General features: G+C 29.0%; 3 protein-coding genes across 4 annotated transcripts in view; 2 read left to right on the forward strand and 1 right to left on the reverse strand.

Moving 5' to 3' along the window:
* Positions 1 to 3,301, reverse strand: part of LOC105845046 (uncharacterized) — a 14,781-nt gene extending 11,480 nt beyond the window's left edge. Inside the window, exons 1-2 of the mRNA XM_065800047.1 lie at positions 3,183 to 3,301; positions 1,962 to 2,260 (exon numbers count right to left, since the gene is read on the reverse strand). Of these exons, the coding sequence (XP_065656119.1) occupies positions 1,962 to 2,229 (268 nt within the window). The 5' untranslated portion in view covers positions 2,230 to 2,260; positions 3,183 to 3,301. The remainder of the gene's footprint in view (positions 1 to 1,961; positions 2,261 to 3,182) is intronic.
* Positions 3,302 to 32,580: 29,279 nt separating this feature from the next.
* LOC136081367 (uncharacterized) lies at positions 32,581 to 33,159 on the forward strand. Its single transcript, XM_065798677.1, has one exon. It carries the CDS (start codon positions 32,581 to 32,583, stop codon positions 33,157 to 33,159), a length of 579 nt encoding a protein of 192 aa, XP_065654749.1.
* Positions 33,160 to 35,250: 2,091 nt separating this feature from the next.
* hywnt1 (secreted signaling factor Wnt1) lies at positions 35,251 to 60,659 on the forward strand. Of its 2 annotated transcripts, none has more exons than XM_065800049.1 (4): positions 35,251 to 35,457; positions 48,592 to 48,821; positions 59,724 to 59,995; positions 60,078 to 60,659. In XM_065800049.1, the coding sequence occupies exons 1-4, from the start codon at positions 35,372 to 35,374 to the stop codon at positions 60,561 to 60,563; spliced, it is 1,074 nt and encodes a 357-aa protein (XP_065656121.1). In that variant the 5' UTR covers positions 35,251 to 35,371; the 3' UTR covers positions 60,564 to 60,659. The 2 variants fall into 2 exon arrangements, with proteins under 2 accessions (XP_065656121.1, XP_065656120.1); XM_065800048.1 differs by having other exon boundaries at positions 35,252 to 35,457; positions 59,763 to 59,995.
* Positions 60,660 to 64,098: the final 3,439 nt, after the last annotated feature.

Below are 64,098 nucleotides of genomic sequence, written 5' to 3' on the forward strand. Positions count from 1 at the left end.
CAATTTTTGCATGGACTTTGTCAATTCCTTAATAAGATGCTTTTCTTTCAGTTGTCATGCTTTGCATGAAAGGAATGTCAGCGTAGATGGATTTTTTTTCCTTTGATGTTTTATGGCGTTTTGAGCTTCCATATCTTGGAGAATAGATTTCTTATAAAATTTTATGATAGCATCTAATGTTGACATAAATTTCTTGATTCCTTGGCTATCTAAACGTCTTCGATTTTCATTGTATTTTATTAACTTCATTAATTCATCATGTGCTTCCTTGGTTATACTTTCAATGTTGTTTCTTCCACTTATTGGAGGGATATTTGCCTTCATATAATATGCTTCAGAACATCATCAATTGTAAAAAATAGTGCATTATTAAAGGTTGGCAAGCAGGCAAATAATTATTTGTTTCTTTGTTGGTAGTTTACACCCCTTGATTTCCTTGTCATTAATACCAGGAGTGGACTCTAATATCAATTGTACATATCAATCATTATGTCTAGTTTCCATTATGGTGCATTTATATTATATAACAATCATTAATAATCTGAATAGTAATCAAAGTTATTTAAATAAGAATACTAAACGAAGATAAAATAAATATAAGATTTTATCATGAAAAATGTCTATTTTTTACAGTATCAAATTTCATGTTGCTTGTCCTGACTCATATGTGATCAGATTGCAGAAAATGTAATAGCCGTTGTTTTTAGGCTAAAACCCGCCAGCAAAAACTTTAACAGCTGTCCACGACTAAATTTTGATTTTTTTGGGGAGCTGGGACACCCTAATATATAAAGTAAACTATTGCAATCGATTAAGTGAATTTTTTGAATAAATGCTATTTAGTTAGTTTATATTTTCAATATAAAATAATGTTGATAAAAATAATGTAGTAGGAGAAGAAGAAAAAAATGGCTACGTCTTTTAGTAAAAAAGGAAGTTTTGAGAAAATAAATTGAAAAAAATGTTTTTAGTTTTTTATTTTATCTTAGATTAAATTAATATTAATTAAAAAAATTCGTCCGTAATTAAATTTGGTTAGTAGTAAGTACAGATAAAAATTAAAAAATTAACATTTTGGTCAAATTAATCTAAATGAAATTACTTTTTTTAGATAGTTCAACTCATATTTCTTAAAGTTTATTTATCAAAAAAATAATAACAATATCAAAAAAGATAATATCAATAATTTTTGCTCCAACTAGCAATTTATCTAAATTTTAGTAAAGTATTTCCGTAAGTATCCATTTCTACGGTGCGATGGAAATTCAAATAAATTGTGACAATACACTTTCATTATGGTATTTCTCAAATCTTTTAGATTAGGTTCTATTTAGAATTTCTGCTTTTAATTTTACATAATAGTTTGCAATGAGATTCATATCATAAGCTGGAACATTAATTGCTGTTTCATAGAGCTTTATGTCTTAACAATATTTTCATATATATTGTCAATATTTTCCAGCAATTCCAGCAATAATTTTAGCAATTATGATTTGGGTGGTAATTACTGCATACGGCTTGTCGGCTTGTTGGTTTACACTTTTTACAACAAGGTAAGACTTCAAATTCGTATATTATTTGGAATTAATAAAAAATATCATGTCTAATTGGTTTTGAATTAGAAAGTTTGATATTTTCTTCCATTACAAAAAGACTTGCCCGAAGAAAAGATTACAAATATAAAATTACAGCCGAGCTTTATTTAAAATCTGTTTTGAACAAAGCTTAGCAATAATTCTATATTTGTAATCTTCTTGCTCCAGAAATAAAGCAATTGATTTTTTTTGTTATATATGTGTGCATGGTGTATATTCTTTAATGGTAAAATAAACAAGATTAAAAAAAAAAAAGGAATGAAAAAGATTATGCTATGAGATTTGAAGATTGAATATTTTGTTTTGATTTGATATTTTTTATTTATTTTAAAGTGATATAACAATTCTTATATTAAATAAAATTACCTGCAAGTTCATCAACATGTTTTTGTAGATCTAATCTATCTATACTTTTTATGGCATATTTAAGCTTTTCCAGTGTCGCGTTTTTATTTGATTTATGCCATTGAGTTAACATTTTGTATGCTTGCATAACCGTTCCATTATTATCATTTTTTATTATTTTTAACACATTATCAGGGATTGATAAACAAATTCCAAGAAACTCCCAGTCAACTCCCACTAACTTACTTACTTCGTACTTAAACTTTTGATCTTCTAGCACAAAATTCATTTAAGATTTACCAGTTGAATTTACAAAGTGCCTATAAAAAAAAAAAATGCAAGCGTAATTAAAATTTATAAATATACCCTGAATAATTGAAAAAATGTATATATATATATATATATATATATATATATATATATATATATAAATATATATATATATATATATATATATATAAATATATATATATATATATATATATATATATATATATATATATATATATATATATATATATATGTGACTTTCGAAAAACTTTTTTTTAAATAAAAATAGAACAAACTATTTTCTAAATTACACAAAATCACTCTTTAATTAACAACGCATACAAATAGAATCATTTCAAAAACTTTTTAATTCTAATTGCACTTGAAAAACAAATTTCATCATTTTTCAATGGGTTTTATCTAGGGTTCTTAAGCACAAATATTTACTAGGTTAATTATACGTAACATCTGCAAACTATATATAAAAAAGATAATTTTATAATAACTTCTAATTTCAACTACTACTACTACTACTACTACTACTACTACTACTACTACTACTACTACTACTACTACTACTACTACTACTACTACTACTACTACTACTACTACTACTACTACTACTACTACTACTACTACTACTACTACTACTACTACTACTACTACTACTACTACTACTACTACTACTACTACTACTACTACTACTACTACTACTACTACTACTACTACTACTACTACTACTACTACTACTACTACTACTACTACTACTACTACTACTACTACTACTACTACTACTACTACTACTACTGCTGCTGCTGCTACTACTACTACTACTACTACTACTAATAATAATAATAATAATAACACTAATAATAGTAATAATGATAACAAAAGTAATAATAATAGTTTATTCTTTTTTTTCTTTGGAAACATCACTGTTTTAAAAATAATTGTTGCAATAATTTTTATTACCAAATGAAACTGAATTTAACTTTAATAGATAATAAAACAAGCAACAATTTGACTTGCGTTTGACTTTGCGTTTTACAAGAATATTCACCTCACGTAAAATGTAAATAAACTTTCAGAGTTTTGAAGTTTTCTGACTGATTTGTTTATTTAATTTAAAATACATTTTGATTGGTGGTGAAATTCTACCCATTAGTTGTTCAAACTAAAATAATTTATTTTACGCATTTAAAAAAAAACGAGTCTTTTAATATTTTAATATAAAGGGCATAAGAGAAAGTTATTCTTAAATAGAAAATATTTTAGTAATAAGGTGTGTAAAACACCTAAGATTTTTTTATGAAAAGTATCCAAGTATGTCTCTCACTTAATCACAGTATGGATGTGGCTATTCATATCTATATAATATACCTATATAATATTGAGGGAGTGAATCTACATTGTGGAAAGGTTTAGTATTAATATTGGCATTAAGATTTAACTTATCCCTAACCCAAACCCTTAGTTGATTTACTTATAATATTTGCATGTTCTCCATTTTTGAATCAGAAAATGTGTAAATAAAATATAAAAAAATCATCGGCCACGGCATTTGGGAAAAAAGTGGGGAAAAAAGTGGGGAAAGATTTGGGGAGGGGAGAGGGGGAAGATGGGGTTGCCGAGGAAGCCATGCCTTCCCCCTACCAAGAACTTTGCAAAGTAATGTTGATTTTTTTACTAGTAAAAAAATTAAAGGCTATTATATAAATAGAAACACTTTTACCTACTTTTGGCAAAATACATAAAAATAAATCGACTGTATTTATTAGTTTTAGTGGTAGCTATGGAAGTAAAATAATTTGTTATTTTACGCCATGAAAAAAAAGTCATTGGTTAAATAACCTTACTTGAATTGTCAGCGGTGGTGAATTATTTTACCTAACTTAAGACTATAATATTTTTTTTAATTAACTAAGCAATTTATTAGTATTGAAATAGTAACATTAAATATTACTATTATTGTATTAATATTTGAATTATATAATTATGTATTATATTATTTTGTATTATATTTAGTTCAATTTAAATACTTCGACAAAGCAAGAGTAGAGTAAAATGTAAAATCATTGACTGACGATAAAGGTTAGCTAATAGCTACAATTCACAAAACGAAAAATTTCGTTCATCTTTAAGTCCGTGCAAAATGGGTTTCGAATACAGAAAATAAAACTATATACAGTATAATAAACATTTGAACATTTGATAATAATATGAACGTGCAAGATTATATATAGTATCGCTTTTAATTATTGATCAACGCAACGCTGCCGTTACCCATTTTTGCGTGTTTGTCACAGAGTTTTTTTAAAGAAGATTTAGCATGATTGGCCTCATAACATTTTGCTTCATATTTCTGACTACGCGATAAGGCTTGACTCTTTATTATAATCTGCTAATATCAGTTGGAAAATCTAAAACCTTTATATTAGATAATAATTTAGTAACTTTAAGTTCTGTATTAATAGATAAACTTCATGTTATTTTTAAATTAGTAAAGTAACTTTTAATGTCAGGTAATTTATTTAATTCATGCATTTTAATAATATCACAATTCAAGTATTTTATCAATTGTATTTAAAGTTTATAATTCTGTGCTTTTTATTTTAAGAACTCGAAGACCTTGCTTTTTTCAAAGGTCAAGCTTTTGATAAAGTTGATATTTACCTCAAAAACCCTTGCTTCTTATACGGTCAACTCTGTGTTGCATGTTTAAGAAAAAGATTGCTTAATAGCTTATTTTTAAATTTTTTGAACATTAATTACAAGGTATGCCATTTAATAAATGCTACACAAACAATGTTTTATTTACGAATGCACTTATCTATAAGCAATTATTGCAATACAATTAAACACCATGTTTTTCATAGATAATTAAAAAAAACAACAAATTTTGTTGCTGGAAATATATTTTAAATAACTTTTTGTAAACATCAATCACTAATAAAAGTTACAGAAAAGTTGATATTGAAGTCAAGTAGTAGAAGCTTTATTGGGTATTTGAGGAACAATTTCATTTAAACGTTCACCCAATAAATCCGTAACAACTAATTCTTTAAACTTAAGGAAGGAAATTGTTTCTACTCCATATTTGCTGCTTAGGCAATAAGCATTAAACGCAAAAATATAAAAGAGATGAAGAGCTACTTTTTTATATCATCTAATTGTCTTTCTTTGGCAATCATAATATGATCATTTGATTGCCCTATCTACTCCTGACACACATTGATTGTAGTTTTAAAAATGTTGGATCTCATTTTCTTCTCTCCTCTCCTTTTCGTCACGAATGCAAGTGCTTATCAGTGGCACGTTTCTTTTGTCTTTCCATAAAACAACCACTACACCCTATCTGCTTCTGCTTATAACATCTCCCTGTTTCAGTTTAGCTTTTGTACATTCTTTTAGGTTTGACTTTCGATCAGTTCTTAACGTACCATATATGATTTTTTTTTATTTATTATGTGTTTTGTTAAATCAAAGGAATTATAGAAGTTTTCGGTGTACAGGTAATAACCGGAAATTTGTCTATTAAATATAAAACAATAACTCCCGTTTAACCCAACAAATGTGTATCAAGAGCTGCCTCATTAAAGTAGATTTTTACTTTTAGTATAATATTATACTATTCGCAAAGCTCATAGAACTTGATACCATACTTATGTCTTTTATTTTTTACATGTTTCCTGAATACAAGACGTCTCTTCCAAAGCATTATTGATTGATATATTTTTGTAATTAGTTTTTTTCAAAGCTAATATTTTTATTTTATCTCAAAAAAACATGTATTTTGTGTTTGTCAAATAAACTTCTATATTTTTCTTTTTTGAATTGTTTATTTCTATGGCCATTATAGAGTATAATGAATAAAGGCCATTTTTGACTTGCTTTTTTTTTATATTTCTTTTAAATTTTATATATGAATGGAAACCATTTATACTTTTATCATCTTTGTGATTACAATCTAGACGATTTCCATTTGCATTAAGTATCGATTATGGGGACAAACAACAGGTTTAAAAATAACTTAATTGTAAACTCGGCATCAAAAACAGCAAACAAAAACAACAACATCATCAAAAAAAACAACAACATCAAAAACATTGAATGAATTAGTTAAGAGTCTTTTCTACGGTAAAGTTTCTATAACAAATGTTAAACAGATATAGCTAACTTATTTAAAATAACAAGGTCCCTAGGCCTGTTTTCTATGTCAACTTTTGCTTTTTAAATAAATCATAATGAGAGGGTTAAAATTTTATTATAGCATACGTTTCTAAAAACACCTGAAGAAATGTTACCCAACTGTCTTCTATCTTAATGAAAATTTTGTGAAAAATATTAAAGTACGCAATTATAGTAAATTAATTGTTAAACAAAAGCTAAGGACTTTGAATCAAATAATTTTTTTGCCGTTGAAGTATCGAAACCAATGTAAGAACAAATTTAGAAATAGTTGGGTATGGAACAAACTTACAATGACCCGTATCGTACAGGTCTCGACAGCTAGTATTACATTATAAGATTATATTTCTTGGACACTCATGATCTAAATATTTTAAGTTTTTGTCAAATACTTTTTCACTATTCAACAATCCAAACAACTTGAGTAAAATATTTGCATATTTTTTCAAGTAGAAACTATATGCACCATATGCGACTAGTGAAGAAACAATTTGTAAACTATCTGAAAAGCCAATATCAAGATATTGCGTAGTTTATGGATAAACTACGTGCTCTGTACAACATTGTACATCATCTTTATGGAAGAGTTGGTTACAAGTATTCACATAACACGGTGCAAAATGAAATTTTAGAAATAATAGCTACTCTAACATTACAAAAAGTTAAAAACCATTCGAAAATGCACGTTTTTTTTCATTATTGTTGATGAAGGTACTGACTTGAATAATGTACAGCTATCGTTTTATCTTCGAAAGATAGATAAATATCTGAGCCTTTTAAAGACTTTATAGGATTTTTTAAAGACTTTATAGGATTACGATTAGGATTAGAATAGGATTTTTCCAGTTAAAAAAATTAAGAGAGCAATACTATTGTACTTGTTTTTAAAGGTATTCTCATTAAAATTAACTTACGTTTTGATAAATGCAGCAGCTAAACCTATGATGGCACGTTTAATATGATGGGGGGGGGGGGGAAGAAATCTGAAGTGTCAGCTCAAATTTTATGCTTAACAGCCAAAATCAATTGCCATACATAGTCAAGGGAATTCTCTTAGTTTAGCCGTGAAATTGTTGACTGCGAAATGTGAAATTTTGCAAGATACCTTGAGTGTTGTTGGCAAATTATGCGTACTTGTAAAGTTTTCACCGAAACGAGAACATTTGTTTCGAAACATTAATGAGAACATTGAAAAAGAACAAGGCTTTCTCAAAGAAACTTTCCACAACAAGATGGACCGTTTGGGAAGAGCGTATTTAGAGAGTCATCGATAATTATGAATAACTCTTGCAACTTTGGGATGGCAGGGGCGTATCTAGGATTTTTAATAGGTGTAGCTAAAATTTGTAAAACTACTTCATAATCGCAGCTATTTAGTAAGTTGGTTAGTCTACGTCAAAAAGACGTCGAATAACTACGTCATATAGATGCTATTTTTTTATCTGAGCGTCTTAAATTGAAGGGTTGAACAGCATCTGCGGCATTTATCTAGTTTAGTTTTCGCTTTTTGTGCACACATTTTTCATGGGTTCTAGTAATGGATTCTAGAATGTAGATAAGTACACATACATCTACTAGAATCCATGAAAAATATGTACACATATTTTTCATGGATTCTAGTAGATGGATTCTAGTAAAATAACTAATGGTAAAATACAAAATTTGCCTGAACTAAGTCAGACATGAAATGTCTAACTTACTTAACTAAGTGCATCAACAAGAAGATAAGCCATAGGACTTCGTAATCCTTATATAAGTTTCAATGCTCTCCTATTCTTTTCTATTCTTAATTGGCATCAATGTAAAAGTATTGTTATTATTGACAAAAAAAGGTCCTCTATTTCTGGATTTATTCCTTTATAATTTTGTTACAAATTGCATAACTACAATATAATAATATCGTAATATATTCAAAAATATCATGATGTTATTATATTTTTTTTATTATTGTGTTTTTTTTTTAAATATTTACTTTAAAATTTTATACTACTATAGGTAAATATATATTAAAAAAAAAACAAACTTTGAACAGCTTCACTATATTCAGGATTCTCAGGAGGCTAGATTATTACACCTTTGTTTTTTATGATTATTGAGTACTCTTTTTGTAGCATACACTAACAAAATTTACACCCATCTTTAAATTTTTTTTTCAGTGGTTTACAGTATTCAGTTTAAAACACCTTTTAAAACATTTAACATATTTAAGGAAATTATAAGAATGTTTTAACAAAAAAATAATTGTAATTAAATAAAAGATAATAATAATAATCTAACCATAACTTATGAGCATTTATTTATAGCTTAAACAGCAACTCTAAACGTTTCTCTTCAGAAGCTGAAAGTATGCTGATAAACCCTGACTATATCTGAAACAATTTTTGTATAAATTGACATTAAGAAAACGCCATTCAATCACTTTTTTAAAACTCTACTCCTTCAGTATTGTACCTAGAATTAAATCATTAATAAAAATTCAAGAATGTTGGGGAAACCAGTCATTGTCATGAATTTTGTTTGAGAAATGCTAAATTGGGATCTTGATTGATTTTTCTAAAGAGGCTTCCATAATCCAACTCTGCATGAATAGAGGTTCGATGAAAAGATTGGAATAATAGATATCCAGAAAATCCTGAAAGTAGATTTTTCAATCTTATTTAGCTAAGCTAACTTAGTTTTCAGGCAACTTAACATAGCAGTTGGATATCCAAACGTCCCAAATAAATCAACCTGTTTTCTGTTTGAAATCTTGTATTCTTAATAAGAGCAAAAATAAGATGTTCCAGGTAAAGTAATAGAAAGCTTAAAATAATCAGACACTAAGTGATTATCATGATTGATTTGTTTTCCAAATTTTCTAGGCTTTAGTTCTTTTACTTTTAAAGCCATAACTAATTCAAAAGCGATATTAAAAAGTGATATAAATTAATACTAAATTTAATTTCTTGAAGCATATTTTTTTAAATGCCAATTTTAAGATTCAGAAATTTGAGATAAATTGTAATGCTTATTTTGGAGTCTGATTGTAATCTAAAAAATTCAATTCATTAAATTTTTTTAAAACTAAAGTTACATTGAAAGAAAGTTGAGACACCAACTATAAAGAGACTTTTCCGTTTTTGAACCCAACAAGTGCAATAGACATCGATTAGTTTTGCTTAACCAACAGAAAGATAATTATTTAAACATGCCAACAATTTTCGACTAAGAGTACGTTTATTTAGAATAATTAATTAAGCACGCTGTCCTTAATTAATTATGCTAAATAATTAAGGACAGCCAACAAACTTTAAGAAATCTTCACGAGTGTTATAGTTGTCTATATATCTAATAACAATAAATATCTGTTTAAGATTGGCACTTCCAGATTCTTTACCAGCTAAAATCGCGGCCGCGGTGCAGCGGTTAGAGCGCTTGCTTTAAAAGCTGGAGATCTAGGTTCAAAACGAGCTCTGGAAATATTTTTGCTTCACGGTAAGCAAGGAAGCATGAACTTCCTGGTTAAATGCACTTCCGCGGTGCTCTGTGACAAGACCGTTAGGTCTTCTTGGGACACCTAAAATAAAAAAAAATTAAAAATTAAAAATTACTTTTTTTTTTGCTTTTATTGATTTCAGAAATAAGAATCTCTTCAAATGCTTTACCACAACACTTTATAAGTTGATAATGTGTGGTTTCAGCAATTTATATGGCATTTTTAGGGGCTGATGTTAAATGATTTTATAAGATAGTGTCACCTGCATAAATTCCAAAATTAAGTAGGTCGAAAAAGTTTCCTCTCCAATATTTTAGAAGAGTCTCCTATATAGTATTATAGTTGATTCTACCGACAATAGAATAAACTTATAAGATTCTTTTTATTTAAAGCTGCACATAAACATTCTCTATTTGAACTTGGTTATATATGATAAGACGAAAATACAAATACAATTGAAAATGAATGGAATTATATAATTCATCAATAGAATGTTAATTATGAAGACTAGTCAGATCACACTAATTTCACTTTGTGGGCTTTCTTCTTTGCGAAACTAGAAATGGTATTTTTGTACAATAAAGTCTTGGCAAGGTCGCTTTTAATTGAAATCACCATAAGGTTAGTAAGGCGTTCTTCAGTCATTATTGATCGAAATTTAGATTTGATCAGAGCAAGCTTACCGAAATAGCGCTCTTCTTCAGCCCCTGAAACCGGGATTTTATTAAAAGTGCAAAACAAAATGCAAGTTGAAGAAAATATTGACTGAAGACCTTTCTGATAGATTCTGTTGAGCAACTTGATAGAAGAAAGAGATTATATTTGTCCGAAATTATTTGATCGCTTCAGAACATCTAGATCACGGATTTCTTCAATCAACTCCTCTTCTTTTACATAGTTTACATAGAGATTTGCCAGGACTTTGCATTTTTCTTACTAATTTTTTCTTTATCACTAGAAGGAGATGGAGAACGCCATATGAACAAAAACATATCCGTTATTTGAGTTCCATTCTGTATCTTATCAGCTGGAGCAGCGTGTCAAGAGTAAAATTAAATACGTTCACCTTAAAACCCTTTGATTTGACTTCGTGGAAGTGGGCTGTGTTCATTGACTCGCCGTGAAGTGTTTTCCTTTTCCTTGTCCTCTTCTTAACAAAATCATTTTGAAACCCAAGCGAAACTAACTCAGATGCAAACAGTTTAGTTTCTTGGAAGATTTGGGGCCAAAAAGAACGTAGTCGGTCAAGATCATTGATTAGAGTCTTTAAAAAAATTGTCTCGTCATCCAAAGAACTGCTTTTTGATTGAAGGAGGAAGACATTGTTGACAGATAAGAAGGCCTTGAGCCAGAAAGAAGTCAAGGCAATGAGGTCAAATGATTGAATCCACTTTTTGAGTACCTTAACTAAAGTTAGTTAATTATTTTCTAAATCAAGTTCTTCAAGAAGTTTTTCTTCACTTCAGTATTTCTTTTTGATTTGTTTTCAGATCTTAGGCAGATAAATCGAAGGACGAAAGTAATTTTTCCGTATGAGATACGTCCGGAGTTCCATCAACAATAATGAAAAAATAAATGGCTCCTATGTGTCAACGATGTCTGCCTCCTTCTTCAATCAGAAAGCATTTCTTTGGATGACGTGAAAGTATTTTTAAAGATCTAATCAATGATCTTGACCCTATGATCTTAATCTAATGATTTTGAATCAATTGATCTTGTCAAGAATAAAATTAAATATGTTCACTTCAAAACCCTTTGATTCGTCTTCGTGGAAGTGAGCTTCTCTCCAATAATAGCAGCAAAAACAGTTTCACCACATGCCATAATGAACTCATTTTGATTTTTCCAGCTCAAATAGTGCGTTTGCATTCTTGTTCCTTGTTTTTCGTTGTCGAGAAACTTCTTCAAGATGCAACTGAAGTGTCTTATTGTGTTTCCCTAGCAGCTCAAGGGTGGCTAAAAAATTACCATTATCATACTCGTCCATCATTTTTGATTACCTACACAAGTATAAACACGATATTGAAATAAAGATTACCTCTAGAATAATATTCCAAGCATAATTAAAATTGTTTAATGAATATAAACTGTTAACCTACCTCGAAAGCTTAGATTTCTTGAAGCTAAATTGAGAGTGACGTCCAGGACACAACGTAAAATTTTGTACCACTTAGATGCCTCATTTCTTATTGACTTCAAGTTCTGAATAGATCCCGGTCTGATTTTTCAAGACTTTAAAGGCTGACTTTCAGACGATGTAGTAATTTTTGCGTTGAACATTACACTGGTGGCTTTTAATTTTTTCTCCTAGCTTTGCCAATTATCTTTTATTTCTCCATTCCACATCAAGAGGAAAGACCGAAATCCAGGGCCAAAATTATGCTTGTGTCCAATAAAAGAGCAGGGAAAACAAACGAAAGCTTTTGCATTTCCACTCCAGATAAGCAAGTCTCTGTTAATCTTCTCTCCGTTGAGAGAAGTTTTGTAAAAAACAGAGGCAGGAACTTTTTTGTTTCTAGAACCTCTGGGGAAAATGTGCCGGATTTCGAGGTGGTCCATTTAGTATGACTAGATTGCGTTCAACTTTGGATAAAACCCTCTTCCACAAAAGTGGGGTTGTTTCTAACTGCTTGTTTACCCAGTTGAATCGCCTCTTGATCCTAAATTAAAAAAAGCATTTGAGAGATGTGGTATGTTTTTAATATCTGCAGTTATTAAATGATATGTTTTTAGAATCTGAATATATTTTAAGATGCGTTTTTAATATCTGCAGATTTTTCATAAAATAAGAATGCGTCCCAAACTCACCTCAATATCATCTTCTTCTTCAGAGATGAAAATTTGACGGGATGGCTTTCTCGGACTCAGGGTTTATCAACGCTTTTGGTAGCATGGCCCGTCTAAAAAAGTATTGTTTTTACAGTTTTGAAAAGAAATTATGAATATAAGATTGTGAATAAAAAAAAAAAAAGCTATTAACCTACACCTTGACTATTTGGTTGGACGTAGTTATTAGATGCCTTTTTTTATCGAAGCTACACTCTTCCAGTGTACGTTTGTTCTTGTATTCTTTTACAACATTGGGACCCTGAATTATGCTTTCGAAAACTGGACATGACGTTTTTTACTCTAAAATGTGTGTTACTTGTTTTTAAATAAAATAAAAAAGTTTTTCCTTTATTTCGAAATCGAAATAAATTTTTTATGTAGAACTTAATTCTCAAAGGAGTTAAAGAGAAAAATACTTAAATGCAATTTCACAATATCAAATTAATTGGAATGAATGTATTTAGAAAGAATATTTGGAAAGTGTCGGAATAAATGTAACTTAACATAGCATTGATAATGTTTTAAAACAAGCCTTTTGTTCTGATAATTTTTATATAATAGGGTACCGTTGCAGTTCTAAAAATAGATTTCAGAAACTTTTCGCAAAGCTTTCTGGGATCGAAATGCGGACAAACAATACAAAATGCAAGAAAATCTAATTCTAATTCTGAAGAAAATGTGCATAAAAGTCCAATAAAACAATGTTATTAGGATTTATTCTCATCAGATTCTTGCTACCTTAAAAGTTTGAAAACTTATGTAATTTAAAAAAAAAAAGGAATTACTAAAGATTCGATGACAAACTTGGATAAAAGGATTAAAGAGAAATAATGCTTTCGAAATTATATATTTAAACAAAAAGTTTACATCTTGTAGATTTTCTTGTCAAAAAGAATGAAAATAACATTAAAATAGATGCAAATAATATGTGTAATCATTATAACAAAGAAATTTGTAAACTCTTCATTAATTCTGATATAAATACAGAATGCAGCGTTGTTGATTTTAATACTGAAAATAGCCATGATTTTATTGTTGATTTTCTGTGTCATTTAGTTATTTATTATATGAACATGAAAAATGTGATTTTATCGATTTAATGAATCTCAGATTTCAACTTTCTTGGACCAGCAAATTATCAACTTTCATATTTCAGCTCAAGGAGTGTGATGTTAAAACAAACAAAGCTCAAGGAGTGTGATGTTAGAACAAAGTCTTAATAATTATCTTTAAAAAAGCAAAAGCATGTATCAAATTTCGTATCAGTGTAGTATTAGTGATGTGATGATAAAAAGTTTACCAATTACGAAGTAATTGCTTTTAACAATGCTTGTGTGCTTACTTTTAACAATGCTTAAATATCTTTGTAAAATTTAAATTTTGTTTTTACAAATTTAACTGTTTATTTATTTTGTTAGTTTTGTTGCTCATTGCAATTTTTTCACTTTTTCATCTATGTGTATATAAAGATTTCTTTGCGTAATACTTATACAATTACGAATGCAAAAAAAATATATTTTAAATAAATTTTAAAAGATTAAAAACCATTTAGAACAAATTTTTCAGAGATAAAATTTTGGCTTTCTTAAAAATTATGGGTTAAAACTTATTTATAAACATTTTTGTAAATATGTACATATTTTATTTGGTCGCAACTTTTAAAAAGAAATTTATATACTTATTAACTAAATATATTTTTATTTTAAAAATATCATTTTAGCAGTCAATGTTTAGAGATCTGGTTAATATCTTTCTAACCTTTTTTAATTCTTTTGGCTAAAGCGAAGGAAAGGTAAATAGTTAACTTTTGGAAAATATACCCACCCTGAGGGTATTAAGATTCATTAAATTCATTTATTTATTAAATTTCATTTATTGCTAAAGAAATCTACTGATAAAAATAAAAACTTGGAGTAATCAGGCTTTAAAATGTCAAATTTAAACTGATCAAAATGAATACTTTCATTGTAATTAGCTCTTAAAAATTCACAAACGCTAAATAAGAATTCAAAAAGTTATTGAGAGTTTTTATTGAAAACTGAATAACTATGGTTATTCAGTTTTCAATAAAAACTCTCAATAACTTTTTGAATTCTTGGTACGGTTATTTTTATACATCTTTGAGTTGCTTGTCCGCATTTCGATCCCAGAATCATTCGTTTTAATTTATTCAGCATATGCGTGACGAAAGCCAAATAGTACTCTATTCGAATTTTAACTTATAAATTGCAGCTACTGCAATCAATCCTTCCACGCAGATAAAATAGAAATTGAGAAATTTCCACTTAACTTAACCAAAATTTCAATTTCATTTCATGTTATAAAATTCTCAAAATCTTACAAAAAATCTTGCAGTAAATAAAAAAAAACTCTTCTATTTCTCGCTTAAAATTATGCAAAAATTTTTCCTTCTTTTTCAACTTTTTTTATGCAAAATATATACAAAAGAATACACAGAACAAAAAATTTCGAGTAAATAAACCAATTATCGCTGTAAAACACATGCAAAAACATCTAATTAAATATATTACAAAAGAAAATACAAAACAAAAAATTTTGAGTAAATAAACCGATTTCTACCAATACGTAAAAAATCTAATTTGGACCGAATTTAAGATAATTTGGATAGAATTTAATAATGAAGTTTACGCCTCATTACCTACTAATCGATTGTTAAGGAATTAAGTTTGAACTACCCGGTTAAGTGTTGTGATAAGACCGTTAGAACTTCTAGAAGGACCTAATTAACTAAAAAAAGGCAACAACTTAACAAATCATTGCAATGATGCACATATGGTTAGAGCTGGCATTAAATATGCAAGGATATTCTATCCGAATCAGGATATTTTATTTCTGGATACAGAATACCCTGAGTAGGAAATAGGAGATATGTAGTCAGCAAGAAGAAGACAGCTACTCAAGACATAAGTATAAAGCTTTGCTTTCAGGCCTCCAATAGCTTTCCCAGCCTGCTAATTAAACTAAGAATATTGTTCCAGCCCACCCCCTCAGTCGACTAGAGATTTATAAGTGGACCAAAAACCTTTCTTGTTATTTTATATAGTAAACCCTATGGTGACTTTGAACTTATTATAAAGAATACTTTAACAACTAATAAAGGATTAGGAGTAACAGGATATAAAAAGATTTTATTAAATTAATCGTGAACCAAAATTGTAACAAAAGCAATTACAGCGTGGTTATTTTGTTGTAATATATAAAGCTACTTATTGTTGTTTTATAAAAACAAATTACAATTACAAATATGCTTGAGTAATACTTTAACTATAAGTACAATGTGTGTGTGTGTACACAGACACACACACACACACACACACACACACACACACACACACACACATACACACACATACACACACACACACACACATACACACACACACACACACACACACACACACACACACACATACACACACACACACACACACACACACATACACACACACACACACACACTACACACACACAGCACACATATATATATACATATATATATTTATATCTTGTTCAATTATTGGAAAAGTTTTCACTCTTCTAATTATCTGTTTAATGAGAATTCTAAGTTTAGCAATATTACTTGTTTTTATTACTTCTTCGGGTATCATTTGAGAAGTTCCTTGTTTTTGAGGTGGGGAAATAAAGGTAATCCTATAAGCAGCACACTCACTAGCAGTATTAAAACCTTTATCAGCCATAATTGACAAATAAGGAGGGAATTTAGTAAGGTAGCCACAATCCAATGTTATTGTCTTATCTGATATTCTTCCAGTATATGCCTCTGAAATAAAATTTATGAAAGAACTATGAGGTAACTGATACAAGGAACTTCTTGGTATTGTGGTGCATGTATTCAGACCAAGTTGTAATTTGCAGTTCTGAATCTTTTGATGTTTTTATAAAAATTTCAGAGCAGTCAAATCTTCCTAAGAGACTTGGATTATCTTTAAAACAATCAAGGCGGTTCAAACAAACCTTTTCTTCATCCGGAAAGTAAACAAATGATTTAAAGTATTGTGACATGTCTCTTATCCAAGATTTAAACATTTTCGAAACAGTACAAAGAGAAGTATTAAATCTACCAACAATGTTATTGCTTTACAATCCAAGGCATAATTTCAAGAGAACAAGAAAAATTCATCTTGTGAACATAATTTTCTGTATCTACCATATTTTTTTGGTGCCTTTTAATTTGGGATTTTTCAGTAGACTGAAATATCCCAAATAAATAATATGTATTTCAGTTTTGAAATTAAATAAATTATGCACAATTGGTTTTATAAGGTCATGGAGAATGCTAAAAACTTTCACGGAAGGAGTGTTTGTGTAAAAGCTACACTTCTTGTCAGTTGTTAATAACTGTTGAGCTTGAGAAAACTCATTACGATTAGAAAGTGGATTAAGATAATTTTCATTTTTATCTACTACTTTTACTACTAATGGTAATGGTTTAATCATAAAGTCAATGTTTTTTTTTGGACTGAAGTTGACACGAAGTAATAAGGAGCTAGAACATGGCTGTTTAACCGAAAAAGTGTCTCGATTTTGATCAACAAAATATACTGTTACAGTATGCAGTGGAACTAACGTTTGGTTTATATTTTTTAAGTAAAGGCTGCGTGGGGTCAGTATTTATTTTACTACTTTTATTTAGAGACACAAAAGAGCTTTACGTCTAGAATCGTATCCAATTTTTTCAATGGAAAAAGGATTTTTATAATGTGGGCTCTTTATCTTTAAAATGATTGAAGCATACTCGTGCATCTTTCTTTAGACAGAAAAAAATTAGTTGTTCTAGGAGCGATTTTTAGGCGGTATACAAGTTTGATCCAAATTTCACGTTGAGAAGCAGATTTTTTTATAATTGGAAAATAAAATAACTGAAAAGGTGATGCACAACTATATCCAACTTCCTCTTTTTTACATTTATGTTCTGTGCGTGTTTCATATTTCCATTTCATAAGTCTATAACTTCCGTTTGAACAACCTTTTACGACAATGATATGCCATTGCACCAATAACTATTTATTAAAATTAAAGCAAGAATGATAAAAGTTAAGCTTCAAAATAATTATTTTAGTTTTAAAAAACATCTTCTATTTAAAAAATAACTTGACTCTTTCATAAAATGTATCCTTTTTAAATTTTGTCTACTCGAAATTGTTTTATTATTTCATTCAAAATTTGTTACAACTTTCGGTAATATCGAAAACTGTGTATATGTCTGTTTGAAAGTTTGCTGTTTGATAAATTTACAAGAAATACATATTACATATATAAACTTAGGTCGGAGTAAGAAGAAGACATAAACTGTCTTATCACCCCCCATTTATACATTGTCTGAGTTTATATAAAAGCAAATATATACCGTTTTAAAATACATATAAATTTTGCTAAATTCTAAAAATGTCTTTAAAAGAAAGTGAAACTATAGCATATTTCTACTAATTTAAAATAAAAATAATATAAACATACATATATATCGATGTATACACACTTTCTATATTAATGTTTAATAAGGTATATTCATTTAGTGATAATAACAACATTTTTTTTTTCTAGTTTGAATTAAATTTAGAATAACAAATATTTGAAGTCTGTTGTAATAACTTCTAGTTCTAATAAGAGTCTTTTAGATTCTATCTTAAATTTCTTTAAGTAGTATTTATGATTATTAAAATATTTAATAAATTCTCTTATTAAAGAGAGGGGTCACTAGGTACATTTTACCCAGTGACCCCTCTCCTCTGGGTGACCCTGTATATAAGGGTGTCCAAAAAAAAAAAAAGAATGTACCCTCAAATGTTTGGGATTCAGACATCTTGCAATTGTCGACTAGAGGAACCATATCATATGGGAATACCGATATGATATAGTTCCTCTAGTCGACAATTGCAAGATGTATATTTTGAAAATTTGAATATAACAACTTTTCCCTTTTTTTTATTACTTTCGCTTTTGTAATAGTTGTTAAAATCATACAGAAAAATTTATTAGATAAGCTTAAGAATGTTTATAAATTTCTTTAATAGATTTAGTTGTTAAATAATTTTAACTAGTGCAGAAGTGTTGTTTTAAATATGGAATGTTCAATTAAAGCAAGGTGCAAAGAGAAAATACAACTGCTCTATTAGTCGTAGAAGAACTGTTTACTTAATTATCCTATAAACAAATTGCCAACAAACCAACTGCTTTCTGCGGGAAATGTGTTGAAATATTACCTATTTTTAAACTCTGAAAAAAGCTACAAATTGAGGCAGTCAAAGTTTCACATTACGTGTCCACAAAAACGTCTTGGATTTGAACTTGTGTGTTTTAAAAGAGTTTGTATTAATTATTTTGGGATCAATTGTGTTAATATCAAAGTTATTTCTGTATGAATCAAAGCAGGTTTTAGAGATTATATTCAGAAAAAAGCTCAAGTAAGGTAATTAGTAATCTTTAAAATAATGAATATTTTTTCAGTTTGTACTCGTTTTTTGTTAGCTTAACTGTAATTGTTATCGATAAAATAATTTTTTTTTTATTTACTTAGAGACAAAATTTACTTAGGGACAAAAGTTCATTAAAAAATAGACTAAAATGCTAAAAATGGAATCACTTGAGTTTAAAGATAAAAACAAAACATAACATTCTAGTAGAAGGATTTAAGTTCAAATTAAGTAATCTTTTTAATATTTCAAAAATAGATTTTGAGCAGAAAATAAGAGCAACTTATAATAATCTAGAAGTAGTTAAAAATTATCTAAAATTCAATAAAGACCAAATAAAGGAAAGGAAAATGTTCATTGAGGAAAAAGATGATGCAGCTTTAGAACTGAAAAGAGGAGACTCAGATTTCTAACTATAGAAAAACAAAAAGAGTATCATAGAGTTCAAGGAAGCCAGGATAGTAGAATACCAATATTTAATGAAATTTTAGAAAAAAAGGTAATTGTGAACTATTACGTTTTTGAAAATAATTTTTATTTATAATCAAATATTTATTTTATTTTCAGAACAACTTTATTATTAATTGAGGCATATTAACTCAACAACAAGTTTAAATAAAAAACTTAATTATTAAACACTTTTAGATTAATAAAAAAGACTTAAATAATCATAGAGCTTACTCCTGATGAGCTTATTGAAAAGACATCAATTATAGCAGCAAGATATAATATTGGAATACAACCTCAGACCGCAATTATGTCTGCGGTTTCATATAATTTAGTCAACAGGGGACCTTCTTCGAAAGCAAATAATTGATTTACTAAAATGTAAAAGACTAGTTCTACATTTTGACACTAAACTAGTTCAAAAATTTTTAGAAAACATTCAAATATCTGTTGTTTATAACAGATTGGCTGTGAGCGTTAGTTCTTCAGATGTTCCAGATTGCGACGATATATTGCTTGGGATAATCCAATTAAAAAATGGTACTCAAGCATGCCAGGCAATTGAACTAATAAAATTATTAGAATATTACGAGTGTGTTAATCAGCTGTTTGCTTGCTGCTACGATACAACTAGTAATAATACGGGGAAATATGCTGGAGCAATTTAATTGCTGAGTGTAAAACTTAACCTTCCTTTAATATGGTTGTTATGCAGGCATCACATATATGAGCTGCATATGTCTCACTTCATGGAAGTACTCACAAGAAAGACAAAAGATTCCCATAGAGTAATATATTTAAAGTTAAAAAAAAAGTGGAACAAAATTTTTACTGAAGTGAACACTCTAAATAATATTGTAAAAATGAGTTGGGATAACCTAAAAGTTGATTCAGTGTTGGACACTCTTGCAAAAGATGCCCTTACTTTCTGTTCAAAAAGTCTGGTCAAAAATACTTTTGCAAGAAGCGATTATAGAAACCTTTGCCGGCTTGTTGTTTTTTATCTTGGCGGAAATCTAACTAATTTTAAACTCCATCAACCTGGCGCTTGTCATAAGGCACGTTTTATGGCAGACGGACTTTACCTTCTTACATTGGAAATGACAAAGAACGTTGTAAAAATAAGGACAAAAAAGGAAGAAAAGGAGATACAGAAGGGTAGTTTTTTTACTGCTATCCTTTATGCACCATGATTTTTAAAAAGCTCTCAGTCTTCAAAAGCACCCAAGAATGACCTTGATGCTTTCAATGCAAGTCTTAAAATACAAGAGCAATACGATGACCAGTTAGGACAGTGTTTAACAAAGACTATAAAACGACACACTTGGTACTTAACTCCTCAGTTTGTTGCGTTAGCAATTGGAGATCGTGACGTTGAAAACAATGAAAAAATAAAAATGGTTATTAACCTACTTAAGTTTCCTATGCTTACATTCCACATTGGGTATCCTCAAACTATTCCAGTTCTTGATTCCGTAACAACACTATCTCTTCTGGTTGGCCCAGAGTCTTGGTATTTTTTAAAGTTATTGGAATTTCAAAAAGCGAAGTTGAACAATGGGTTTACGGGGAAAAAAGTAAAATCTTGAGATAATGCTGAAAGTTTTCGTAAGTTTTATTTATTTTTTCAATATCTCTCTACTACTAACGACGGCGCAAAAAGAAACATCAAGCTTATACAAGACTTTGGCTTCTACAAATAATGAACAAAGGCAATATATAATGCTTGTTGCAAAAGATCATAGAAAAAAAAAACCAGTCTAAAAACCAAAAGATCAAAAAAGGTTTTTAACATTGTGATTCATTTTTTCTCACTGAAACGGTTGTTTATTTCATTACTTGATTTTGCGAAATAAATTTATAAGTTAGGGTTTTTTATATTTATTGAATGAAAATTGTCTCAGTAATATGCGCGTGAAACCGTAAAAAAGTTTGAATCTCTCTTACTTTACAATTACACATCTAGCAAAGTTGCTAACTTTGGATCAAAACTTTTTTTATATTCTACCTTTATAGACCAAATCACATTGTTTAGAGGATATAGTCTCTTGATTTTCAAATTTTCATCATTTTTTGGTACACCCTACAGTATATTGTTCTGTGGAAAAACTATTATTAATAGTATTAACCTGTTGAATAAAATAAGAATTTATAGTTAAATGTTATAAGAATGTTATAACAGTTAGCGCAGAAAGAGTTGTAGACCAGGGCGATTTCACCACTTTTAACATTTTATAAAAAAGATGTTTTTCTGGCATAACCCCTTATTAAGATGATGTAAAATATTTATTATTTTAAAATTATAACCTTATAACTATTGATTGATTATAGTTGCTGCCTAATTTGATTGATTGCTGTATATTTTAAATGAGATTTGCTTTTTAATGTTATTATTCGATATTATCATGTCAGTCTTGCTCCAAGTGTTATTAATTATTATTAAGTATTATTAAGTATTATTAATTTTGTGATATATATTGAAACTACATTTGAGAATAATTGCTAAAAGGCAAGAGCTTCATAAATTTATTAAAACTATTTAACTGGTGTTTGTGGTATACATTTTAAATAGGTTTTTATCCAAGTAAGATATTGTGGAGTGATTTTGCCACAGAATGATAGAATAGTCCCAGAGTTAAAAAAAAAAATAATGTACAGTGTTTTTGCTATCTAAAAAATATTTGATATTTATATTTATTATTATATGAACAATTTTATAAAACACTCACCATCTTTGATTGTTAACCGCCTCTATATCAATTAGCATGTTTAAAATACACAATTATAAAATGCAAGCATCGATACTTAAATAAAATAGTGATTATGCCAATCGGTAATAATTATCTTGTTGCATTTTTACCTAAAGCGCCAAAATCTTATACTAGCTGAATATTACCTATGTTTCAGATGGTACGCAAGTATCTCCCAAAGAAAAAGAAATCATACACTGATATCAATCTCCAATCGGTTTTCAAGCTGTTAAAAATGGCGGTAAAATATTAACGCCGGCAAATACATTTGGAGTACCAAGATTAACGCTGAAAGATAAGATAAATGGACGTTGACAATCAAGCTCTGTGGGAGGAAAAAGAGTGTTTACAAACCAACAGGAACAAGCACTAGTCAACAGGCTTTTTTACATAGCAGATCGTGGATTTTCATTAAAAAAAAAGTAGTTGAGGTATCATGCTTATTTATATGTTAAAAAACTATATCGTTGTCGATTACTTTACAAAAATATTTGCCAACTACATGGCATAAATCTCACTTAGATTGCTCACTTGCATAAAAAAAGAAAACCTTTGGATGTGTTTTTTAATCCAAATAACTTGAAAAGAAGTTCTCCTTCAAAAAAAATGCAAGTAGCTCAAGAAAGAAAAAGAATCATTTGCCCAACCAAATAAAAACATGTAGCTCAAATAAGAGGAAACCCCATAGTTTAAAATCGTTATTAAATCAAAAGCTACCGAGTTCATCAAAAGCTTATAACAGAAACAGCAAAAAACAAATCACTGTCTGTGTGCGGTGTTGCGTGGATGGATTCATCAGAAGAATGGCTCCGATGCGTTTCTTGAATATATATATGGGCATGTGAAGTCTGCTTTTGTATCGACAAGTGCGCGGAATTCGACAAAATATAATAAAGCTTTAACTCTTTTTGCATTGAGAAAATTGCCCCATAAAAAGTGAAATCGCCCCATATAAGTGTGTAATACAAATCGGTGTTCATGAGTATAAATAGTTTTTTTTTTTAATTTTTGAACGCGGTTGAACTAAGTATAGTTTATTCAATATTATTCAGTTAATGGTATACGGAAAAAGTGTATCAGATTGAATAAACAAAATTAAAGCAGCAAAAGTGGCGAAATCTCCCCGGTCTACCCTATATCACTTTGGCATATTTACCTTTGGCTCTCAAATCTTTTGCTTCTTTAAATAATAATAATAATAATATAATAATAATAACGTTTATTTGCATTAAAAACCATACAAAAAGAGTTTTAATACAAAAAGGTGAGACAGGTAATCACAAGATTACGCTTACGTAACACCACTAATATAAAATTATACATAAATAATTGCAATATGATTAATAAAGTACACAATTACGTTTTAAATCATAAATATTTAATTTTCTTTTGAACATAGAGAGTGAAGGAGAATCAACAATGTGAGCTGGTAAGGAGTTCTATAATTTTACAGTTCTTTCCCTGAGGAAGAATGTACGAGAATCATTTGTGCAAATATTGCGTGATATAAATTTTTTGGTGTGACAGCTAATTCTGTAGTGACAGTTGAAAAAGGTAAAGAAATTACAGAGGTAAATCCACAAGATTGTGTACATTTTTGTATACCATAAAAAGATCAAATTTGAAAACTCTACGGTATTCAAGAGAATCGAGATCTAGAAGAATTAGTCTCTATGAATAATCAGAATAAGTTCAATTCCAAAGTTCTTTCGCTGAAGGCTTCGTTTACGTAAAATCGATCTTTTCACAATTTTAATTATACATAGTGATCCAAAGCAGTCCTTTTGACTTTGTAGTTTAAAAACTCTACTGTCATGATTCTGTTTTACTTTTTTCTATTGCTACTTTTGTTCCCCGTCCTGTGTAACCGTTCAATTTCAACATTACCTTTAAAACAAAGTTTCGACTTTAAAACATTTTGAATCATTTCCTAGCTTGATTCCCACGTTTCATTTTTATCTTATTAAATTCCCATTAACATGAGGTTATTTCTTCTGCTCCTGTCTTCCAACTCAGCTAGTTTATCTTTGACAACAACGTTTGTTATATCATTTTGGTTTGATATTGAGTTAGGCTTTTTTTATTTAGAAAGTTCTTGAACAATTAACTCATAATTCTCGCTGAGAAACTCAGCCGATTTCCTTAGTTCACCAGTTTCCTTTTTTAGATTTTATATTTTCTTCTTAAAGATTTAATAGCTTTTATTTTCATTTTATCAAACTTCTTGTTAAATATTTTTGATAAAGCATTTTTATTAATGTCTAATAGGTTTTTAATTTGAGAAACGGTAAATATAGACATTTTAAATTTAGTTTACAAAAGCACGTCCGTTCACGTCAAAAGTTTTTGCGTAATTTAACATCTAATTACAAAAAAAATAAAAAAAATAATAAAAGGTCACGTTAGTAAAGAAGGAAAAACTATTTAGAAGATTCATGTTGTTTCTAACAAAATCAATATAAACAGTTCTTCCGATTGTTTCATTACATTAAAAGACCATAAACCAAAATTTTAGATAACCCTATTGTTCGTCTGATCAATCCAACTAAGAATGAAGCTGGTAGAATAAGTAAACATATTTTATCAGATATTAATACTAAGCTAAGAAATATTTTGCATTTAAATTAGTGGAATAATACACGAAATGTATGTTGGTTAAAAAACATCAATGACAAACGTTTTTATAAATTCCTTATTTTCGACATCGCTGACTTCAACCCTTTTATTTGTAAAAAGCTACTTTTCGACTCCATTACCTTTGTAGAACAATACGTTACCATTGATGCAAATCAGAGTTGATAACGTCTCCCGGCGGCAAAGTAGTTTTCTGCCTAAAGGCCGACTTTTTTTGGAGGCGAGAGCCACTGGCGGTCGCCGTCAGAAGATATTTCGGAGGCAAGTTGGTTTAGAGACCTCCAATCGGGAGGCATAAGCCTGTGACGGCCCCCGTCAGAAGATGTTTTAAAGGCATGATGATTTGGAAACCACCTCCATAGGCTTCTGGCTCCCAACTAGCGGCGAAAGCCATACTGAAGTTGGTATTTTGGTCTCCCGCCGCCAGAAGAAATGAAAACAAAGGGTGTTGCCATGTTTGTCAATAAAGGAAAAGGAGTAGGAGTTTTTGATTGCTCACAAACTCTCGATTTTTAAAAGTGATAAAGAGTTTGTTAAAACAATCGATAGCAAGTGAAAAAGCAGCTTCGTTGTCGTTTGAGGCTGTTGTAAAAACTCTCTTGGAAATAAAAAAGAAGAAAACTCTGCTGTTTAATTGTCAGAAAGTTGAAAACCTTTTGTGCTCTTTGATGCGAAATAAGTATAAAACTTCGTTTTATAAATAGGCGTCTTAAACAGTTTCTTGGTCAAGATGATTATTTAAAGGAGAGCGGTTCCACCAAGATCTTAAGAAAATGGATGATCGTTATCAAGGACGTTTGAAAAAACACATGATGGCCGACTACTGTTTAACAGTACTGTCCAACTTTCTTTTGTCAACTTGCATCAATCAAGTTGACAAAAGAAAGAGCTAAAAGCAAAAGTTTCTTTCCGATTTAATATTTATGAGTAAACGATTGATTTGAAATCCTTTTCAAAATTAAAACTTACGTTACTTTTTTATAAATTTATAAAAGATTTGACTTTGATAGGATGGTGTTTATGCTATAAATTGTTTATTTTGAACATATTATTGACTTTTTTTTCATCTTTTAATTTTATAAAAAATAAAATACCATTAATAAAAAACATACCGTAGAATTTCCAAATGAGTTTCAATTCAGAAATACTTCGGAAAAAATGTGCTAACTACCTAAAATTTGCAAAAATTAAAAAATTCTATGCAAAAAGTCTGATGTCTCAAAACAAGTGACATTAAATGGAATCTTTTTTTTTATTGCTTGTATTATAATGTAATTAAAGCTTGTTGGAAGAATAATATCATTTTTTCAATTAAAAACTTCAGATAGTAAATGAAAACTTTTTTTCGATACTCCCCAATTAGATACTTTAGACTTGATAAGTTTTTTCACGATAACTGACGATACTATACAATTTAAAAAACGATAAAAAATGACGTTTTTTAAGAAATAAAAATTATAAAAGAAGTTGCTAATGACCTCAAACACGACAACACTGTGATTGTTTTCATTGCGGTTTTTTTTATTATAACTTGTTAAGTACTAAATGTTTTTTTATTAATCAAGGACTTGCCTTGTCATTATTTTCGAATGTTTCAGTTAGCAATGTTAATGCAAGTTGAATATAGTTATTTAGCTATCAGCGGAGTTTATAAAAGACGGAAAAATTCTTGACTACACTTTTCTTTCGCAGCCATTGGCGTCCGCCTCCCCAAATTACGAAAATCTTGAAAATTGTTATATAATTTTAATTGCCAAATTTTGAGTATTTTAACAAAATTACGACTTTGGAATAAAATATTTTGGTACGATAAACTTTTTAAATTTTAAAATATTTTACAACCATTTTTCATTCGTAATTTTTTTTTTTATCACATAAATAAAAATCGATTTAATCATCGAAACAACTCGACTTTACTGAGTCTTCAAAGATAAGAATTAAAGTTTGGGTTGTGTTTTATATACCATTTTAAAACAAGTAACATTAAATAGAATCTTTTTTTATATATGATTAACGTAATAAAGAGAATTTGACTTTGCCAAGCAAATCCAAATTTTGTCTAACTACTAAAATCGCGTTTAATGTTTCATCCGAAAGCCGAGTTCTCAAATGGTTATAGACCATTGCAAAGCTACTAAAATCTCGTTCAACTTTGACCTGAGAAAATACAGCACTAAAAACAACTTGAAAAATATTGTAAAGTTCCTTCCAGTTCGGATCACCACGTTTTAAATGCCAATATTTAAGAATATTAAAACTTTCATTCACACCAATACGTGGCTCACTATATACAATATTTGTTATTTGCTGATGAATTCTTGTGTTTTGGATAATATCTACGCTTTGACGTTGACCTCCTCCCGAAAGAAAAGATAAATTATTTGTTTTTTAAACAACAAGTATTGTCTTATCGAACTGATTTTCGAATCATTAAAAGTTGCTAAGTTTTTCAAACACTTAAAAGATAAATACTTTTCTTTAAAATTATTAACCTACTTAAACTATTTTCGTTGGATTTGTGAAGTAAAAAAAAAAAAAAAAAAGAAGAAACGAATAATACTTTACGAAAATCATTAATAGCAAGTTATTGAGTAGTATTAAACTTTTACTGAAACACAGTGTGGAAATTCTTGATTTTTTTAACGTAATTGAATAAAATTATTTAATAAACCGCTTGATATCAAATACTGGTTAATTATCAATTACTGAATGATAGTAAAATCTCTACCTGAAAGTTGAGTTAAACGTTCTTCACCCTCATCTCGTAAATTTTTAGGCTGTCGAGCAATTTCAGCAAGTTGTCTTTGTGAGTTTACAAAGTGATGAATCTTTAGTAGATGATCTACTCCGCGGCTTCTTAATAAATTGTTGAAAACTTCATAACTAGCACTATTTCATGCAAAACGAGGATCCAGCAAGAGAGCAGCGATGAAAGCATCACATTCAAAAAACCTTTGTGAAAGTAAATTTAAAGGTTCTAGAAGTTTAGATGTTAAATTATTTTGTCCATCGGCAATCTTTTCTAAATTCATCATCGTTCTCATTCATCGTAAAAAGAGGTCCGACATTTGTAACAAGAGTCTGACCTTTGAAAATCCTTCATTGCATAAAATATCGGCTAAAATGTTCTTGCATATTTCTCTATAAATTTCCAGGCTTCATCATTTAATCTTAGCTCGCGGTTATTTCGATTAGTTCCGATTTATTCATATATCGCGAGTTTTTCAAACATGTCTGATTCCATGATGTAAGTACTACTCCATCTCGGAGCAATATTTTTGCGTGGTCTCTTGAGATCAGCGAAAATTGCATCATATATAGGCGCTTGTGTATTTCTTATAAATTTTCTTATTTCAGCAAGAGTGGCTTCAAACAACTCTGTTACATCATTTGCAGCTAATTGGCAAACATGCGCTTCACAAAAGATTTTGGTACAGATTCCACCAATATTGTTTTCTAACACATTTACTTTTCTCTCTTGTTTTTGAATATGTGATAGCCTTTCGATCCCATCGTCTGTATCTTCAGAATTTTCTACAAGTTCTTCTTCAAAATTGATTCAGTCAAGCAGATTGAAATCTTCAAAATCAAATTGTTGTGTTTCCTCAACAAATTCATTACAAATGATCATTTGATTTTCCATTTCTCTGATAGCATCAGAAGCTTTGATCATGTTTTTACCTTGATCCGAACAAGTTGAGTAAATATCATCTGCCCCTTTCCCTACTTTCGCAATCAAAGATTAAATTTTTAATAATACAATGCATTTAAAAATCTAAAAGAGAAAATTTTAATGTTATTTGTACGAAATGGAATCGCTTCTTTATTGCTTTTCAAGAAACCACAATCTTTAAAGCGTTTAAAAGTAATGACAAAGTACAACGCGGTCGCAAAATACATGTTGCCGCTAAATGCACATTAGCCGCAAAATACATGTTTGCCGCAAAATATTCTAACTAGGGGATAAGTACCTAATGATGACCGTAAATGTTTTATGAGATTTTTACTGGGGAGTTAAAAAAAACGTAGTAGTAAAAAATTTATAGCAAACTGCATATTTCAACAAGTAAAAAATCTCCTTAGTATAACATTTGATTCAATAAATGCGCATTTTCCATTTTCAAAAAAAAATTAATTTTCATAAAAATTTTGATTATTGGAAAAAATTCAATTCAAACTGATATTAATTTCTAAAATTTTAAATGAGCATTTAAGAATATTGGGTTTGTCAAGAATTTTTAACAATATCTAATGAGTAAACTTAAGAATTTAATGTTATGGTTGAAAAATGATAGTTTTTATTCAACTGATGAGCGACTTGTTCAAAAGATCAAACTTTGATTCCATCAAAATCTGACAATTTATTTTCAATTAATTTTTGTGGAAAAGTTTTCTTAGCTAATGGCATGGACATAAAATTTCCAACTTTTAACTCTTGTTAACTATATGTTTTGAATATAAAACTTCAAATTTTGTTTATAGGTATAAAAAAAAAACCACTCTGACAAAATCATCATTTTTTTAAATAGTCAGTTTGCCAATAAATTTCATATAAAACGCAATTTTGATGTCAATTTTTCAATATTTGAATCCAATTATTCTTTAAATTGCTTGTTAATTTAAAAAAATTTGTTTTTATTTTAAAAGATTTAATTTTTTTTTAATGAAAATTTTGCCCCTTTGACATCAACTTCAGGCGGCGGGAGGCAAAAATTTCACCTCCAGTTTAACGGCTGCAGCCAACTGGGAGGCAGAAACCACTGGGGGCCTCAAAATCAACTTGCCTCCAAAATATCTTTTGAAAATGACCGATTTTGCCTCCCGATTGGCGGCAGCCTCCAAAACATTCTGCCTCTATAAAAAAGTTCTGGCGGCAGCAGTTAATTGAGAAGCTAAAGCCATTGGAGGCGATCTCCAAATCATCTTGCTTCCAAAAAATGCTCTGGCAGCAGCCGCCAGTGACTTTCACTTCCCGATTAGAGACAATCTCCAAAACATTCTGCCTCTCTAAAAAAGTTCTAGCAGCAGCAGCCTATAGGAAGGCAAGAACCCCTGGAGGCGGCCTCCAAATTGTCTTGCCTTCAAAATAACTTGTGACAACGGCCGTCATTAGTTTCTGCCTCCCGATTGGCGGCAGCCTCCAAAACATTCTGCCTCAATAAAAAAGTTCTGGCGAGCGCAGCCAATTGGAAACCAGATGCCACTGGAGACGGCCTCCAAATCATCTTCTAACGGTGGCCGTCAGTGGTTTCCGGCCTCCAAATATAGCTTCTGGTTGCGGCTGCCAAACGGAAGGCGGATACCACTGTACGCAATTTCCAAATCACCATGCCTCCAAAGTATCTTCTGACGGCGGCCCCCAGTGGCTTTCGCCTCCTGATTGGCGGTGGCATCCAAAAATATCTGCCTCTAAACAAAGTTCTAACGGCGGCCTCCAATTGGGAGGCGGAAGCATCTCGAGGTGGAAGCCAGAACATTCTGCAGGCAAAAAAAGTTTTGGGAAGCGGCCGCCAATAGCTACGGAAGAAACGTGGAGGTGAGAACATTTCTGCCGTTTATCATCTCTGATGCAAATCATAAACCTTTAGTTCTCCACGCGCGTAAATCTTCATTATTTATCAATGACCATGCTTGGATTAGAAAATCAAGCGGTTTGTTTGATGTTACCTTGGGTACATATTGATGATGCGGAGGTGTGCGAGTTAGATGGTATTTTTCTACTTTTTCAAATTTTGCATTTTTATAGCAAGTCTCGTTTTAAATTATATTAAGATATTATCGCCGTGTTTAAAAACGCCAGCGGTCCAAAAATAGAAAAAATTAACTTACTCAAATATTTAAACAAAACAACCTTAGTATTATCCATTCAATCTGATATAAAAACTAATAATTACATTAATGTTTCATTAAATCTTAACAATTGCAGTTTTCAACCATACGATAAATCTGATAATACGTTAAATTACATCCATGCTAGTTCCAACCATCCACCAAGGATTTCAAAACAATTACCAACTCCAGTTGAAAATAGATTATCTTCCAACTCTTCAAGCAAAATTTTTCAAAAGACTGCTCCTATTTATAAAGACGCATGAGAAAAGTCTGGGTTTTACATAAATCTCCAATATCATTCAAATCTAAATCCTTCTTATACTAATAAACGAAAAAGAATATGGTTTAATCCCCCTTTCAGTAGAAATGTTGTAACCAAAGATAGACTTAAACTTAATTAGCATGCATTTTCCAATAATTTTACAATAATGCATTTTCATAAGCTCCACAAAATTTGCAAAACAAATAAAATAAAAGTTAGTGTCGACTGAATGCGAAATATTCGATCAACTATTAATTCACACAAACAAAAAAATTTTGCGCAACTCACCGCTAATAATAAAAATCGCAACTGCATTAGGAAAAGCATATGCCTGTTAAATAACCAATGTCTATCAAAGCATGTTGTATATAAGGCCACTTTAGCACCACCTAATCCTAGTCTTAAGAAAAATTCTTGCATCAGCATTATTGAAAACGTATTCAAGCTAAGGTTTGCAAACCACCTTATATCCTTTAATGCAACCAGGTATAGAAATGATACAGAATTTTCCTAAGGAATTTGGAAACATAAAGACGTAGGTAACATGCCTACCCAGGAAAAAAAGTTCTATAGAATTTCTATAAACTTTTGAAACATATAGCCTATAGAAATTTAATAGAATTTCATAGAATTTCTATAGAATCTCTGTTAACTTTTATAGAAATTCCTATAAAACTTTTTTTTCTATAGAAAAAAAATTTTATAGCAACGCTAAACTCGTATTATTTATAACGGATTTTATTTTATATTTTTAAATAATATAGCTGATAATTTCTAAAAGGCATGAAACTCTAAGTTAAATTATAAAGTTTATATATATATACATATATATATATATATATATATATATATATATATATATATATATATATATATATATATATATATATATATATATACATATATATATATATTTATGTATATATATATATATATATATATATATATATATATATATATATATATATATATATATATATATATATATATATATATATATTTATCTATTTATAAATATATATATATACATATATATATATATATATATATATATATATATATATATATATATATATATATATATATATATATATATATATATATATATATGTATATATAGGCATAAACGTTCTAAAAAATAGAAACTTTATTATTTGAAACACAATTATTTAAAATGAGGTTAAATGCAGCTGAACGAGAATCTTTTCGAAAGCGACTAAAAATGTTTTTTGTAAATAAACCTAATATAAAAAAAAAAAAAATCGTAAATCGTTTTGAAAAGGAAGGATTTGCTCGAAGTACAATATATGATAACCTAAAAAGACCTGAAGCTGTTTAATCGTTTTTTGATAGAAAGCACCCTGGTCGTCCGACATCCTGGACTAGAGAAAAAAAAGCCAAATTAACGAGAATTGTCAACAATCGAAACGGGGTCAGTCAGAGAAAAATAGGTATTAAATTCGGTGTAAATCAATCGACAATTGGTCGTCAGTTAAAAAAAATGAATATTAAATATAGAAAACGTGAAAAGACTCTAAAATACACTATAGAACAACAAATAAAGGCAAAGAAAAGAAGCAGGAAACTAGTTAACCAACTTTATAACACAAAAACGCTTCTAGTCATCGATGACGAAAAATACTTTTGTTTTGCAGGGGACAACATGCCTGGAAATTCTGGATACTACACAAACAACAAAAAGACATGCCCAGAAAGTGTTCGTTTTATAGGAAAAGAGAAATTTCCAAAAAAATTATTAATGTGGATAGCCATATCTGACCGTGGAATGTCCGAGCCATTGTTTCGCACTTCCAAGGCTGTAGCGATCAGTTCATCAATCTATATTAATGAATGTTTAGAAAAACGACTTCTTCCATTTATTCACAAGTATCATGGAGACTTTAACTATTTATTTTGGCCAGATTTAGCAAGTTCTCATTATTCTAAAGATTCTCTAAATTGGATGGACCAATATGTCTATTATGTTGATAAAGAATCCAATCCCCCAAATGTGCCTCAAGCACGACCAATTGAAAATTTTTGGGGACATTTTGCACAGAAGGTTTACGAGGGAGATTAGGCAAGCTTCAACAGAGCAAGTTTTGATAGATCGCATCAAACTAAAACTACAAGAAATTGATTTAAACTTTTTGCAGTCGGATATGAAAGGCGTCAGAGCGAAATTGAGATCAATTGCAGATGGTGGTGTTTTTTCATATAAAAAATAATATATTTTTATTAAAAGATAAATGCTTTATTAAAAAAAAAATATAATAGTAGTTTTTTTATTTTATTTATAAATAAGTTATTGACGTTTTTATTTTGTCCGATAACTTCCGCATCACCCGTTATAAATAAACTTTATAATGGAACTTAAAGTTCCATGCATATATATATATATATATATATATATATATATATATATATATATATATATATATATATATATATATATATATATATATATATATATATATATATATACATACATATACACATCAACACACACACATATATATTTATGCATATATATATATATATATATATATATATATATATATATATATATATATATATATATATATCTACATACACACACATATATATTAACTTAATATAAACAAATATATAAAAAATATATAAAGTATTCCTATCTATATATACATACGCATGTATAAAGAGAAAATAAAAAATAATAATACTTAATGTAAATATACACATTGATCAAAAGGGGAAAGTAGAAAAATAATAAAAATCACTATGTTGTAAGATCCAATTAAAATTAAGTAGTGGATATTATAGGTGCAACTCCATCCTCAGGCCACAATATATTCACTAATGATGTTTCGGAGAGCCTGATAAAAAGTTGTAACAAACTATAAAGGTTGTTAATGAAATTTCTTGTTGGAGTGATTTGAACAAATCTATAGTTTTTCCTAAGCAGAGCTTCTTATAAGATTCTTTTAACATTCTTATAAGACTAAAAAGGTTCAAAAATATACTCCTATAAGATTTCGGAACAGTACATATTAAAAATATACTCCTATAAGATTTCGGAACAGTACATAATAGGATTCTTGTAGGTCCAAACCCATACTATGATTTTATAGCATGCATTTTTTTATATCATGTGTCTTTTTATACCATGCGTAAATATTTATTCTTAACATCTCATATTGATACATTTAAATTTGATTGCTTTAAAAAATATTGATAATATGTTATAAATTATTGTCAAATATTGTTAAAATTTTATAATGTTAGGTCAAAGAATTATTTAAATTATTTTTAATAATACGTTTTATTATTACTACTAATACAAAAATACGCATTAATACTCATCATCCGACGGCCAGTGTTTGTCGGCATCTAAACATACACCGAATAAAAAATTGCGATAAAGAAAAATTTTTAAAATTATTTTCGCGTCTCAATGCTTATCAAATAAATTTGATATTTTAACTTTTTTCTGAAACAATCTATTTATTCATTGTTAACAGTTACTATTATTTCTTTGTTTGCTATAAAGTTTCATTTATTACATTCTCTATTACTTCTTTGATTGATATTAATTCTCTGACCAATCTTTAGTAACATGTTTATTCAAATGCGAGTCAAAATCTTACAACATTTGTTTGCATCGCTTTTCTTACTAGAAAATAGGTTTTGAGAGTATTCTTATTCAGGGTACACTTTTATTTATACAATTCTAATTTAAAACATGTTAAGATATTATATATATATAGAGTAACACACGCTTACACACATACACACTGTTAATTTATTATTACTATTAATAAAATCTATTACCTAAAATTACTTAAAAAGCAACTGAAACAAGTTTAAGAAATGTCCTATGTCATGTGATATCAAACAGCAAAAACTTGTTTTACGTTTATTGCAATAACATTTAAAATTTTTCATCATAATAGTTGTTGACCAAAAAAAAATGTTTCCCATTAAATAAAAGATAAATAAATAAACCTCACCATCGCCACGGTACCAAAGTATGCAATACTACGGTACTAAACTATGCTAAATTATGGTCTCGTTATCAACTGAATGTTAACTAATTCATATTTTTATAGCTTTTATAATATTTTAGCAAAATATTCAGCCAAACAGCTACGTGTGAATTAAAATAAACTATCAAGAACGCGAAAACATTTTTTAAGAAAAAGCACAGTTATTATAAAAAAATCTATGAAAAAAGACCGACACTTTCCTACACAACTTGTTGATTTAAAACGTTTGGTAAGATTAATTCAATCAAATGTTGAATAAAACCAAATATGAAAACTGTTAGTTTCGTTAGTTTTGTTTTAGTTTTGTATCTTATTTTTATTCGGATGGCAAAAAGCGCACATGCTTACTGGTGGTAAGTTTAATTTTTTGATACAATATTAAATATATATATATATATATATATATATATATATATATATATATATATATATATATATATATATATATATATATGTATATATATATATATATATATATATATATATATATATATATATATATATATATATATATATATATATATATATTGTACACATAAACTAATTTAAGTAAACTGTTGTTATTTTGTTTTCATATTGCTATCATATTGTGATTGTTTTAAATTTCAAAAAATCACGTGGTTATAATTATCTTGCTCTATCTCCACATTTTTGAGTTTTGAGATAAAACGATTTAAAAAACAAAAACTTAAGGAGACAGCACTTAAAAAGATTTTTATTACGTATCTTATCTCCGCAACTTTTTTGATTAATAACTTAGGTTTTAATATTGCAGAAAAACATTATTTTGAGGTAGATGATACAATCAATAACTCGATTTTTTCAGATGGTGGAGATAGAACAAAGTAATTCTAACCTCGAGATATATATATTAATATAACTTTGTAAATGACAACCAGCGTTTTCATCAAGTTTTAATGGATTTTGTTAATAAGTTTTGGCAGGTATTAAAATAAAAACACAAAATTTAAAAGTGTTTGATAAACTAATAAAGTATTTAAGAGAGGGCAAGTTTTTATTACTAAGTAAATTAATTAAAAGTTGAGAACTGAGATAACTGTTTTCCCTTTTATAATACTCAAAGTCTAGAGGCAAAACAAAAAATCGATTGTTTTTAGCATACAAAATGTAACTGATAATTTGAAAATATTATTATCATAAACTTTCATTATTCATTAAACGTTTACTATTTCCCAAGAAAGATACGTTTAGGAAGTAGTGCAGAGGTTTAAGTTTTTATGTTGATCTTGATTGTCTAGCAATGGTGCATTCAATACTGGTATTTCGACACTGAAAGTTTTCATTACCGATATATAATAAAAATTTACAGTAATTTAATAAATATTTATTTTAAATTAAATTTACAAAATTTTTTAATTTTCCGCTTTTTTGTCTTCTTTTTAAAATTTCTCCGTAAAAGAAAAAGAGCATTCATAGTTCTACCCTCAAAAGATGATGTAATTTGGTGGCAATATTGCTACGTGCCAAAAATCCACGTTTCAGTTCAATACTGGTTGACTTATAAACCTTTAACGACAAAAGTAGTGCTGTTAACAGAATTGCTAATAGGTAAAACACTTATGAAAGTGAGAGGCTTTTCTGCTCAATGACTAGACCGCTAATTCAGTCAAACTACAGAATTCATAATGGTTTTCTGCTCAATGACTAGAGCTTCAAAACTACAGAATTCATAATGGTTTTCTGCTTAATGAATAGACCTTCAAAACTCATAATGGTTGATTTGCTAATGTATGTAAATAATAGTGCCTGATCTAAATCCTCATGATGTTGATAGCCCAATGTAACAAGCTGGAAAAATTTACTCCTCCCAAAGCTCCAAAGAAGGTCACAACAGTCAAAGAGGCTCATTTTTTAAAATTTATTTTATTTGAAATTCTCTCACAACCTAAACAATTTTATAAAACGTCTTAGCATTATCTGCATGTTACTTTAGCAAGTTTTGGAGTTGATCATTAAAGAAAGGGCTTTACTAAAATTATCTACAGTGTATTTATGGAGTGTTTAATTATTTTTTGTTATAGAATTATAGCAGTTATTGGCTGCAAGTTATTGGTCAGCGCAATTTTTTTGTAGTTCTCACACATCATAACTTAAAACCCGCCGGAAAAGTTCACTTCATCAATACTTGCATAATTTTTAGTGCTCACATCTTTCCCACTGCCATTTTCACTTTCCGTGGCTCAAATTTTTTTTTTTCAAAGTGCAGCCGTGGCGCAATGGTTAGATTTCTGGTTAAAAATCAAAAGGTTCGTATTTTTACGTCAGCTCTAGCCAAAAAGCAACATTGGTCATTGCAGATTCCTTTCAAACTTCTTTTGCAGAAGTGGACAGTCTTTTGCACAAAACTTTCTACATTAAAAAAGCTCCATATTAGTAATTTACGCGATGTAGCAAAAAACAGCATAAAACGCGTAAATTTTTAAAAATTGTCTTTATGCATTTTAGTTTTCGATGTTAAAGTTTTAAACTTGAATATCTTCAGTATTTAATTGACTTCCATTATTTAAATGTCAAACTGGACTGCCTCCCTTGCAATTAGTCATTGTATGATAAATAGAATTTAACCGCCTCTTTGATTGTTTTTACGCACTTAATTACAATATTAGTCATTTTTGGGCAAATATCTCTTTACTTAGTCAATTTCATGGTTTATTCTTTGATTTGTATGGAGTCCACTAGTACCGTCGCCATGAGATTTGTCAAATTTACACTTTGCGAGTTGAATTTTTTTTTTGTTACAGAAAATAAGTTCACGCAGAATTTCCCGGTGGGAAATAGGCAAGCGAATAGCTAGCGATAATTGTAACAATAAAAACAGCGATTTGGTCTCAAGGATCGCTAGCTTTTTTAAGTTAGCAAAAAGCTATCGATATTTGTAAGATACAGCGATTTGGTTACGACGACAGCTAGCTTAATAAGCTAAAGACCCACTGGCTGTTGTAGCTAGTGTCATATCGTAATAAAATCACTGTCTAAAAATTTTTGATATGTAGCTATCAAGCAGCTATACATTTGTAGATATTTTGTAGCTAGCTACAAAGCTACGATAGCTAGCGACACATTGCTTTAAGATCGCAATATTTAAAGTTCAATTATTCTCATAATTATAATAGACTCAACACTAAAAATCGAATTTTTAAAGATGTTAAAGACATTAGGATAAAATAAAATAAGAAAAAAAAAATCTCTTGAAAATCGCTATAAAGCTAACAAGTCGCTAGCTCATTTTCCACCGGGTTTTGTCCACTTTATGACTACTTAAAAAACTTTATGCGGCATATTGAACGTAAGTTGCAGCATAAATATGCCTTGTAATCTTATATTTAGAGTAATGAAGATCTAATTGAAAATCTTAATTTAGTGCTTCAAATTATTGTTTATCTAGTGTTTTTACTAACTGTTAAAACGGCTATTGTTTTTTATTATTTTATTAAATAATAGAAGTAGTTATTAATATCTGCCTGAGTAATAGTTAAAAATTTATGTAAGACCTTGTATTATATTTTTGCATTTCGTTGTAAATGTTCACTAGCCACACTTTAATCACGTTTAAAACTATCAAATCCTTTATTATAAGGGCTTTTATTTTTTTAAATTCAAGATTATTTCTTTAATGATTTTGTAAAATTATTTTGTTGTTGCAAAATTACAAAATTGCATAAAAAAAGAAAAGAAAAGAAACATTAGCAATGCACTGTTTTTTTTTTGATTATTCAGTTGAGGCTATTTTCACCTCAGGATATTTTAAGCCACACTTATAAATAAATTGATATGGATAGAAATTGCTTAAAAAAAATTCAAATGCCTTGACTTTATGAATTTTTTGACCCATTTCATAAAGCTGTAAAACATTGAATAAATAAGGGGAACCTAATCTTTATAAAGCTTGTAATAAGTTTAAAAAATCAACTTTAAAGGCACAAATTGTAGAAGGCGTATTTTAGAATTACAGAGAAACGCGTCATTAAAAATAAGTGAACGTAGATAAAACTAACCCAGGAAAAAAAGTTTTATAGAATTTCTATAAACTTTTGGAACATATTGTCTATAGAAATTCTATAAAATTCTATAAAATTTCTATAAAATCTCTGTTAATTTCTATAGAAATTCCAATAAAACTTTTTTTCTACTTTTTATTTTATAGAAAATAAAGTTTTAAAGTAATTTCTATAGAAATTAACAAAGATTCTATAGAAATTTTATGGAATTTTATAGAATTTCTATAGACCATATTTTCCAAAAGTTTATAGAAATTCTATAAAACTTTTTTTCCTGGGAAAACTTTCCAGCGTTTTTTTTTTCAGCTAAAAAGATCAATTTTTTTTAAACTTAGAAACAAAAATATCTAAAACCTTTTTTTGTTAACTAAATCCAAATAAATTGTAACATTTAAAACCGTATTTTTTTAATAAATTTTTTATTTACATAAGTTCATCTACTATAGGCTTCTAGTTCATATAAGGCTACTATAAGGCTTCTAGTAACACTCTAGTTTACGTTTCATAATAAATTATATGTAAAAAAATTAAACTATTATAAAAAAGAATCAAGGGACTTGCGAATTTCATTATAAATTATGGCTAATAAGACTATTCCAAGCAACTGATTTTTCGAAAAAAATTTAAAAATTCCTGGTGCCTACTATACACACTAAATATACAAAAATTGTTATGCCACAAAATATTTTAACGATAATAACGTGTAATAAAAAGGCATTGTATTTTTCAAGCATAATACATCCTTGAAAATCTTTTTAATAAATCATTGAACTGTATTCCTATATTATGCCGCGATAGCTCAGTTGTTCAGAGCGCTGCTAAAGTTCCGAATCATCATTAGCCGTAGCAGCAGGATTGCAGGTTCTAATTCAGGCTTCGCCTTCTCACCGTATAAGTCGTACCTTCGTACGAAGGGAACTCGTCTCGTTTAGCTTTGCTATTACAATGTTTCATTCTCTGCTTGTAAATATATAGTCGTGTAAACGAAAATTGTCGTTTATCTTTTTATTCAACATTAATTTAGACACGTGGGACATTAAAACGGCAAAGTTAGACATTAAAAGCTACAACTTTTTATGTCTTAGTTTATTTTAACTCATTTTTATAATTTATGAACTAAGCCATATAAGTCTTAACAAATAAGAAATCATATTTGACACCGATTCAATTCGCTAAGGTTGACAGTAAATTATAATAAAATATAAAATGCTTCGATTTTATAAGAACCGTGTCATTGAGATAAAGTGTTGGTAAAGCTGAGAAATGTTGGTAAAGTTGAATAAGCAAGTGAGAGAAAAAAAACATTTTGGGGAGAAGTTAGACAATATATAAATGACTTGTTAATTTTGAAAAATATAAAATAAAAGTCTTAAAAAACTAAATTCATTTTTGGTTGTGATTGCCAATATAAATGGAACAAATATTTTTTCAATTTTGTTTTAGATGTTCCAAAAAGACCTAACAGTTTTGTAACAGAGCACCGCAGACGAGAAAGTAATTAAGAAGTTCATGCCTCCTTTCTTACCGATGACGCAAAATACGCCCAGGTCTCAATTTGAACCTTGGATCTCTTGCTTCTCTTTAACAATATAAAATATTTTTATTGAAACATTTTGTATAGTTAAACAAATTTTCTTTAAAATTACGTATTTAGTATCAATAATGATACGTACTTACTTAGTTTGTTAAAATCACTCTTTCAGATAAAGTTACTTTATAAAAACAAGTTAACCTTTAAAAATGATTTCAGATTTTGTTCCCTTAGCAAGTGGTTGAGGCAGGACTGTCTTTATATCATTTACAAATTCAAATGTTTTTAATTAAAGTTTTGACAAATTTTGTTTAAGTTTGACGAAGTTTCTTTACTTTGATACCTGAGGAAGTACATCTTCAAATTTTCATCCATTACTTTCTGCACTATGAAAAACCATTGAAAAAAATAATGTTTTTACTATTAAAATTACACAAAATATAGAAAGTGACTCTCAGACTTTGAGTCACGCCAAGAGAAACAACTATGACTCAGTGGTTAGAGTTTTAGCTTAGAACAAAGATGTTCGAGGTTCAATGCCAGCCCTAGGCATTTAACCAGAGGCGTGAACTTTCCGGTTAAATCCTCTTCCGCGGTGTTCTGTGATAAAACCATTGCGTCATCTAGGGGTCAGATTAAAGAGGTTTGAGGTATTGGGCATTTAATGAGAGGCGTGAAATTTGTTGTCAAATTTTCTTCAGTGGTGCTCTGTGATAAGGCTGTTTGGCCTTTTAGGAGCACCTTATAAACCAATTTGAAAAAATATAAGGTAAAGAAAATTTAAATAAAATTTTTTGTATCAAGTGCATTATTTTGCAGAGTAAAACGGATGTCTTTAAACGGGAAGGAACCAAGTGCCATCTGTATAGTTTTGAGAAAATTGTTTTTCTTTCTGCCCAGGAAAAAAGTTCTATAGAATTTCTATAAACTTTTGAAACTTATGGTTTATAGAATTTCTATAGAATTCTATAAAAATTCAATAGAATGTCTATTAATTTCTATAGAAATTGCTATAAAACTTTATTTTCTATAAAATAAAAAGTAGAAAAAAAAGTTCTATTAGAATTTCTATAGAAATAACAGAGATTCTATAGAAATTTTATAAAATATTATAGAATTTCTATTGACCGTATTTTCCAAAAGTTTATAGAAGTTCTATAAAACTTTTTTTGTTGGGTGTTCATTTTTAATTGAATTGAATTATTGGCGCTATCTTGTAGAGAATTTTCAAGTTTTTTATAGTAATAAAAATCTGCTTTCACTATAGCGTTGTCAATAAGCAGAAAGAGATCAAGAAAAAAAGTGAAATGCTATATCAAGTATACTGTAATAAGCAGAAAGAAAACTTTTTCTCAAAACCATACAGATGGTGCTTGGTTCCTTTAAGTTTAAAGACGTGACTATGAGGTTATATGTAATAAATAAACTTGGAAGTAAGTCAGCTTTACGATAGCAAGTCAGTTTTGACACTACAACTAAGTAGCAGTAGCGCAGTGGTTAGCGCGCTTGCTTCAGAAGCTGGTGGTCTGTGGTTCAACACCTCTGGGCAAGATTTATAACATCAGTGTGAAAGGAGGCATGAACTTTCCTCCGATGCTCCTTCGCGGTGCTTTATAATAAGACCTTAAAGACTTCTTGAGGCACCTATAATAAAAAAATAAAAAAATAAAAAGTTGTGTAATCTCAGGATGAGCTCGTATAATCGCAGGAGAAATTATAGTGGTATTCTATTGTATTGCTTCATATTGCGGCGTTAAACCAAATATATCTGAAAAGTAGCACTTATGTTAGGTTTAGTATATTTTGAGAATCATCTCTATCTGTCACATCTAATGGTAAAAATATAAGGTCAAATTTATAATACTGGGTATTGCTACACTAGCTGCGGAGGTAATGAGGCATGCTATGCTAGAAAAACTTCATTTGGGTCATTCGCTTACTTTATCTTCCTCCTTTCAGGAGTTTTAAGCAAAATTTACTGCTTTACTAAAGCTTTCACATTTTTCAGTTCGACGTTTGCTAATTCTAATGAGCGTTCTGAAAATGTGAAGTTTTACTTTTTCTTTTACAAACTCTAAGCGTGTTCTAAAATTTAATGGAAATTGGGTTACAACTAACAACTCAAATTAACAACAGAAATCAAGATCTTTATTTATAATGTTGATAAGTTTAGAGTTATGTCTGTATCTTAAACAGATTTCAAATGAAATTGGAATTGCATTTAATAATGAAGGAATTTTTATGCAAGTTTCTTAGGTTTTGACTTCTTCAAAGGTTTCAAATAATCAAGGTAAATAGAATTCAAAATGTAGTCTCGCTCAAAGAATAACAAGATTTTTAGATTGTTTTTTTTAATTAGTAAAATTCTTTCCACTAAATATTTTACATAAGTTTATATTGGTTAATAAGCCATAAAAATTTGACATTTAAAATCAATTAAACATATTAAAAAAAATTATGAGTTAAATTTTATTAAAATTGTTAACTACGTAATCGTCATCAAAATGTTTTACAGCTTTTAAAAATAGAATTACATAAAAGTAATGGGAAGAATCGGGGCATCCAATTCACCCCTATGTAAAGCAGTCAAAATAAAACCAAAATTACAGCTACACAATTAAAGCCAAAATAAAAAATTTAAGTAAGTGAAATTCTTTTTAGAATAGAAAAAATGTGTATCAACAATATATACTTACGTGTGTTACTAGGCTGTAAGCAAAAAATACTTTTTGATGGAACTTTTTCAAATATGCGGTTTCAAAAATGATATATGTTACATAGGCAAGAAGAAATCTCTTTGTTTAGATTAGATAGCAGTAATGAGGGACCGTTCTTAATTGACATTATTGGGTTGCTTTACTTTTTTCTTACCATGCAGTACTTTAATAAACTGTTTTCTAAAAAAACTTCAAAAACAGGAACAATTAAAAAAGATACATTAAACTATTTTCAAATTTTCTTTAGCGCAAAACTCAATCATAATTGAAAATATTAAAACTACAACTTTAAAAAAAAAAAAAACTAAATTTCTATGTTTAAATTTAAGAAATTTCTATCAACTACTAATAAATTGCGCTTATGTATACCAAATCTGTAATCTTAGACACACAGGTATTGCTTAATTTCTACCTTTTTCTCAGGCCCATCGGAAGAGTTTATTGATGCTTTTGATATGACACTTTTAAATATTATGTAAACCCCAAAAGTTTTTAAGGTGATCGTTATTACTAAATAACAATCACCTTAAATATGTATGGGCTGAAGTTTGAAAACAGCCTTTATTCTTCGCGATCTTTTTGCTAAACTCAATTGGCCAGAGTTTGACAAAAAGATCAAAACGAAAAGTCTATATTGACTTTTTTAATCATTTGCAATTAACATGCATAAGTTAATGGCAATGAATGTTTATTTTATCATGCACTTGATCAACTTTGTAAACCTTTTAGGATGCTTCAAAGCCAAAAAGTTGTAAAAATATGTGTGAAAACGTGAAAAACATGTAAATACTCGCAATACGTCTGTGACATTTAGACATAATCTATCCTTACGGAATTTGAAAATATTTATACATACTTATCTATAATTTTATAATTATTTTAAAAAACAGAGATTTTTATTTTTTTAGCAGTTTTTTTTACATTATTAGGATAATTTTTGCAATTTTTCATGTAAATAGATTTACCACACGTTGTGCATACTACATTATTTTAGCTAACACTTTATAAAAAGATTTTCTGCCCCTACTTGTCCCCCAGACGCCGCTTGTTGTCAAATGTTGACTTGACCAAATTTGGAAAATTTAACAAAAAATTGCTCTACAAAAGTATATATATTTGCTTAAAATTTATTATTCAAGTCATTGTTTTTAGTAATTAAATAAACAATAAACACCCGCTACCAAGGCGTTGATCAATTAATTTTAATTGACCACAAGTCGTTGCAGCGTTGACCATAAACCCACTTTTAATAATTAAAATTGAAAAAATTAAATGACAGTTTTAACATATTGAAGCGGCGATATTTGTATTATAAACTTTTAGAGGCCAAGAGGGAAAAGAAAATTAACAGTATAGTAGATATCGAGGCTTCTGTTTCTGTTGAAGTATTGGGTATCGAAACTAACCAAGCATTTGTACACCATACTATGCACTGTCTCATGTATGGAAGAAGTAAATCCTGAGGCTCTAGAGACCTATTGCAAGGAGACAGCCTAACGCTTTATTCATCTATATCCCTGGTATTATATGCGTATTGTTTACACAAACTTTTTATACACTCCCACCAGTTAGTTCACAACAAAAGCTTGAATATTGGTATGCTTTCTGTAGAAGCACAGGAATGCAAAAACAAAGATGTAAAAACCTTCAGAGAATTTTTTACACTTAAAGTTTCTAGAAAAAAACAAAACCTGGATTTAATGAGAAGACTTCTGTGTAGCTCAGATCCAGTGATCAGCTTGCTGCGAAGCAGAAAAAAAGTGGAATTGCTTCTTCCCGAAGCAGTTGAACTTTTACTTGTAGAAAACTTGTAACTTGTATGAACTTGTTTTGTTTATATGATTTCACAATTCAAAACATTTTTATTTTTTTATATGGGATGCTAATTACATGTTTTTTGACCATTAAAAACAATGTAGTTACAATAGCGCAAATTAAATTTATTTGTTACAGATTTAGTACTTTCAGACGTTGCGCAAACTCCAAATTTAAGTGTACTTATGCTAATGTAAAAAGATAATACTTTCCAAATAATTGCGGTGATTGGAGCCTGGGAATAAAAATAACTCAAAATGTTATTTCCCTTACCCCAACAGAGAGGGCAATGAATTGATGAATGAATATGTTAATAATGTGTTACTAAATTTGACTACGTTGGCATGTTTTAAATTTCATGGAATAGTATTTTAGATTTTGAAAGTTATGACTAAAAAAATTTTAAACCCTCCCCAAAGTGAGGGGGTTGTTAATTTTATATGGTCATAACTTTTTATCTCTGAAAGATTATTCCGTGAAATTTAAAACCTGCTAATTTAGTTAAATTTAGTATGAAATTGTGACAAAAATTAAATTATTAACTCATTGCTCTCACTTTTTGGGTAAGGGGAATAACTTTTTGGGGTAATTTTGTTCCCAAGCTCAGTTTAGAATGGTCAAAACCTAATTTTTATGTCAGAAATAGATTTCATGACTAGATGTATTATATGATTATATTTAGTAGATGATTAGATGTGTAATATGATTATATTTAGACGTTTTCTATTTTTGCTAGTTTTTGTTATATTCTGCTCCACTATGCATTGAGGCAACTAGAGAGCCTAAATACTCAGAGAGCGGACATATGTGTGATCGTTTTTGATTGGATGTTTAACCTTAATGGTTTTTGACGCCATGTTTTTGCCAAAAAAATTTAACTGCGAGTGAAAATATTTGTAAACGTTTATGAAAACTGATGTGAATGTAATAAAAATTCATGAAAAAGAACGTGCTTATATTACTGATGTCATGTCAATAACTGAAAGTGGTAACTATGATACATATCAAGCTCATACTATGGAATTGTTAGATTACCTTAACATTATACTATAATGTTAAGGCCATAATATATAGCCAAGCTAACCATACTTTAGTTTTTATGCTAAGAGGAATATCTACGAGATGAAAATAAACTGTAACATATTATTATAGTGAAAGTTCTGTTTATAAAGGTGCAAGTAACCAGTCAATGTAAAGATTTTTTAGCATAAGCTGCACTTAAAGTTATACTTTTTCCAGTTTAAATAAACACCCAAGTGACTCAAGTTGTTCTATTGAATTTTTAGCAAATGTGCTTCACTTATTGAAGAATATAAGAACATCTCTCTCATATAACAAACCTTTCATAATTACTGCTGGAATTCAAAAAATATATATACTTCTATCACTAGTTATAGATTAACATTCCAGCAGAAACTTGTTGACATTCTAAATATGTTTACTTATAAGTTTAGCATCTTGATGAAAAATATTTTAACAAAACAAAAGTATAAAGAATATTATATTGTAATGAATTATAATGTAAGTTGTGGATTAAAATTTATGGCAAAAAAAAAGAGATGATTCTATACTCACAACTGCTTGATTTAACTGAATTAATGATTCATGGTTTACACTTATTACATCACGAAACCTTACAATGGCTTTTAGTATTGAAAATCACTAAATTTACCATGAAACAAAAGCTTTTTTCAATGAAATTATAGAGGTACTATTCGATTACATGTATTGAGCCTTAGTAGAAAACTAAGGTGGAAACTTATTCCATCTGGTGTTATTTTTGTCAACAACCAAATATTCTTCTTGAAAAAAAAACTTTTAACATGAAATTGAGATTTACCCAAAACTACTAAAATAATATTTATAACTGGTACGTTCACAAAACAAGTAATTCCTACAGCTTTTCAATACAAAAATGACTTGAAACTTATTTGTTTTGCTTAACTCTTAAAATTACGTTACATTATCAAAGTGCAGTTACGATACCGAATAATGACCATCGATTTTATTGTGTTTTTTTGACTTTTTAGTTAATAGTAAGGTGCATAAATCAACACAAAAAAGAGCACATTCTTTTACTCAAAGATTTGGATAAAACGTCAAGTTATCTTGAGTAATACTGAGCCAACTGCTATTTTATAAGTATTTTAATGTAACTTTTTTAAATATATACAAGTTCTAGAGTTGAAGAAATTTAAAGAATTTAAATCTCAATATTTTAAAAAATATGGTAAATGCTGATGATACAATAATTGTTACATACAAACAGCATAATGTGGGAAGTTTATTTTTTGCTAATAAAACAAAATTTGCATTTTTTTTTAAATAGAATTAATATTCAGATCATTTTTTGGCATAACTTTTTACCTAAAAGAATGGTAATTCTATACTCTAAGAGAAAGGCAACTGATGAACAAATTAAAACTGATAAACAAATTAAAAGTTCAGCTTTTATCCTAATTCCCATTAATTTTGATTAAAGCTTGAAAACAAGTTTAAAAAATTCAGACCTGTAATATTTAGCCTTAAGAAAAAAAAAAAAGTGAAGTAAAAAAATTATTTTGAACTTGGCAGCAAGACATGATAATACAAGCATTGGCTTTGAAAGAATAGATTCAACTAAAACTAATTAATAAAAAAAATTGTAAAACTTTTGTCAGGTCTAAACTTTTGTTAAGTAACTTATAAATTACAAGTAGTTATTTTGACGGTTTTTTAAAAATCTTTTTATTTGCCAAATAAATTTTTGTTTAATAAATAATTTTATTAAAAAACTGCTAAGAAAAACATAAAATATTCAAATTTTCAAAACAAATTTTCCTTAAAAATATTTGGTTTTACAATGGTTTTTCCTTCACATATTCAGGTTAGCTTTTCTCATATATGAAAATGAGCTTGGGTTCTGTTTAGAAACTCTTGTTTTCAATTTTACTTAATAGATTTTGAGGGATTAAATTTTGATAAATTGCACGGCCACGGGGAATGATTATTTTCAGCATTTGCATGGAGCCATGTCATAATAATACTTTAAAGTCAACTCAAAAACCTAATAACAATAATTACTTAATTATTGTTGAAATTATATATTAAAAATGGCTTCGTGAAAAGATCTGTATTATTTTCCTGAAGTCCTTATATAAACTTTTATCATATGTATACATGATGTTATTGCAAACTGCTTGGAAATACATTATAACTTACAGTGAAATTACAAAAAGTAATACATTATAATTTACAGTGTATTTTTAGCTTTTTATTTTTTATTTACCGTAATGCTCATCCCTTATCAAGTAGTAATTGTTCTTACTTGATTTATTTTTATGATTTTAATTGATTTATACAAATTCAATTGATTAATATAAATTTCATTGACTTATCCAAATTTATTTTTATAAACAACTTAAGGACTGTTGGTAAAACTAACATGAAAGATACTTCAGTACAAAGTATTTTAGCAACACACAAGTTTAGTAAAAATCAACGTTTACTATTAAAACAATCTCCAGAACTTTTGTTATCTATCGGTAAAGGTGCTGCAATGGCAATTCAAGAGTGTAAAAGACAGTTCATTAACAGTCGTTGGAACTGTTCCGATTATAGTCCTGAATCTGTTTTTGGAAAAATTCTTCAAAGAGGTAAATTGAATACTTAGTTTAGCTTTTATTGTTTTTTTTATGGTTTTGGGGACTGCGACCCTCTTGCCACGGCACTGTTTATATATATATATATATATATATATATATATATATATATATATATATATATATATATATATATATATATATATATATATATATATATATATATATATATATATATATATATATATACCAATATTAGTGAAATATTGATACAATAAATATTAGTCAATTTGTCGAACCTCAAAAACAACACAGAAAGGTTTTACCTTTTGTTGTTTCTCACTTTTATTATGTTTTGAATTCGTTAGGTCCACTCATTTATATATTTTTTCCAAGTCGCTTCTCAATCTAACGCTCAAAACAAATCCTTGAATGGTAATTCCTATAAGAGTAAAACGCAAAATCTCTACTGCTGGAGGCTATAACTTTTTCGATTGTGTAAAAAATACTAATTATACAACGTGTATTTGGAGCACGCCATCACATCCAATTACACCACGTTTAAGAAATCAAAACCGAGGTTAATTTATTTATAGAATAAAGCTACTGATAATGTTTTTAGCAGAAAAAAGCAAAACATGACCAACCTACTTGGAGCCTGGTTGTTTTAAAATAAAAAAAATGCGACTCATTTAAAGTTCTTTGAAACCGTGTTGAATTTAGTTTTACAACAGAAAACAGAGTTTTTTCCTTCTACCCATCAAAATATAGTCTTTAAAGTTGGTTGTGCTTGTAATTGCTCTACATTTGTAGCTGTAAATAGTTATTTACTTTTTTTCTTTTTGCTTCTTCTTGTTCTCCATTTCAAAGTTCGGAGTGCGGTTTTTCATATTTTTTCACTTCTAACTATATGGGTGGAATGCAAGAAACGAACTTGAGTCAAGTTCGACTTAAACTTTACATTGTAACCAATAGCGGCAGAGTATGGGTTTTCCCCTCAAAAAATACTCTGCCGCTATTTATTATAAAGTAAAGTTCAAGTCGAACTTGACTCAAGTTCGCTTCTTGCATTCCACCCTATATTTTTAATAATGCAGTCCCTGGCCACAATATTATGATCACCTCAGTTTTTTCATATATTTTGTATTCAAAGTTATTTGAAAGCAATTTTAAGGTGAGTATATTATTATAACTAACTCATTAAACAATACTGACATTTATCGAATAAAATAGAAAAGAAAACTTCTTTATGATCATGACCAATGTAAAGTTAGGTGTGTTTTAAGTCGACAACGCGAACTTTCGTCAATTTTAAAAAGAGCGTGATTTATCTGTCACATACATTTTTTTTTCTATAAATTAACAGTTTTTTTTCAGTGAAAAGTGTTTTATTATTTTTAATACACTTTATAAAGTATATAGTACCATTTTATTGACATTTTTAGTGTAATAGGTTGTGATTGAAATTTTCAATAAAAAATAAAAATGGGTAAGGGTAAGGACATAAGTCCAAGCAAAATTTTAGAAGTAAAAGCGCTTTTACAGCATTCATAGCATTTACAACGGGAGTTTGCTAAAATGTGAAAAAGTTTTGCAAAGTTTTATCAATAAAACAAACACAAAATGGAAAACGATATCACTCTTTCTCCAAAAAGGAAAGGAGAGAGTGGATCAAAATGTGAAACCACTCCCAGGTCAGACAGAATTATTAAAGATATGTGTCTGGAAAATAGTAATAAGTCGTCCCTCTTCGAGACAAAACCTGTTCACAAGTCTTGAATTCAAGTTTTGGAGCGTACAGTGAGAAAACGTCTGGCTAAAGATGGTTTAAAATCACACAAACCGGTTAAAAAACCAAGACTAACTCCAGTAATGATAGAGATAAGATAGAGATTACTCCAGTAATGATAGAGATTAGATAGAGATAAGAGATTGCAACGGACAAAAAACTCATAAGTATATGACTGTTGGAGATTGGAAACATGTAAGTTTATCAATTTTGAATGTTGGAAGTATTTTTTTACCTTTAGGTTTACTTAAACACGATAAATAAGATTTAATGAGTGATAAATAAATAAGACTCCGTACTAAAAAAAATGTATAGCCAGTTAACACAACTTCGTACATGATTTCTGTTGTGTTTTCAAAATTGTCTAAAAAAAATAACTCGTGTCAAGTAAAGGGTTCTATTTCGTGAAATGACACCAATTTGGATGTAAGGTTTTTATTAATGATTTCTCCGTTACGGAAAAGTTATATAATATTATACTGACTTTTCGGTAACAAATAACCCTTAACTGAAGTTTATAGTCATTTGTTAATAATAACTCTGACTAAGTTTCGAATGTTGAAAAAGCGTTTACATGTTGACACTTAATTACAACCACACTAGATGATTTTTTCAGATTTGTTTTTTAGACAAATCAACTTTTGAGATCTTGCTGGACAAAGCCACCTTCGTCCAAAGAAGTCAAAACGGAAAATATCATCCAGATTGCATTGTACAAACTATTAAACATCCAACTAAAGTTATGTTTTGGTCAGTTACCAGTGGTAAAGGCACAGGAAGACAGTATATTGTCAATGGATGATGAACCAAACACAGTATCGAGAGGTTCTGGAGAGCCGACTTATCCTTCAAATACAAGAATGGTTTCAAAATGACAATACATTTACGCTTGTGCATTATATTGCTCCATGCCATAAAGTTTTTAGCTTTATGGCTATATGGCTTGGTATCACTAACTTTCTTTAAACAAAAAGCGCCCTCGTTTTAGACTGGGTTGGAACTCTCCAGACTTGAATCAGACTGATAATTTGTGAAACGTTCTCAAGAAGAAAATCTTTTCCAAGGTTTCAACAAACAAAAGGGATTTGATTGAAAAGTTATTCTATAATTGGCACCACAATGAAAAGATTAAGACAGCAGCAATAAACTGTATTAAATGTATGCCATACCAAAAAACTAAAGTCACTTCATTGGAAGGAGGAATGACAAAATATTGATACTTAATTTATGGCTTGAAATAGAAAAGAGTAATTATTTGTTAAAATGAGTGTATAGTCTTCTTTGAGCATCCGCGTTCTTTATCTTTATTCTTTATTTTTTTTTAACAATTTCTTTGCATGTAATTTTTCTTATTGATATAGTTGTAAATATTTGTAAATATTGTATTAAGTATTGTAATGAAGAACAAAACAAAAAAAAAACAAAAAAAAAAATTGCAGTTGTACCTTTTTTATGCTTTTTGGAAACCCTTGCAGTTAAAAATACACAAAAATTGTAGGTGATCATAATATTATGTCCAGGGACTGTATTTGATCACAATACTAAAATCTTTCAAAACACTTGAGACAATCGCTCTTGTTGCTCTTGTCTGATAATCAACAACGAGCACTAGTTAGACATTCAGTTTCAGTTAAAGTTTTAGTTTTTGTATTTTGTTTTGTTTCTAGCTTGAATACTGATAATTTTGAATATGTTAGAATAAAGAAAACTATTACTTTTTAAAAAAAATTCAATTGCGATGCGCTAAATCCAGACGTAAAATATAAGTTTTATTTTATGCATCTTTTTGCAATTTTACCCGAGCAAAAAAATACTTTTTCATTTTAAATGATTTTTTATTTCATTTATTTACCATTTCAACACTTTGTTAACATTAAATACTCCTTAGCTACTTGTTATATAACTTTTTTTATTTTATTCCATTTATTGGAAAAACGATAAAAGCGTACATTTATTTAAGTATTCAAGTGCGATGTGCCAGCACCAGACGCAAAATTTTAGATCTTTTTATTTTTATTTTTCTCAGATACCCAAGAGGCCATTTATCTGTGGTATAGCGAACCTGAAATTAAAAAAAAAAAATTTCAATCAAAATGAAATAATAAAAGATAAAATAATCTGGGCATTTTAGTTTTAAAAAAAGATTGTTGTTTAAATTTATATTTGTTTTGTTTTCTTTGTTCCAAATTTTTTCACACTATTAAAAAAGAGTCTTTTTGGTTTAAAAATTTTAAATTCGTCAAAACAAAAACCTTTCTGATTTTGTTTTTGAATTTATCTAAAAGAGTCACTCTGGCAAACATTAACTTTTCGTGAAATGTAGTCATTTTGTTACTATATATATCATTATATTACTATATTTTATGTACATATATTTTTTATTATAATATAATTTATGTTTAAGCTCGTTAGAAATTATTTTTCAGATAGGAAATTTATTTAAAAATGGCGAAAAGAAAAGATTTAAATATGTTATTTAAGAGGTGGGTAAAGAGATTTTTGAGGGTTGGATGGAGAAAATAGATTTTGTGAATGAGAGCTAATTTATATTTTGTTAGCGGCTACACTTTTTCACAACTGAACATCATATAGGGAAGATTTTCCTTTTTCGCTTCACGAATTGTGTGCAAAGATCATCTGGTATGTAAAGTATGCAAAGATCATCTAGTAAGTAAAGAATGTTGCCTCTCTTTTTGAATATTAAGTTGGTAGAGAGAGCGAAATGTGTTAGTTTATATTTTATTTTGTCTGCTCTATTTTTGTACAATTTTTGTCGATGGAGTAAAATAACTGATTCCATTTTCTTTTTGTTGAGTTTTTCATTCTGTTTTTGAAGTAATCTCGCCACAAGCAGATCTTTCCATGTATATTTGAATCAAAGTTGTATTTAGAGATGGTGTATAGAGTTGTTCTTAGAGATGGTGTATACAGTTTTTGGATTGAGGTCAATCAGTCTGATAGAAGGATTTTAGGGTGAATAGATGTTAATGCTTTTGTAGTGATCGTAATTTTAATTTAAATGTTTATTAGATGTTTTCATTGGAGCGGTAATGAAAGTTCTGTTTTCGTAACTTGGTGTTATTTTATTCCGATAAGTTGCCTCTCCAGAATTTCACTGATAAATACGTTTGAAATGTCTTCCACCTCGATTATGCTGTTATTTGTGGATTCTTGTGGTGTATAAATGGGTTATAAAATATTGTATGTTTTAATATTTCTTGGTGAGGTTTTTATGGTTGCTGATTTTCCTTTAAGAATGAATCTATGTTTTCATTACTTGGCAGTAGTCAGGGGTAAAGTTTCCAGAGGTTTTTGTTGAGTGCGTGGTTTCTAGGTATAAAAGTATTGCAAATTTTCAAAATTTTGACTGCGTGGTTAAAAAAAAAAGATTTCGTTGACTAGGGTTACGGTAGTTGTTGAATATATAAAAGGTTATTTTTTTCATGCATTATTTTTGTTTTCATTGAAATATTTACGTTTTTTATTACGTTGATAATATTTAGAGCTTCTTCATTGATAAGTAGTTTAGGTGTCTGCTTTGGTGTTTTTATGATTTTTTGCTACTTTTGGTGTTTGGTGTTTTTTGCTATTTTTGGTGTTTTTATGGTTATTTGCTATTTTTCGAGAGAATGTTTTTAACTTTTCGTTTTACCGACTTAATTTTTATGATCAGATGGAAGAGGTAGGGTGACCTCAGTCTAAGCCAAGATATCATAAGATGCTTAGGAATGTTTGATTAATAAATAATGCTTTTACTAAAATAATAAATTAAATCTTTCCCAGGTTTCAATTTGTTTGTCTATTTTTGCGATATTTTCATCCCATTGGTGTACTGACTGGAGTTTGAAAAGGTGATACCTAGACTCCTGATAGTGATTTTATGCCATGAGAAACTAAGAAAATTATTATTTATTATCAATCTGATTCTTCTAAACCAAAGAACTTTGGCATTTTGAAGTGTTTAATTTTGTTCTTGCACCTATTTTATATATATGTAAGCTGTTTTTGAGGGCTTCTATGCTAGTAAAAAAAAACGCTTGTCCCGCATGGGTTCTTATGTGAGTTCCATGTAGGATTCATGGGGTTCCAAATAAAATATATGAGGGACAAGTATTTTTTTTTCATTGGGATGGAGGCCTTAGTATGTGTCATCGGCGTATTATTTGAGTTTGCTTACTTTTTTTTCGACGGTAATTTCTTTAATTGCAGGATTATTCCTAATGTAGCATGGAATATAATTTTATACATAATGTGTTTGAGAGGGGGCACCCTTACCGTACCCCTCTGTATATATTTATTTTATCTGATAAACAACCGTTAATTTTAAGATATGAGCTAATGTCATAATATAAAGTCTTAATATAGTTAATTAAGAAAACACTAATGTCAAATTTAAACATACGATCACATAAAACATTCCTGTCTCCACGATCAAATGTTTTAGCTTGATCAACGGATACAACAGAGGCATCTAGACTATTTTTATTTGCAAGATTTTCGTATATTATTCAATCGAGAATGCTTTTTATTTAATGATAGTTGGGAATATTTTTGTGAGTTGGTTTGATATAATTTTTGGTAACATTTTGTAGTCAGTGTTTAAGAGAGATGTCGTATTTCCATTATTTAAAAGGCATTTTATAATTGCTTGTTTTTAACTATTAGACATCTGATTTTAATTTTGTTTAGAACTAACCTAAACTTTCACTTAAAATATCGGTAATAAATTTATAAAGCTCGGCAGTTAAACCATCATCTGCTGATTTATTATTTTTCATAATTTAATAGCATTTTTTACTACGAATAAAGTGATAGATTGGTCTAGTGAGCGTTGTTGTTGTTCAGTGATTTTTTTATATCTGATTTGTCAAGTATGAATTTTTGAAGGATAATGCCATTCTTAATGTTTTTACATAAGTGGTTGTCCACAAATTATGTCACGCAGTTTTTAGATCAAACTCGTCACAACATCGCAACACTTAGTAACAAGTTGCGAATAAGTTTTCATAAAACACTTTCCCCTCCTCCCCTTGCGTGACGTATTTATGGGGAACACCTAAAATTTTTTATGATATTTTTGAAAGCTTTTATCTTGGGAATTATTTATCTTATTTTCGTTTTTAACTTATATTAGAGTGGTTAATCGTTTCGATTGTTTTTAAAGTTACTAGGTTTTTCAACATCAGCTCGCCGTTTTGCCTACTATTTTTTTGATTCTTTTTTTTTAATGATTTTTTAGAGGGTGTCAATGTAATTGTTTTTTAACATACTTTTGTTATTCAGCACCCAGACTTCTGCTGTGATTTCTATTTAGTTTGTTATAGTAGTAGCACATATTGCATTACAGTGGTTTGAAGCGGTCATTACTTTATGTTCAAAGGATATGAATTGCCGCATGTGTTTGCTTATGTATATTCTGTCGAAACGAGAAAAGGTTATATTGTTCGTATATTTTTAAGTGTATTTTTGGACATATGGATTAAAAATGTGCCAATTGTCTTCAATATTCGGAATTATCTGTTGACAAGGATTTCTTTCTTTTGATTTGTGGATAACGATCATTGTCATTGAACATATTAAAACCGCCTTTTAGAGATATTTATGAATAAATTTTTATTTTGTTTTGATTTGTGCAACTTGAACCAGATTTGCATAAACTTTAATTATAAAATCACTGTTGTAATAGTTTTTTTACCAAAATATAACAATATATAATTAAAACGATCATCAAGGTATTCAGATTACTTTTAAAATTTGTTAAGTTGGGTTAATTAAAGTTTAAATAACTGATGTGTGTGACGTAACATTTGAGTAAAAGTCTGGATTAATTTAGTTTAACAAAATATTTTGCATTTTGTGCAATTAGATGCGTTTCTTGTAAAAGAAAGAAATCGTAGTCCATTTCTTTAAATATATGAATGATAAATTTTTGTTTTTCACGTCAGCAAGACCACAAATATTTAACTAGAATAATTGTATAGCTTCCATTGTCGCTTAATTACTGTTCATGATGAGTGAGTGAAAAAAATAATGGCGGTTATGACGAGAGTAGAGGTAAAGAAAAAATGCCCAAGAACACAATAATCCGTTTTAACAAATACGTAAAATATTCCCAATAAAAAATAACAAAGCAATGAGATATTCATACTGCTTTTTATCTCGATGCTCTTTTGGGACCTTAAATTTTAGGGGCAGGCAGTGACACGCTCCCTTTACAGTCGTTTATATCATTTTTTGTTTCAGAAATTTCTCCATCTTTCATTTCCATTTTTTTATCGCTAAACTCATTTTGTTCATTGGTTTTGTCATTAGATATAAAAATCAAAATAGAATTGTTTTTATTGCGAATGTTTGAAAATAGTGACATGTCTTGGAGAGAAAGGGTTTTCAAGTAGGAAGTGGGGGCATAACCGCATATGGAGGCACAACTGTTTTTTAATAATTCCTTTTAAAAAATATTATCTAATTTGGCAAAAAACATACCACGCAATGGTAAAACAGTTTCCTTCATTTTGCTTACGTCAAAAAGAGTGTCTGATGCGTTTCTGAGAAGTTGTGGATAATAATGCTTATTTTGATAAAAATATTATATTTAAATCGTATTTTTTCAGACCATTCTTTTGAGAATTAAGCTATATTTGATTTTAGTGTAAAAGTTATGTGTTATCAGCGTTTTTTCATCAAGTGAAAATCAACATTACCTAAAATACAAGCTATGAAACTGTATTCTTTCTAAAAACTGTCCTCTGGGGCAGAACCGCGTAGACGCACAGGAGGCACATCCGCATACTTTTGATATTTATCAAAGTTAGATAATTACGAATAACAATATATACAATCGTCACACTTAAACGCGTTCATGGCAAAACCTGAATAGAAACAGTTTTGTTTTGAGATGTTGGAAATTAGGTTTTGTATATTTTTATTTCATTTTCATGAGTTTATGCTTAAAATATAAAGCTAAGAGTTTAAATCGATATCTTGTTATATTTATGTATATCTGATGATTATTATATTATTATATATTGTAGGTATATAATTGTGCATTTCATAATTAAAAAGAAATTGTACCATAAAATTTGTACCTTCAACGATTTTTATGAGGATGCGGTTGTGCCTCATAATGGGGGCAAAACCGTTTTTTTCACTAAGTGTACTTTTTGTGTAATAACATTTTCAAAAACCGTTTTATTTTTTCCTAATAGAAACAATTTAAGGCTTATTAATGTGGTTATTGAAGTAAACTGTTAAAAAGACACATTTCGCTTTTGTTTTCATATAACATCAATCCAAACACTACGGGGGCAGTTATGCCCCCATTTCTCCAAAAGTGAAAAGCTATTTTAATTCCTTCAATTTCAATTGTATGTGGGATTTTTTCTAATTTTACGCTAGGTTCAATTTTAAGCCTTATTTATAGCCTTTGATTTATAGCCATCGACCGTCTTTCAGATTTTGGTCGAGTCTATATGTCGTATGTGTTGTTGAATACAATTCAGAGATAAAAAACTTCATTTTAGTAAGAATCTCATCATCTTCGATTAAAGAGCTGTATTTCACTGTAATGAGCAGACCAATATCTCTTGAACTTTTAGACTAACATTTTGGGTGCTTCCAGATTCCAGTTGACACATTGATTCGTTAGTTATTATCGCATCTTCTTTCAACTTTATACTTAAGTAACTCCAATATCCAACTCCTTTTAAATCTTATTTTAAATCCTAAAAACTATTATTTTTATTATTCTTTATAACTGTGGATGTTTTTTCGTATAATTCCTTAGCTCTAGTGCTTTTTATTAAAAATCTTCTAGTGCTTTTTGTTAAAAATTTCACTCGGATTTATAAAGTCGTTCAAGTCTACAACACATTTCATTCAATTGGCTTTATAAAAAGCAGCTCTAGCGTAACTAGCTATTTTTTGATAATGTAAATATCAACCAATAAATCGACTTTTTTTAAAAAATAAAAACAAAATTTCTTTTACACAAAATATTAATTACCGAAATTAATACAATTAAGACGCAACAAGAATAATAATAATTTTGGTGTTGTGGTTTATCCTCCTCCGACTAGTTGCCATACAGAGGCCACATTACCAAGGCCAGCAACGACAAGTTCAGCTCAGTAAAGAGCATCATAACCCGCTTTGCAGACCAAGTGAAAGTGATTTTGAGAAGAACAAGAGAATTAGAGTAAAAATCAGAAAAAGTCGAGTAAGAGAGACCGCATAGAGAAAGCGGACAGATATTGCTATAGATGTGAGAATGTACACTAAGATAAACTTTGTGAACTAATAACAACAACTAATTGTAAATTAATATGAATAAATAATGATCGTCATTTTATATTCATGTTTGTAGGTGGGTTACTCTTTTAATAATTGATTCATTGTGATGATTTAAAATCTTCGGAATTCTATAAAACAATTCATCATAGAATGATTACTGCAATTAAAAATCTAATAAAAGCTGTTTAACGAAAATTGTCAACAAATTTTCTTAACAATTTTGGTTACGCGTACGTACTTATGTGAAAATATTAATATTTACAAGTAAATACGCTAATATTGGCCAATATGAGCATGTCAATACTCCCCAATATTGACATTCTAATTTTGGACAAACAATAATGGACCTATATTGGCTTGCCAATATTGGTATGCCAATATTGTAGTAATATTGTTTACCATTATTAGCGCAATATCGCATATCTTGTCCAGTATTGGCCGAGATTACCCAATACCATACAATTATTGTACCAATATTTCTTGCAACTAAGAATAAAATGTAAACACTTTTGTGTTTTGGGTACTTTAAAGTAGCTCCCTAGCGGGTATTAGTTTTTAAAAGTTACGTCCAAAATGTATTTTAAATATCTTTTAAACGTCTTCTAAACATTCTTACGTAAAGAACGTTTATTTTTTTCTTTTTAGTCTATAATTAATTTTAATTTTGAAAATTAAAGGCGCACTTTATCAAGCTTGTGTTTTGTTTCTAAAAACAGTTCTTTCAATAAACAATTTTCACATGTCCGTTGTGTATAATATATCCGTTGTGTATAATATTTTCCGTGTGTATAATGACATATTTGGTGTGTTTAATAAAGTAGTTTTTTTTTTTTAATATACTTACTTGCAGTTGGCGTTTTTTATTATATAACTTGTAGCTTGCAGAGAGACTTCTTTTATTTACGCTATCACTTCAGCTGGTGCAACGTATGCATTAACAGAAGGATGTTCAAAAGGAGCAGTTAACGGCTGTCATTGCCAGAGTGGCTTAAACAATCGTGTACGCGAGAAACAAGATTGGATATATGAAGGCTGTCATGATAACATCCAATATGGATATGAAAATGGAAAAGCTTTTACAGATGCAAAAGAAACTAGCCGCGATTTTAAAGCATTAGTTAACTTGCATAACAATGAAGCTGGAAGAACGGTAGTTAGTATTAATTTATTTCTTTGAAAAAAAAAAGGAAAGTATCAAAATTTTAATAAATTTGCTTTTTTTTTTAATTAAGCTAGTGGTAGATTTGATGAAACAAGAATGTAAATGTCTTGGAGTATCAGGAAACTGCAACGTGAAAACATGCCGCCGAAAACTAAGTTCTTTTCAAGAAATTGGAAATCGTTTAAAAGAACTTTTTAGCCGAGCTACAAAAGTGCAACCAAATCAAATATTTAGTAACCGAAGAATAACACGCAACTACCCAATAACACAAGATGTCGAAAACTCCAAATTTAAAAACACATACAATATAGTATACGGAGAAGAATCTCCAAACTTTTGCAAACACGATTTAAATATTGGCTCTTTAGGAACACTAAATCGATATTGTAACGCTACCGTGGGAGCTATTGAAGGTTGCGAACAATTATGCTGCGGTCGTAATTGGAAAACTGAAAAACTAACTAGATCTGAAAGCTGTAACTGCGTTTTTAAATGGTGTTGCAACGTAGAATGCCAAGAGTGTAAAATTACAAAAGAATACAGTTTTTGCAAATAAGCAAATATTTATTTAAATTTATTTTTATTACAAAAATAAACTCTCGCATAAAAATAAAAGTTTGTAAATAATTTAAATTCTACAGAGTTATCTAAACAATATTTGTGTGTTATTTTCAAAGTTATTGTTTTTTGCATGCATAATCACCTGAGTAGCTAACAATTCAATTGCCACATAGTATAAATATTTAGTCAAGTGTCTTGCATGCATTATTGCAATTAGTTTATGAAAATAAAAGTACATTATTTGCAACTTTCCGATCAACACCAACACAAGCTCTTTTAAATATTTATAATTACTACAAAGAAACTCTGTTATGAAAAGTAACGCTTTAAAATAATTCTTAACTTCATGCAAATGTAAACAATTAAAGTAGAAATTGTAAATGAATTTTATATCAATTTAATTTAAACCTAATTTTTTTCTATAATACCACGTTGTGCAGAAAATTTTCTTTTTTTTTTTTACTCTTGTCTTTACTCAAGTTAAACTTATTGAAGTTTTTAAATTAATCTTGGGTTTTATTCCAAGCTATTTGAAATATTAGAAAAAACGACTTTGATTTGGTTCACATGAAATAGCACTTAGGTTCACTGAAATAGCAGAGCTCCAGTATTAAATCATTAAACAATAAAGTTAAAACTAGTGATTCTTAACAAAATAAAAATATTGATAGAAATTTCAACAACTTTTATGCGGAGTTTATAGACGTGATGTCTGTATGCAAACCATACCCAGCAAACATTCTATAGCGGAATTCTATTGGATCTATATAAGTATTTTGAGCGGACCATTGTCACTTTGCTCATCAGTTTCTTAGTGAACCATTACTAGCAAGTAGCTACCTGATAACTAGCTAATAATAAGATGTCTAGAAGTTAACGACTAATAGTCCACCAAGTATCCCATGAGCAAAACTCCAATGAACCGCTAAACTATGCTTATATATATTCACTGCAAATCCACTAAAACAATATTTGCAGGATAGTTTTATTCATTGATTTCATTAACACGGCTACAGTTCATCAAATCTTTAAAATAATCTAAATGTTATTAAAAACCAACTAATAATTAAGTCTTATAAAGTTGATTTAAATTTATTCACCTGTGTGTGAAGCTGAAGTAGCCAAACATATGCTGTAAACGTTATTCCAGAGATTTTAGTCCACCTAGTCTAGTTTTTGCTATTACTTGAGTAATCTTCTACCATCTGACATTGATGTTAATTCAATTAGCTGTTCTCAGGAATGGCGACCAGATTTGCGAAGCCCAGGACAATATACTTTTACGAGGCCCTAAATTAAAGTTATCATAATTTTTATTAACTGTGAAAGAAAAAAATTTGTATGAAGTATTTAAAAAAAAAAATTATATGAAGTCTTTAAACAAAAATTTGTTGATTTGAAAATAACAATAATGATTAAAATAATAATTAAAAAATAATAATTGAAATAATAAAAAAAATATTGGGAGTGAGCATTGAAAATGAGCGTTTTTTAAAATAAAAATCAACAGTTTATTTTAAGAAGACTATCAGGCTCAGATCATTCAAAGTACTGTCCGTCGGCAGCTACAACTTTCTAAGCTCTTTCAGGTTGCATGCAGATTCAACGCGTGAATACAGCGGAAGGGGTAGAAAATTCTCATTTGAGGTTCTCCCGGTAGTTTTTTCGCCTTTGCACCATGGGTTTGCGCGTTGTCATGTTGAAAATTAACCTTGTTATGTCTTTCGGCATAATTTGGCCTTTTATCCTTCAATGTTTAACCCAAATTGATCTTTTGTTGTCGCTAAAAATTTGATGTAACTGTCTAGCTCGGCTTAAGAAGCTTATAGTATACTACTTCATGCTCTATATCTAGTGCTGGTCCCACTAGATATAGAACATGGGCTAGGAACCGTAAATATTCAGACTCGCTGTTCATGTTGATAGCTCGCCCGGCTTAAACCATGTTTTTCCGTTTTTGCGTTTAGAATGTAAAAAATTTTTTTCTTTGTCGCGCGAGCAGCTGATTGCATATAAAAGTCTTTCAACATCATTCAGTTTCAACTTATACGGTACCCAATTTCCTTGCTTTTGAATCATTTCTAGTTGTTTCAAGCGCCTAGACACTGTTGATTGATTGACTCCCGATGTTTCCGCTAGCTCTTTCTGTGTCTGGTATGGATCTTCATCATGTGAGGCCTCTGATTTAGTATCTTTAAAATTTCTCAGCACCAGGATGTTCTTCTTTTTCGAGATCAAAACCACCTCCCTTGGATTGTCGAAACCATCTTCTACATGTTTGTTCTGAAAGAGCATTGTCGCCGTATGTTTCCACTAATATTCTATGAGCCTCAGTTGCTGTTGCCTTTTGATGGAAGCAATGTTAAAGAAATTCCCACAAAAATGGTTTTGTAGGCACGAACTCCATGTTTAAAGTTTCGGATATAAAGGAACTATCCATGTTTAATGTTTTGAATAAAAACGTCTTTACACTCCCTAAGTTGAATTTGGGCTGATGTTTGTAGCTTGGGGTTTTAGCTTTTGGGTAAAATATATTTTGGCCCGATTGGATATATACCTGCCAAAATAAGTCTCATATCAATATAGAACGCTCATTTTCAATGCATTCTCATTAATACAAACACTTGAATATTATTTGTATATTGTATACAAGTATACTTTATACTTGTTCTGTTTGATATTACTAAAAACATTTTTTTTTTTCAATTGTTTTGAAGCGAAAATTTTTAAAAGTTTTTAATACTCAATGTTGACAGATAAAAATCTTATTCAATTGATATAAGTGCAAGATCTGAAAGTTTCTCTTAAATTTATTTCTCAAAGTTTGAATAAATTAAGATTCGAGAAACTTCGGCACAAGCTGATGTTACTGGTATTGCTAACACGATTCTTTAAGCAATAGATTTGTAAGGAAATAAACCAGTTGTTATTATTTAAATAATAGGAGATATAAGTAGAGTTGTACTACTAATTCTTATTATATATACTTATATTGTTTATACAACTAATACAACCAAAAAATAAAATAAAATATATTAGGAAATATGATATGTTCGGAAAATAAGTCAAGTCCTTCCAAATCATTTAGATAACCATCAGGTAATGATAAATGTAAATTTTTACAATGTTTTCGTCATCTTCTTTTATAGTTTTTACTTGACCACTTTGATACAAAAATAGTTATTCTAATATGACTCTAGCTGGTCAAAAGTTTTTTTAATAGATTCTGTTGCTTGATTAACAATAACAATAACATGAAAATAATCAATGCAAAATAATCAATCTTCCTTATTTGAAATTGATTCATCGTCATGTTCAGAACAAAACATCTTTTTTATTTCTATCATATTTAACAACATTTCAAATTAATAGCATGTCTATTTCTGAAGTTTATTTGCTATATTTTTTGAACTCAATCAAATCAGAACTGAATACTGATATTCTATATCATTTCAATTGCCCTAAAAGACTATATACTATATCTATAAAATTACTAATTTCTATATTCTGGGATTAAAGATTCTTACCTA

Source organism: Hydra vulgaris, chromosome 06 (assembly GCF_038396675.1).
Source record: "Hydra vulgaris chromosome 06, alternate assembly HydraT2T_AEP".
NCBI lineage: Eukaryota > Metazoa > Cnidaria > Hydrozoa > Anthoathecata > Hydridae > Hydra > Hydra vulgaris.

Bases quoted from the DNA above. Each gene is read 5' to 3' on its own strand.
- LOC136081367 (XM_065798677.1), top strand. From the start codon at position 32,581: ATGAATATTAAATATAGAAAACGTGAAAAGACTCTAAAATACACTATA.
- hywnt1 (XM_065800049.1), top strand. From the start codon at position 35,372: ATGAAAACTGTTAGTTTCGTTAGTTTTGTTTTAGTTTTGTATCTTATT. The intron at 35,458-48,591 runs GTAAGTTTAATT...AAACAACTTAAG, and splicing joins AGCGCACATGCTTACTGGTG to GACTGTTGGTAAAACTAACA. The intron at 59,996-60,077 runs GTAGTTAGTATT...TTTTTAATTAAG, and splicing joins ACAATGAAGCTGGAAGAACG to CTAGTGGTAGATTTGATGAA.